General features: G+C 39.1%; 5 protein-coding genes and 1 long non-coding RNA gene across 6 annotated transcripts; 5 read left to right on the top strand and 1 right to left on the bottom strand.

Moving 5' to 3' along the window:
• The first annotated feature begins 13,772 nt into the window (after nt 1-13,772).
• LOC131307064 (uncharacterized) lies at nt 13,773-14,420 on the top strand. Its single transcript, XM_058333480.1, has one exon. It carries the CDS (start codon nt 13,773-13,775, stop codon nt 14,418-14,420), a length of 648 nt encoding a protein of 215 aa, XP_058189463.1.
• A 153-nt stretch (nt 14,421-14,573) lies between these two features.
• Nucleotides 14,574-17,294, top strand: LOC131307063 (uncharacterized). The gene is made up of 2 exons (XM_058333479.1): nt 14,574-16,642; nt 16,784-17,294. The coding sequence occupies exons 1-2, from the start codon at nt 14,574-14,576 to the stop codon at nt 17,292-17,294; spliced, it is 2,580 nt and encodes an 859-aa protein (XP_058189462.1).
• A 2,026-nt stretch (nt 17,295-19,320) lies between these two features.
• On the bottom strand, nt 19,321-21,849 carry LOC131307062 (uncharacterized). The gene is made up of 3 exons (XM_058333478.1): nt 20,880-21,849; nt 20,039-20,781; nt 19,321-19,950 (listed from the first exon to the last, which is right to left on the bottom strand). Exons 1-3 carry the CDS (start codon nt 21,847-21,849, stop codon nt 19,321-19,323), a joined length of 2,343 nt encoding a protein of 780 aa, XP_058189461.1.
• Nucleotides 21,850-30,220: 8,371 nt separating this feature from the next.
• LOC131306573 (laccase-14-like) lies at nt 30,221-36,463 on the top strand. The gene is made up of 6 exons (XM_058332891.1): nt 30,221-30,422; nt 31,084-31,235; nt 32,501-32,745; nt 33,822-33,950; nt 34,095-35,030; nt 36,036-36,463. Exons 1-6 carry the CDS (start codon nt 30,318-30,320, stop codon nt 36,164-36,166), a joined length of 1,698 nt encoding a protein of 565 aa, XP_058188874.1. The 5' UTR covers nt 30,221-30,317; the 3' UTR covers nt 36,167-36,463.
• Nucleotides 36,464-54,465: 18,002 nt separating this feature from the next.
• LOC131306575 (uncharacterized) lies at nt 54,466-58,173 on the top strand. Its single transcript, XR_009193934.1, has 2 exons — nt 54,466-54,674; nt 57,774-58,173. It is a non-coding gene; the product is annotated as an uncharacterized LOC131306575 (long non-coding RNA).
• A 3,075-nt stretch (nt 58,174-61,248) lies between these two features.
• LOC131306572 (laccase-14-like) lies at nt 61,249-64,854 on the top strand. Its single transcript, XM_058332890.1, has 6 exons — nt 61,249-61,420; nt 61,841-61,992; nt 62,844-63,088; nt 63,178-63,306; nt 63,457-64,398; nt 64,515-64,854. The coding sequence occupies exons 1-6, from the start codon at nt 61,316-61,318 to the stop codon at nt 64,643-64,645; spliced, it is 1,704 nt and encodes a 567-aa protein (XP_058188873.1). The 5' UTR covers nt 61,249-61,315; the 3' UTR covers nt 64,646-64,854.
• Nucleotides 64,855-71,733: the final 6,879 nt, after the last annotated feature.

Genomic DNA, 71,733 nt, shown 5'->3' with positions numbered 1-71,733 from the left:
TTGATTAGTCCTAAGAAAGTTGTAGAATTAAATATCTTTTAGGGCTAATCAACGAGAGCTATAGAGTCAAAATTTAATTATGGCCATTTAGGATAAAATGATCAGAAAACTAAAATCTTTCCACCCGTTCAAATGGATTGAAATTTGGAATACTTTATTTTTTAACCATATTTTTTAATATATAAACTGGTCTAAAGAGGTTAAAAAATTTAGTGTTCCAAATTTCAATTCATTTGAACGGGTGGAAAGATTTTAATTTTCTGATCATTTTATCCTAAATGGTCATAATTCAATTTTAACTCGAGGGCTCTCGTTGATTAGTCCTAAGAAAGTTATTGAATCAAATATCTAGGGCTAATCAACGAGAGGCATAGAGTCAAAATTTAATTATGGCCATTTAGGATAAAATGATCAGAAAACTAAAATCTTTCCACCCGTTCAAACGGATTGAAATTTGGAACACTTAATTTTTTTTTAAAAAAACCGAATTTTATAAAAAAAAATTGTTTAATAATAATACTAAATTCGTTAATTTGTTAGTAGAATACTTGTGAAAGAATAATTAAATTTGCAATTATATATAAAACGTAATACATAATGAATTTAGGGACTGCACAAGGGTAAAAGGGTCATTTAACAGTTTTTTACATCATCCACCATTCCTTATACCCCCTATTAATCCTTCATCCAAACGAAGTACTATTTAATCCCTCGTCTCTAATACCTCATCCAAACAACATACTATTTAATCCCCCCTCCATAAACATCACATCAATGTGGGCCCTCCCTTATTAACTAATACCCCATACTATCTTATTCCCTCTTATTAACTAATACCCTCAATCTTTATCCCGCATCCAAACGGGCCGTAGGGGGTATTATATAAGATGGGTGGGTCTACATTGATGTGACGGGGAGATTAAATAGTACTTGATTTGGATGAGGGATAAAATGGAGGGATAAAGTTGTTTTGTAGTTGAAATGGAAGAGAGATGAGGTATTATTCGAAGGTATTATGTAATAACACTTCAGAACCTCTCCATAAATAATCCCCCTCTGGAGGTATTAGGGGGTACAATATAATCCGAGATTTAGCTAATACCCTATCCATTTTACTTCTCAAATGAGGTCATAAGGCTGAGCCCATGAACTAAAAGGGGATATCACAATCGCTCTTCACAATATCCCATCCAAACAGGCCCTTAAAATCATTTGGAATGAGAGAACGGGAAGTCAGTAGCCCCATTCTGCTTGGTGCCCCCTTTTCGGTTTTCTTTTCTTTCCCAGTCCAGAGGAGCCTCTCTCCCCTCCCCTGTTTTTGTATGTTTATCAAAGAAAGAAGTGAAAAGACGACTCCTTCAAAAGCCATAAGAGCATCTCCAGCCTCGACTCAAATTTTTATCCAAATTTGAGTTAAAATTTGCATGGGCCAACCATCAAACCCAAATTTTATTCAAATATGTATATATATTTTTTATTCTTAATGGCATAATGGTAAATAAAGTAGAGCAATCAAAACCAAATTCACTCCCTCTCTCCCTCAAACTGTCTCTCTCTCGACTTTGTCTCTCTTCCTCCTCTGACCCATACCCACTGCACCCCTCTCTCCTCCGAACCACCACCACCGACCTAGCACCACTATGGCTACGAGAAGCCCTCCGCCATCCAACAGCCCTTTGCCATCGCCTAGGCCCAGTCCGGCATCGGCAAGAGTACCTCCGGCAAGGTCGTCGACACCCAATCCAGAGTGTACATCGTATCTCTCTCTCTTACTAGCCGCTGGAAAAACATCACTTATATTAGCAAAGACTCCGCTAAAGTCAAAATTAATCTACTTTTTAGTTATGAACTTCTTTTCAACTATTTTAAAACATGTATTCAGTGATTTAAAAAAGTTTGTCAATTAGTAGAAATGGTTTTTTTTTTTTTTTTTTTGGTGTGCTGGTCCCATCCCTTTTTTTTGGTGATATATATGGATAGAACAAAAAGAAATTTATTCATATGAAGTATTACAATCTACTGTGTGCGTCTAATACAGATGCTAAAAAGACTAATTGCATGAGTGAATGGCAAACAGCACATTCAAATCAAATGAATGATACATCCAGCGATAAATTGATCAGACGGTTAGATGTCAGGTGGTTGGATGCGAAAAATGGCTTGTGATATGACAAATATGTGTTGACACATGCAACATGTGTTGTACTAGCTAGGTTCCTACAAAGCTTACAGAGGGAGGATCATGAATGCAAAATCTACCAAATTAAAAATTGCATTATCAGACAGCTAGCAAATGTATAATATCATAATATATATGGTGGCCTTAATCATGTGGTGGGATAGGGAGTAGGGAAAGAAGAAAAATAGAATGAGAAGTTGTGTAACATCCTCACGAAGCTAAGTTTCAAGATTGGTAGATTTTTTTTTTTTTTGGAATAAAAATATATACTTTAATATTAGACTAAGAATTACCTAATCATAGAAAGAGAGAACGAAATTATTACACTATTATTTTATATACGTACATAGAGAAAAAAAAGAACGAGTACGTAGTTGTGTTACATTCTCACAAAGTTTCAAGATCGGTAGAAAATTAAAATTCGAATAAATATACCTCTACCGTTACACGAAGAATTACCTAAATCATAGGAAGAGATATCGAAAATATTACGCTTATCATGATACATATATATAACATCACGGTTACGACTATTAGTCCTATAAGATTACGTATATTCTATCAAATTTTGCATTTTTTCACTTATAATCGAGGAGGACTTTCATTGCTTTTGGGTGGGCCAGCTACTGGCAAGGGACACAACGGAAAGAGACGGAGAAGGGACTGACAGCTTATTCCTAGTTGTTTGGTTGGAAGTTAGCTCGAACATTCTGAGTTATTGAAGAAAAGAGATCGACAAAATATGTCAAAGGTTACAAGTTTCGACTCCTAAATTTATGATGTCCATTAGGACAAAGTGGCAAAATATTAATTATTAAGTAAGGAACACCATGGGATTCACATTTTTTTCCTTGTTCGGTGAAAGAAGATTTTATAAAGCTCAACAAAGATACATCGAGTAAGGATGGAGAGAGATGGACAGACAGCCAAAAGGGAAAGTATATGCTTGACCGATTTCTAGTCCTAAAATAATGGGTTGCTCCAAGCGTAGGGCTGAGACCGATGTAGCATAATATCCGGTAAGTCCGGAGTCGAATCCACAAAGACGGTGATGTGTGCTGACTAAAAACTCGGGTTGTTATAATTTAAATGGGCTCTTAGGTAGCCGCCCTTTGTCGTTTTGATTGAGATTAACTAAACTTACGAAATAATTGAACTTTTCAGATAATTAAAAGAAGGTTTGGTCTAAGGGTTCGTAGCACTCGTAACCAGTCCAAATCAACCTGCTCTATTTGGTGTTCTTAAAAACATTCAATTTTGGATTGAAAAGATACCCCGCAAGATGCGAAACCTTAAGATCGCCGTATACCCATGCGCAGCGAAGAATGGATTTTGAACCCCCAGTCCTCCGTTCACATGGGCTCCGACAATGCCCGGGTTATCCACGGGAAGTATTTTTCAATCTAAAATCGTTCTTTTCATCATTTGAAAATAGGAGCAGTGCCCGAACTGATCACGGCGTGCTAATTACCCCGCGACCCTACCTAAATGACTACTCACTAATCATTAAATAAGAAACAAAAGAAACCCTAATTAAAAACATGCTTTTATTACGCGAGATGAAAAATAAACAAAAAATCTAAGTTAAACAAGAATCAACGAAAAACTTTTATGAAGAACAAAAATTAAACCGAGTTACCGAAATGCGAATAATTAAATAAAACATCAAAAACTTGAAAGAAATAATACTCGGAAGAAAAATAAACAATACTCGAAACAAAAAACGTCAGCCTCATCCTTCGTTTCTCTCTGTGGGAATCAATCTCTGTGCGCAGCTTTCTTTATCTTTTTTTTTTCTTTCAAGACTGGCCGCCCTTGTCACCGGTAGGTAAGTACTTTATATAGGGATTGAAGACCTAAATTACACAAAGGCCCTTTGAATTTCATGAAATAACAAATGAATGATTCAATTTTGAATCATTTCGCATTTGAATCCCAAACTTCTTTAAAATTTTCTTTTTATCCAAAGTCTTGGACAACGGGCTCGAACAACCTATAAACAACAAAAGAACAAAATAAAAATCAATTAATCAAAATAAATGACTAACAAATGTAGTTTGGAGGGCCAAAATATGTATATTTTGACACTTATCACACCCCCCGACTTATACTTTGCTAGTCCCTAGCAAACCAAAACAAATGCAACTAATTAAAATGGATATTTCTTTTAAACCCCCGAGCAGCCCCGGTAGGACGAGTGAAGTTTCGTGATGGTTTTCAGCAGTAATTACCCACAAAACACATTGAACCTTTTTACATGTAATCCAAAACTTGTCATACAACTCATTGATCCATCAAGCAAAGAATGTGCAGCTACCACAAAGATAAAGAATGCACAAATAGTTCCAAACACTATAAAGTCAAGAAAAAAACCATGGCACCTAGGATTAGCATGTGTGTGTGACATAGGCCTCAACCAAAAGTGTCCAATAACTAACCGCTCTCTCCGGACCGAGTCTCGACTTCAATCCTCACAGTGTCATGCACTCACAACTAAAATCACTCGAAACAAGGTGCATAGTATGAACTCTCAAGTGTGCGGTTAGAAGTTATATAAATGAAATCAAAACACTTGCACACAATGACATGAAAAGAAAGCTTTATAAGGTGAACACACAGTCTCATGAATAGAATACCAAGTATTGGAACTCTCTCTCACATCCATCAATCCACTTCCCATCACCCCTAGGATCAAATAGGACTTTAATTTTGATTGTAACGTTGGGTAATTGAAAGTGTGTAAATGCTAGGGTAAAACATCACATGTCTGAGAATAGGCAAACAATTTGGGGCTAATTTAACAATGCGCGCCCATTTTTTCCACTCTTTTCAACTCCACCTTATCTCTCCTTCTAACCTTTTAACGTTTTTCAACAATAAAACACGATTCCTCCTTTTCATCTATATCGGTGCCCCTTTTATTTTTGTCTTTCTTTTGTTTTTTTTTTGTTTTTAAGGGGCACCACCAATTCAAGCACAAAAGTTCACAGTTCATCCACAAATTACACCTTTATACTTTTGCCTTTCCCCAAAACAATATGAAAGGTGGAGCTAACTAAGAAAAGACTAAATAAATAAGGCTCAAATTGGCTCGCAAGGGATAAATGTGAAAACAAAGGAACGAACTGACCCAAATATCAAGAAAATGCCTATAATCCTCTCCAAGGGGTGTAACATCCATGTGACGAACCAAAACCCAAGGGATATTGTTATGCATTCAAGTTCCAACACTCAACAATCAAGAATAATGAGACCACAACAAATAGATTATTTACATGACAAACTAAGAGTTGAAGTGACACCACTCAAAAAAAAAAAAAAGAAGGCACAAAAGCTCACTAGGGCATAAGTCTCTACTAATCCAGCCATCAAGATTGGTCAAGTCACGGCTCACAAGTGGTCAAGGCCCAAATAAAAGTGATGTGCAATAGTGCTATATAAGAGTGCCATGATCAACTTCTTAAGATAAGCTAGCAAGTAGAACTACCAAGCCAAAAACAAATATCACTATGGTAGACAACACACCTCAACTCAATTATCCAACAAATAATCACAACAAGTGCTAAATCGCATGCGAAATGAAAATTTTTCATTTTTTTTGGGGGTTTTTTTAAGACTCTAAGAGTAAAAAACTTACCAAAGTAATCCTTCCCCCCAACTTAAACCATTCGATGTCCTCATTGAATACAAAAGAATAAAAATATAGGACATAAAAGAAAAAGAAGGGAAATGTATCACCTCGGAACGAAGAACTACGCAAGAAATAACATAGTGGGAAGAAGACCCCCCAACTTGAATGAAGCATCCTGCAATGTTAGTCCTCACAAAAAAAAAGATAAAATAAAATAAAAGTAACTAATCTAAGAAAGAGAAAAAAAAAAAACTATACAAAAAAGTTAATGACATTCACTCCCATCACGTGAAATCCAACCATTCATCACACTACGAAGAGCAATCAAAATCAACATCTCAACCCACTTCAAGCACTCCGTTAAAAATTGTATGCGACCATGCCACAAAACCAAATACTTAGAATATCTTAATGGCCTTAGCCGCGTTTGAAATTTAAATTCCATCAATTGCATATTCCGAACCAAATTAACTTTCAAGTTGTTGATAAGTGTCAAAAAAAATGGATGGTAAACCATATTAAAATTATCAACCCCAAGAAAGTCAATTTGTTCTAACATGATAATCTCTTGCAATGGTGGAGACTCAATAGAAGTGATGACATCAACATCTATGGCTAGGGATATTTGATCATCAAGAACAATTGGATTTTGCATAATTATTGGCAACGACTCCTCAAGCGTCATGAAAATCCATCTCAAGTGTACTAGAATGCTCTCGAGAAGACTTTTGCACTTCAGGTGAACCAACTATTTCATTAGTTACAAGTGACTCTGTTGTTTCATCTTCCAATACACAAGAATTAATCACTTGAAAATTTTCAACTTGATTGCAAGAAAGAGAATCAGCTAATTGATCAAAATAAAGCGGCTCTATTTCCTTTTTTTCCCTCTCATTAGAACAAGTATCCTCAGAACTTTCAGTCAACTCACAAAATTGGAGCTTTTGGGTTAATTCATCTAAGAAATCCCAAGCCTCTTCAGCGGTTTTATCCAGGAATTCGTCAGTTGACCTAAAATCCACCTCGCATGTCATAGGATTTAAACCACGGCAAAAGATAGCCAGAAGACTACCAAGCTCACAATTAAAACTCGACCAAGAGAATACGAAAATTTTAAATCGCTCCCAACATTGTGACAAAAACTCATCATCTTATTGATAGAAATCTGATAGTTCTTGTAAAAGCATATGAGTCTCATATGAGGGATTGAAAGTTTTGAAAAACTGTATTACAATCTCATTCCATATCAATCTTGGACTCAAAAAATTAAACCAATCATGAGCACTATCACGCAAAGATGCTGGGAATACATGTAAAAGAGCCACTTCATCGCTACCAAAAGCTTCCTCAAGGTTATGAACATGGGAAAAAGGATTTTCTGAACCCAAACCATAAAATATAGGAAGTGACATTGGACAATCAAATTGTCTTGCATAACCTCCATACCACCTTGCAAAATGGGCCATTTTTTTTTGCTTTTCAACAATTAAACCAAAAAAAATAAATAAAAGAAAACAAATAAAAAAAAACTACCTGAATTCTTAACACACGTTACCGTCCCCGGCAACGGCGCAAAAAATGCTTGACCGATTCTTAGTCCTAAAATAATGGGTTGCCCCAAGCGTAGGGCGCTGAGACCGATGTAGCATAATATCCGGTAAGTTCGGAGTCGAATCCACAAAGACGGTGATGTGTGCTGACTAAAAACTCGGGTTGTTATAATTTAAATGGGCTCTTAGGTAGCCACCCTTTGTCGTTTTGATTGAGATTAACTAAACTTACGAAATAATTGAACTTTTCAGATAATTAAAAGAAGGTTTGGTCGTAGGGTTCGTAGCACTCGTAACCAGTCCAAATCAACCTGCTCCATTTGGTGTTCTTAAAAACATTCAATTTTGGATTGAAAAGATACCCCGCAAGATGCGAAACCTTAGGATCGCCGTATACCCATGCGCAGCGAAGAATGGGTTTTGGACGCCCAGTCCCCCGTTCACATGGGCTTCGACAATGCCCGGGTTTGTCCACGGAAAGTATTTTTCAATCTAAAATCGTTCTTTTCATCATTTGAAAATAGGAGCAGTGCCCGAACTGATCACGGCGTGCTAATTACCCCGCGACCCTACCTAAATGACTACTTACTAATCATTAAATAAGAAACAAAAGAAACCCTAATTAAAAACATGCTTTTATTACGCGAGATGAAAAATAAACAGAAAATCTAAGTTAAACAAGAACCAACGAAAAACTTTTATGAAGAACAAAAATTAAACCGAGTTACCGAAGTGCGAATAATTAAATAAAACATCAAAAACTTGAAAGAAATAATACTCGGAAGAAAAATAAACAATACTTGAAACAAAGAACGGTATACTTGAAACAAAGAACGGCAGCCTCATCCTTCGTTTCTCTCTGTGGGAATCAATCCCTGTGCACAGCTTTCTTTTTCTTTTTTTTTTTCTTCCAAGACTGGCCGCCCTTGTCACCAATAGGTAAGTACCTTATATAGGGATTGAAGACCTAAATTACACAAAGGCCCTTTAAATTTCATGAAATAACAAATGAATGATTCAAATTTGAATCATTTCGCATTTGAATCCCAAACTTCTTTAAAATCTTCTTTTTATCCAAAGTTTTGGACAACGGGCTCGAACAATCTATAAACAACAAAAGAACAAAATAAAAATCAATTAACCAAAATAAATTACTAACAAATGTAGTTTGGAGGGCCAAAATATGTATATTTTGGCACTAATCAGTATATTCTAAACAAAAGGAGTATACGGTATACCCCCAAGTAGGCCTGTCAATAGACCAAATTCAATCCGAAAAATTCGATCCAATAACGTCTATTCGATAATCTGAATCCGGAAATCCAAATACGGATCGGATTGAATTCGGAGCGGAGCGGATTAATTCCATTATCAACCCGATCCAAACTTTATTTTTTTTTAAAAAGTGTAAATTTTTTATTTTGAGAAAAAAAAATTTAAGAAGTTGTATTTTTATTTTAAACTCATATTTTTATTTTTTAATTTTTTTTTTAGGCTAAAATTTTTGAAGTAAAAAAGTTTTCGGATAGGGTTCGGATTTTCAATTCAGATCGGATCGGATTTTTCAGATTCGGATTCATATTACAACTATCAGATTCGAGTCTTATCGACCGATTTGAATTTGTCGGATTCGGATCGAATCCGGTCCATTGACAGGCCTACCCCTAAGGCATGACCATTGCCACTCATTTGGACAGAAAATAAAAAGTCATCCAACAGAGAAGTTGGATTCACATGTCGAAAATGCTAGAGACAAATAAAACTTATCACAAAAGTACACCGAAAATAACAACTAGTGGCTAATTGAGCTTCAATTTGATGTGTGGGACTCCAATCATCAAAGTGAATCTCAACTACTGATTGCTTTTTTCGGAATAAATTTTCTTTATCAAAAATGCTACTTGTACAACCGTTGTGTTGGTTGTGTGCGTAATTCTGACCGTCCAGATGTATTTGGACGGTCTAGATTTTAAAAAAACTTTTCCAAGGAAAAATTTAACTTTTATGGGGAAGAGTTTGAGCGAATTCTGGCCATTTATTACAGCAACGGATGGCTAGAGATTGGTTGTATGTTGTATTTTACACAACCGTTATGTGTGTAGCACTTTTGTTTCTTTATACCTAGCGTTACTCTTCACATGTCATCCCAAACTTGTTGGCAATGCTTAAACAGTTATAGCAATTCTGTCTTTCCATATATATATATATAGGTGGAATCTCAGAAGTCAGAACGGATTTTCGTCGTCCTAGAAAACATGCCAGCTACGTACTGTCATGTGCGAACCCTGAAACCTTGATCGACTTGATTACAGATCGATCGATGAGCACATGTAATTGCATTATTGTAGAAGAATCCAAAAGGATTGACCTGGTAGATTTAGGCAAGCTCGGCTTGAGCTATTTTCCATTGAGCTTGAACTCGAGCTCGAATTCGCTAATAACTTAAAAGATAAATCCGAACATTCCAAAGCTCAACTCGATTCAGCTCATTTACAACAATTACTACTTAGAGCCATCCTTGAAATATTTGGATCGTTAGGCAAACTTTAAAGTTGGGAGCCCTTAGAGCATCCACATTGTAATAAGCAAATTGGTATGGATAAGCAAACTTAACAATAATGCTAAAAAAACACCTCACATTGTAATAAACAAAGTTACAAGTCTTTTAGCAAATAATCAAATTCCACTCATTCCATAACCAAACTTAACAACTTTTACCAATAACCAAAACTCAATAACCAAACCCAATAACCAAATTCAAAACTAAAAAATTAAAAAACACCTCACATTAGAATCGTCTCTCGAGACAAATAATTTGGTATGGTCGGGTGCGTGATTGGAACTCGTTTACAATTGGACATAGGTGCATTGCGTATTGTGGGGGGGGGGGGGGGGGGGGGTTATAGATATACAAAAATAACCAATGTGGAGGTCAAATTTGTAAAGTTTGATTATGAACTAAATGAATAATCAAATGCTGATGTGGCACATTTTGGTTATCGATTTTGATCATTCCCATTGCGGATGCTCTTACATACTTTAGAAGCCCACAAAATAAATGGTGAATTAATATGCAAAAGGAAAATATTTATATAATAAGGCTGGGAGATTAATTATCAGAATGTAGTGATCCTTACAAGAATGTCGAAGAATCACTTTTTTTTTATGAAGGTCAAGAGAGTAATTTCACTTATTAACTCACATAGGCAATTGTTGACAAGAGAGAGGCTCAGTGAATCCTTTAAACACACACACCCAAACCCAAACCCAAACTCCCCATGTGGGAGCCAGCCCAACTAACGCAGGCCCAAGAGCCTCACCGTGGATCGCAACACTGCGATAGACGGGCCCAAGGGGATTGCACCAGAGGTCAGACACCACCACAACGGGGAGGCACGACTTAGTTTTTTTGATGAAGGTCAAGAGGGTAATTTCACTTACCAACTCACTTAGGCAATTGCTGATTAGGAAGAGGCTTAATGAACCTTTTAAACACATACACCCAAACCCAAACTCCCGATGTATGAGCCGTCAAAATATCACTTGAATATCATTCTTCTCACATTTTTAGCAGCAATAATAATAATCATGTTACTCTTGATGGGATATCATTTGTTTTTGGTTTGGATGGCCGGAGGTTGACTTTGAAAGGATACGGTCCAGTCAGTATTGGTATAGTTTTGGATCTGTTAGGTTCGGGACTTTTTTGGTCATTTGATGTGTGTTTTTGTTTCTTCTCAACTCTTGTTGGAAGTTCTAATAATAATTTTGCCGTTTCAACAAAAATAATCTGTTTTCTTTGCTGTTAAAAAAAAAAAAAATTCAATCTTTTCTATTCATAATAAACTTATTTTTTATACCTAGTATATCACCGTCCTTAAATTATAAAAACTTGAAGGCCCGAGACGCAAGCGTTTTCTATCTTTCCCTTAGGACGGGCCTGAACTATTCCACATTGGTGTTTCAAAGTAGACTTGCACTATCCATGTGTATATTTTTTCTTCTCACTTTAGAATTTTCGAAGCCACTAATACCTCCACAGTCCACCGGGTGGCTGGGAATCCGGACCTCAGGACTGTAATAACTAGTTCTTTTAGCGGCGGGCCAGTGGATCTAAGATTTTAGTTCAACGATGACAAAAACATAAAGAATTTTTTTTTACACAAAGCTCTATATCAAATGAATATTTTTATTATGATTGAAAATGAACTGTGCTTAATTTGTTTTGTTTTGTCGAGCTATATTATCTACATGATAGGCGCATAAATATTCACATTAGCGCCTCCTAATTTACCCTTGCTAAGTCCGTTTATATCGTTACTCAGAGTTTAATGCTTGATTTTTGTATTGTAGGTGTTTTTGAAATTTAATACGTTAAAGCCGCGGTTAATCAAATTAAAAGAATCTTAAATTGTGCCTAGTGATTTTTCCTCCTACTGTGCGTGCTATTGGACGAGAAATGTGTAGAGGGCCGAAATATCCGAAGGTTCACATGGTCCAAAAGGGGTGATGAGGGTTCACACGCTGTTTGACCCATCATCAAAGCTATCACAGTTCACCTGTAAATAAGTCTGGACATCGGCTGGACCGAAGGATAGACAGAACCACGAGTACTTCACCGAACAATTATAAACTATATCCGAACGTACGACACATGAGTTCGCTCGGGGTCTCATCAAGCGCACAGATACGAACTTCCGTTTGTTTGGCTAGGGTTTTCTTCGGTCGGGATATCCTATGCTCGGATAATTCGTATGGCGGAAGTGGGTCCCGCCGAGCTTAGACGATTGTGGAACCTTCCATAAATATCTACTGATAAGTAAGCTGTCTTCTCTGACATTCAAAGTGACATCTCTGAACGATGTGACCTTTCTGACATCAACCCATGTGGCTCTGAAAGACTAGGGAAGTGGTGTTCATTAAATGGCCCTGCTAGAAGGCGCCAACCGAGCAGAACGTGACGCGTGGAAAGTATGACCAACTTGCTCAGCACTCCATCTCTTTGCCTATAAATAGAGAAGCATTACCACTGAGAGAGGGGATCCCCTAATCTGGGCTTGAACAGCACTTCTCTCTTTTTCAACATATTGTTCTTACTAAACTTCTCCCTCTCTCCACCTACTGACTTATTCATCGGAGCTTCTTCCCGGAGGAACAGCCCTCTCCGGTTCTGCAGGTACATCAAGACCGGCGTTAGCATTCACGGTCCCACATTCGGAGGCGGCCACACCAGAAGGATAACGAAGAAATCACGCCCCCACAATTGGCGACTCTGCTGGAGAACAGAAAACAACTTTCGGGGTGTTCTTTGTGTTCTTCGCGTTCATAATCAGTTGAGGGCCTGTGTTCATCTCAGATCCTGTTTGTTCTTCGTGTTTACACGGAACAAATGGCTCAACATCTCTCACCTCCGGGCCCAGAGAACTTTACCCTTGGGTTGGCAGGCTACGGATCTATCAACCTTGAGCCCCGTCAAACGGCTAGGGCGGTTCCACATGTAGCCCGCCAACTTTCTTTTCCACCGACCGAGTTGGATATCGCCTTGGCCGAACAAAAATGTCAGGCAGCGGTTATTATCATGCTGCAACAACGGCTAGAGGAGCGGGACGGAGGGTTGACCGTAACCCCTGCAAACGAACATCATGCCGAGCCCAGTCGACCGAAGAGATCCCACAAACGAAGTCGACCGTCTCGCCCAGCCCAAACGGCCGAACTCGCTGTTACCGAACGACGAACTGTCTTTGAGCGCCTTGATCAGGGGATTTCACGACCTCGGCTGACGAGCATCATTCGTGCCGAGAGTACTCGATCCTCGGCAACGGGCTCCACGGCGGGAACCAATAGGGGAGGCGAGTCTCTCCGAACACAACACCGTTCCGAACGGCGGATGAGTCAGAAAAATGGGAAGAGGCCCGTGGACTTAAATGATCCACCTCGGCGACCCCATACCAGTAGCAACCGGGAATATTCATTTCAATCGCGACATGATTCCGAACGTCACGATGGGCGACACTCCGCCAACTCTGGCAGTCGACACCGAACAGAAAGCAGAGGAAACCGTTCAGATCACGATAATACGATTATCCTTTACGATCAATTCACGGGCCTGCCGACCGTATACCAACCCATCGACCCGGCTCCTCAACCTCGGAACGCTCCATTGACGAGCTTGAGGGAGGCACATGCGCCCTTAATGCTAGCTGCTCCAAGACCGAGGGAAAAAGAGGAGCACCATCGGCGCCATCGGCGGGAAAAAAGAAAGACTCCGGAGCGGCATACTGATGTTCTTCATCCTGTCGTCCCGCAGATCGCAGCCGAAGGGTAAGCCGAAGATAATTCGAAGCTCGGGAAGGCAAAGGCTTCCCCCTTCGTGGATGCTATTCAACAAGAGCGGCCGCCAGACAGATTCCTCATGCCGAAGCTGAAGCGCTATGAGGCAAAAGAAGACGCAGTTGCGTTCGTTTGTCGCTTCAGGCAAACCATGAGCCTCCATAACTTTTCTGACGCCCTTATGTGTAAGATCTTCCTGCTCACTCTCAGTGAACCGATCATGTTATGGTACAATCAGTTGAAACCCAAATCCATTTCTTGCTTCAACGAACTAGAATTGGAGTTTAGCAAACGCTTCGTCACCAGCAACATTCAACCAAAGACATTATCAATGCTGGTGAACATGCGAAGAGCGGCGGGAGAAACACTGCGACTCTATACCGAGCGTTACTGGGAAGTCTATAACCTTATTCCCGACTGTGATCAAGGGGTAGCAGCCGAGTCTTTCATGAATGGGTTGGATCCAACCTCGGCAATGTTTCGTGACCTCTCACGAAATCCACCTAAGACAATGGGAGAGCTCATGATAATAATCGAGAAAGATTGCGTTCACGAAGAAGCAATGGCCGAGCGACATACAACAAAGGCTGAACCTGCCAAGACGATAGGGCCGAAGAAGCAAGTATCGAACGTTCGCCAAGGGCAAGGGAGCCAGGGTAGCTCGGGCCAGACATCGAACAAGTCGAACAACAAGGGCCGACCCCCGCAGCACCCTCAGCCACAATCCTAGACACAAACGAAAAGAGAACCCTGACCGGACAAATACGTCGCCGAACGTACGGTATTCACTGAACCTATTTATAAACTTCTTAACATCATTGGCAAATTGCCGTTTTTTGTTTGGCCAACGGTACTCTTAGGCACCGTCGGAAGCGGACCGGGGATGTGCACGTATCATAAGGAACGTGGCCATTACACCACGCAATGCCCATCTTTCAAAAGGTATCTAGAAGAGCTAGCAGCTGCCGGTCACCTCAATCAGTGGATCGATGTTCGGCAAAATCCCCTTCCTCCACCCCCCCTTGTTGGCAATCTCGTAAGCGTAATACAAGGGCTAGTATCCGAAGGAAGGGCGGCCGAACTTCGTTCAGAAATTGACAGGGCTGTCGCCTCTGAATCAGTCTGCAACGTGGGCGCTTCGGGAAAACGAAAGTGGGAAGATCCGAGCTTCGGCGGTACCATAACTTTTTCTTCCGACGACTTAAAAGGAGTGCAACTTCCACATGCAGATGCCCTCGTCGTCACTATTGCCATTGAAAAATCAACCGTACAACGGGTATTGATAGATCAGGGAAGCTCGGCCGATGTCATGTTTTTCTCCACTTATCAGAGCCTCGGATTATCTCCCGCTCAACTTCGGACAGCGTCAACTCCCCTTGTCAGTTTTACGGGAGCCCCGGTATGGCCACTCGGCCTGATTACCCTCCCTGTGCGAGCTAGATCACGCATCCTGGAGATCGAATTTGTGGTGGTCGCTTCGCCAAGTCCGTACAACGTCATTCTTGGCCGAACCTGGCTACACGAGATGCAAGCGGTAGCCTCAACGTATCACCAGGTGGTAAAATTCGTCGGCTGGAACGGACGACAGGAAAGCCTGCGAGGCGATCAAATCCAATCCAAGAAATGCTACATCAGCACTGTAACGAACAAACAGAGCTGCATGGAGGTACAATGTGTGGCTGCCGCTCCTCTCCCAGTGATTGAGGATGTTGGTGTACTTGCCGAACAACGGTCAACCGAGGAGCTAATCCATTTTTCCATTCCTGGGGAAGAAGGAAGATATTTTTTAATCGGGAGTTCATTGAGCATGGACGAACGTGAGGAGATGTATCAATTCCTAATGAGAAACGTGGAGGTCTTTGCTTTGACACCACAAGACATGCCAGGCGTGGACCCTTCGTTCGCCATGCACTCATTGAATGTAGATCCGAATAGGCGACCGGTTGTGCAAAAAGTCCGACGCTCGTCGGCCGCACACACCGAAGCTGTGATATCAGAGGTAAATCAACTGTTGGAAGCTGGCGTCATTCGGGAAGTGCTATACCCCACCTGGCTTGCCAACCCAGTGGTAGTCCCGAAGAAAAATGGGAAACTAAGGGTCTGTGTCGATTACACGAACCTCAACGACGCCTGCCCTATGGATCGATTTCCACTTCCTCGGATTGAGCAGATGGTAGATGCAACGGCGGGATGCGAGCGCTTGAGCTTCATGGACGCGTATTGGGGCTACCATCAAATAGCTTTGGATCCGGAAGATCAAGAAAAAAAGGCTTTCATCTCGCCTCGGGGAACCTTCTGCTACAAGGTTGTTCCGTTCGGCCTGAAGAATGCAGGCGCCACCTTCCAACGCTCCATAACGAAGATGTTTCCTGGCATGCTCGGCGTAAAAGTAGAAGCTTATATCGACGATGTGGTTTGCAGAAGCATATTCGCTCGGGATCACCTTCGGGATCTGGGAGAGGTCTTTGCTGTTCTAAAACATAAGAAGCTACGTCTCAATGCCGAGAAGTGTGCGTTCGGCGTTAGCTCGGGGAAATTCCTGGGGTACATGGTGAGTCGCCGAGGAATCGAAGCTGACCCAACCCAAATTTTGGCTATACAGAGGCTCCGAGCTCCGACGACAATTAAAGAGGTACAGCGGCTCACGGGGATGGTTGCTGCCTTGAACCGTTTCATTCGACGTTCGAGCGATCTCTGCCGCCCATTCTTCCGAGCAATAACAACGAGCCGACGCAGATTTGTATGGACAGAGGAGTGCGAGCAGGCTCTGCGATCTTTAAAGCAATACCTATCTCACGCTCCTTTGCTCGTCAAGCCCCTGCCTGATGAAGATCTATATCTTTACCTTGCCGTTTCCGACCATGCAACGAGCGCGGTTCTTGTTCGGAAAGAGGGGATGGACCATCAACCGATCTTCTATTCCAGTAAAACGATGACGGATTCTCAGACGCGGTATCTGCCTATGGAAAAATTGGCATTGGCTCTCGTCTCTGCTAAAACGAGCCTCTTGCCCTACTTTCAATCCCATAGGATTGTGGTCCTCACTGAGTTTCCTCTCAAAGCTGTTCTTCGGAAAACGGACACGTCGAGCAGGATCCTGAAGTTCTCTCAAGACTTGGCCAACTTCGACATCCAATTCGAGCCTCGGACAGCTATCAAAGGGCAAGTCTTGGCCGACTTCTTTGCCGAACTCACTCCCGGCTTACAAGACGAGGCCAATGCCCTGGCAACTGCTGCTGAAGAAGCTCGGATTCAAGAAGAAGAGGTTCTGGAAGGGCCGTCCATCTGTCATGCCGAACCACTCCGTGCTCGGTATTCCCTCGGACGCAAGAAACCCAAACGACAATGGAAGCTCTTCTCCGGCGACGCTTGGCGACTGACCGTCGATGGAGCTTCTAATGTTCACGGAGCTGGTGCAGGCATCGTCCTTGTCTCACCCAGCGGGACTGTTCACGAAAGCGTGGTTTCGATTGGGTACACGGCGACGAACAACGAAGCGGAATATGAAGCTCTAATTGCAGGCCTCCAACTTGCCCTTCGGCTGGATGCAGACTCGGTTCATGTCTTTTGCGACTCAACTCATTGTGGGGCATTTAAACGATGATTATCAAGCCAAAGATCAACGTATGAATGCATACGTGAGCCACGTCTTAGCTTTGTTCGGAAGATTTGGACGCGTAGAAGTGGAGTGGATCGCTCGGGAGCATAACGCCCATGCTGACGCCCTTGCAGGTCTTGCTTCAGTCTACAAGACCTCGGGTAGTCGCACCATCACCTTTGACGAGGTCCCCAAACCGAGCTTCGAAAAGCCGTCTGAACAGGTTATGGCCATCACCCTCGGCCCAAGCCAGCTGGATTCTGTGATTACTTACCTGAAGAAGCAAGCGCTACCGACGAACAAGCGCGAAGCGTACAAAATCCGTTGCCGAGCCGCCAATTTTTTCTTGGGACCGAATGACAATCTCTACCGACGGACTTTCACTGGCCCCGATCTGCGTGTCGTCCACGACGACCTTGTGCCAGCCGTTCTAGAAGAACTTCATTCGGGCAGCTGTGGGGCTCACTCAGGAGGACGGTCCCTTGCACAGCGTGCCCTGACACAAGGCTATTGGTGGCCGAAGATGGTCAAGCAATCCAAAGAATACGTGAAGCTCTGTGTTCGGTGTCAAAAGCAAGCATCTCTCATCCACCAGCCTGCGTTCCCCCTTAAAATGATCACCAGTCCGTGGCCGTTCGCGGTTTGGGCTTTTGACATAGTTGGCAAGATGCCGAAGGCGCCTGGAGGATTTGAGTACATGCTCACTGCCACAGATTTGTTCACCAAGTGGGTAGAAGCTTCCCCCATGATCAAGACCACCGCCGGGGACGTGGAACGCGTTATTTGGAAGCACATCATCTCCAGGTTCGGCGTACCGTACGCCATCCTTTCTGATAATGGCTCCCAATTTGTTGCCTCCGCTCTCAAAGCTTTTTATGCGAAGCGCCACATTACCATCCAAAATTCCTCGGTGGCATATCCTCAAGGTAATGGACAAGCCGAAGCATCGAACAAGACAATCACTCGGGGGCTGAAGCGCCGTCTGGATCGGAAGCTCGGTAAGTGGGTGGAAGAGCTTCCACACGTCTTGTGGGCCTATCGAACAACACCTCGGCGGTCCACCGGCCGTACTCCGTTCGCTATGGCCTATGGTATGGAGGCTGTCCTCCCTTTATCTACTATGATCCCTACAGTTCGGACGGAGAATTTTAACCCTGTCGACAACAGTGCTCTTGTGGGTGCTGAGTTAGATTTAGCCGAAGAACTACGTGACAACGCTAACCTTCGGCACACCGCGTACCAGCAAGAAGTTGCAAGGGGCTACAACCGCAATGTTCGTGCTCGACCATTCAACGTCGGGGACTTAGTCCTTCGGATGGTTACCGAAGCGACAAAGTTGACCAAGCTGAAGGATCCCTATGAAGGCCCTTACTGAGTGGCGGAGAAGATCGGGCACGGTGTTTATAAGCTTGCTGAGATGGATGGAACGCCAATCGCCAATCCGTGGAATGCTCAAAAACTGAGAAAATTCCATGGCTAGTGTTGGCATTCCCCATTTGACCTCTTCTGCTTTATTTTTATTCTTGTATATGGGGTATTTCATCTAGCCCCGGTAACATCTTTTGTTCGGGTGAAATTCTCGAAGCCCATGCTAATTTGATTGTTTGGTTTAATTTCTCGAAGCCATTTGTTTGTTCAGGTGAAACTCTCGAAACCATGCTAACTCTTTCGGTTCGGTTTTCCCATCCTACTGCCTTATTCTATTCCTCCAGTAATACAATAGGGCAGGGGGCTACTATATGGGTAAACTTGAGTTCATCTCCTAGTAACTTCAAAATCACATGAACAGTCCTTCCGAATGAAAAGACTTCGAAACTTTCTGAGTTATGATGTATATACCGAATAAAAAGACTTGGCAAATATTTATATACTTGGAAACAACATCCATACGGAACGAACAGACGATTGTCATTCAAACAGAAATTCTCCAACATGTTTTAGTTACATCCAATGGCTGACAGGGTTCTCTTTGTTCGGAGCCAACCATACTCAAAAATATTCAAAACAAAACAAAAACTAAACAAGAACAAATTTAATCTGCTGCAGCGTCGGCTAGGGCTGGCAGTGTTGGAGCGTCGGCTGGGGCCGGTAGGATTGGAGCGTCGGCTGGGGCTGGTAGGGTGGTCGAGTCGACAGCGTCGGCTGTTGTCTCCTCTGCTGTGACTTCGGTAAGGGCGAAGGGTGGTATGTCCACCAGACTCCTCCTCTCGTAGTCAGCTTCAACGCCTGCATCGTCAAGACCCATATTGTAGCCGAGCATAAAGCTCTCTTTGTGCTGGGCCTCCTTGATCTCATCCTGCACTTCAAGGATTTGATCGGTCACGTCTTCTTCGGCCTGGGCGTATCCTTTCTCGTACTGCCCCTGCACCTCTTTCTCCATCTCCTTCTTCATTTCTTCCCTCCCCAAGGCTCTCCCCTCGGCCAGCCCCTCACCTTTGCCTTCGGCTCTGGTCTGCTCGGTAGACTCCTGCAACCCCTTGATGAGGTCGTTTTGATTGGCGACCTGGACCTCGAGGCTTTGTCTCACGAGCTCGGATTGCTCCAAGCCCTTCTTGTACTCCTCGGCCAGGGCCTTGTTGTATTCCACCGACTGCTTTTGTAGTTTTGACTTCTTGTCATATTCGGTGAGATGAAGCTGGGCACTCATAATGGACTGGGTGGCCTGTAAACAAAGCAAAACGAAAGTCATTCCGACGAAATAAGGCATTTGTGCAAAAAAAAAAAAAAAAAAAAAAAAAGCATTTACTTACCCTTCCAGCGTGATAGTAGTATTCACTCAGGGCTGCTTTCAGAGAAGGGGGATTCTGTACATCCCTCGGCAAAGCTAGCCCCGAGTGGAGAGTGAAAGCCAGGGAGGGGTCCTCCCTCAGGCTGTCCGACTTGAGAACCTGTTTCTTGCCAGGTGTGATGAAGCTTGGCACCCATGGGGTGTCAAGGTCGAAGGCAGTCACCCTCCCTTCTCCTTCTGCGGCGGCTTCCTTCGGAAGCTCCACTTCTTGGCCCTTTCCCTTCATGGCCGCCCTCGTCTTTTTGCTCGCAGGCGGTTCCTTCGGGGAAAGAGGGGCGCTCAGTGGTCGTTTTTTGGAGGGTTGGGGAGGTGGTGCTTTCTTGCTCGGCGCCGAGCCCGAAGCGGCTGCGGTTCCGGCCTTCAGCAGTTGGGCCTTCTCTCTCTCTTTTTCTTCTAGCTTCTTCTGGAGAACTTCCTTGATATTTCTCGGAGGCATCACTTCTTGTTCGAGGAATGGTTCTTCTTCGGTTGGAAGTCGGATTGACCCTCGGAGGGGTTTGTCGGAACTCGATTGAAGCTCTTGTGGGATGTCCTCGGACTGCCCGGGCTCGTCAGTTACCTTTCGTCGGATCCGACCGCCGTATGTAGCTTTATATTTGAGGATTGTCGGAGCGTCTCTTTCCTCCGCTGGGATAGTGAGCAGGGAGTCGGCGAGACCGCAACCTTTGACCGCCCTTAACAGTACCTTGTTAAGCTTGGTGGTATCTGCCGAAGAAAATCATGCAATCGTCAGTTAAAATTGACAAGTGAAATAAGAGCAACAGAAGGAATAAACATTTGAAATGACGGACAAGTGTTCTTACTCGGCGTTCCCCTTCGTGTGGCTATTTCAAATTGGCCGTATTCATGTTCGGGGAACTGAAAGTTGCCCCGAACCTCGACGTAATCGGAGGCCCACTTCTCCGAGTCGTACATGCCCTCGGGAATGATCTTTTGCATCTTCCTCCGGGAGCAGAGGTAGTACCGAGAGTACCTAACGTTTCTCGACACCATATAATTTTCAAAGAAGTGAAAGGCTTCTAGTCGAAACATCTTCACCTCGGCAAGGGCGATTACCGAGTGAATGATGCGGTAGGAGTTGACGCTCAGCTGGCACGGAGTGAGATTGAAACGATGAAGTATCTCTCTCAAAACTCTGTGCATCGGGAACCGAAGGCCCCCTTCTGAGATTGCCATCAAGGGGACGGTGACGTGTTCGTCACTGTATCTTATTCGGTTCCCTCGAACTGGTGAAATGATAACGTCGTCGGGGATGTCGTAAACTGCTCGGAAGGTGTCCAGGCTCGTCTTATCTTGGAAGCATTCCAAATAAGGGCAGGGGTCCTTCCCCGTTCGGTCAGAGATCACATCCGGGTCCATCGGGACGATCTTCCTCTTCACCTTTGGCGGATGCGACGAGGATTCCCCAGCAAATCCGGCCCCTTCATTCGCTCGGCTTGACGAAACAAGTGGAGTCCCTGGTCTCGACTCGGTTTCGTCATCTCCTTCGGTCTCTTCTTCCTCTTCTGCTTCGTCATGAGGATTCTCGGATGACGACTCCCCTATATCTATAATATCGGGGTCCGGCCCCACTGTTCGGAGAGGAGCCACCATGGCGGGGTAGTCGACTCCTTCTACGCCCTCGGGGATCCTTCCACTTGATCCCGTTCGGTAGTTTCGGGCGAAATCTCTTATGGCTTCGGCTAACCCTGGATCGGATCTACCAAAATCCGAATCTTCGGAATCCACCGACCGATAAGATTCGCCCGAAGAAGGTGACTTTGCAGACTCCATACTTAGAAACAGATAAGTGCATGGGATAAGACCGTTAGCGATTTGCATGGCCAGGAATCTAAGTGCCTACGTTCGTTGTTCTGTGTCGTTAGGAGAGATCCCACCTCTGCTCGGTTATTTCCCGAGCGATATATCCACGGAAGAAATTCCGAAGGAAGGACTTATACCGATCAGGGAAACAAGGGGGAAACAGAGATTGAGAAGCTTAACAGGGCTTGTAAAGCTTCTTAAAGACTGCCCCTTTGAAAAAACCTCACGCTTGAAGATGCCCTCGTGTTCGGAAGAACACGATTTCAAGGTGTTCATACGCTCGGAAGAACACATGAACACCTGGGTATCTGGCGGTTGTTTCAGTCCAGACAAAAAGGAAAGAATCGACCAAAAAGGGGGAAAACATTCGAAAAAACACTCAAAATGCATCAAGAAATGGAGGGGCTCGAGAAATACCTGAGAAATCAAGAGAAAGCTGTGATCAAAAATCTTCAAATATGCAGATTTCTGGCGATTTCAGTCTGGAATGGTGCTTGAACAGTAAAACGATCGAGAGTCAGAGAGAGAGTAACCTTCTCTCTCCTTCCCTCTCCCCTATTATACTGGGTGTAGAATTCGAAGCGGTTTCTCACCCTGACCGTCGGATTTGGGCGGGAGACTGATGTGCCGCTCGAGGAAGGACGTGTGGCAGGTGTGAAGCGTGCCGTACCACCACCCAATGAAATCGTGACACCTGGCATCGATTCAAATCGACGGTTACAGAAGCATTTAATGAAAGGCTGCGCGCACATCTCGAAGCGTTTCAAATAGTTTCTGTCCGTTCAACTTTGACGGTTCGTCTAGTCGATCTTTCTTCGGACTTATAGTTCTTCGGGCTTATGGTTCTTCGGATTTATGTATTCGTTCGGCCAGGTTCTTATTCAACTCCTCTTTCATTTCCGAGTAAGAAAAGAAGGAGTTGAGGGGCTATTGTAGGGGGCCGAAATATCCGAAGGTTCACATGGTCCAAAAGGGGTGATGAGGGTTCACACGCTGTTTGACCCATCATCAAAGCTATCACAGTTCACCTGTAAATAAGTCTGGACATCGGCTGGACCGAAGGATAGACAGAACCACGAGTACTTCACCGAACAATTATAAGCTATATCCGAACGTACGACACATGAGTTCGCTCGGGGTCTCATCAAGCGCACAGATACGAACTTCCGTTTGTTCGGCTAGGGTTTTCTTCGGTCGGGATATCCTATGCTCGGATAATTCGTATGGCGGAAGTGGGTCCCGCCGAGCTTAGACGATTGTGGAACCTTCCATAAATATCTACTGATAAGTAAGCTGTCTTCTCTGACATTCAAAGTGACATCTCTGAACGATGTGACCTTTCTGACATCAACCCATGTGGCTCTGAAAGACTAGGGAAGTGGTGTTCATTAAATGGCCCTGCTAGAAGGCGCCAACCGAGCAGAACGTGACGCGTGGAAAGTATGACCAACTTGCTCAGCACTCCATCTCTTTGCCTATAAATAGAGAAGCATTACCACTGAGAGAGGGGATCCCCTAATCTGGGCTTGAACAGCACTTCTCTCTTTTTCAACATATTGTTCTTACTAAACTTCTCCCTCTCTCCACCTACTGACTTATTCATCGGAGCTTCTTCCCGGAGGAACAGCCCCCTCCGGTTCTGCAGGTACATCAAGACCGGCGTTAGCATTCACGGTCCCACATTCGGAGGCGGCCACACCAGAAGGATAACGAAGAAATCACGCCCCCACAAAATGGGAAGCAGAATAATTATATTCATACGTGTATTGGTGGGCTCACAGCAATACATCAGTTTATGAAATTTTGGACATGCACATTGATCTCCAGGTGGGCCCAACTTTTATTCGTCATAAGAGGAAAATGGAGGTCGGTTTGGAGGAGAAAAAAAGAAAAAGAAATATAGGGTTTGGTTGGAAGTCGGCAGGAGCAACTCATAACAGGAAAAGGAAAAGAACGGGGGCTGCCATTTTTTGTTCGAATATTGTTTAGTTTCTTACGAGTTTTTTTTTTCCCTTCAAGTTATTTGAAATTTTGTTCAATTACTCGCACTCCGGTAACTCATTTTAATTTTTGTTCTTTGTTAAAGTTATTCGTTTGTGTTTGTTTAGTATTGATCTCTCGTTTATTTTTCATCTCAAATAATAGAAAGTATGTTTAAAACTAGGGTTTCTTTCATTCCTCGTTGAATGCATAGTGAGTAACCGTATAGGTAGGGTCGCGGGGTGATTAGCACACCGTGGCCAGGTCGGATACGTTCTGCTCTTATTTCAAAATAACAATGAAAATACAATTTTAGGTTAGTAAAGCACTTCCGTTAGACGAATCCGGACATTGTCGGAGCCCATGTGAATGGGAGAATGGGGGACCAAAACTCATTCTCCGCTGCGCATGGGTAAACGGCGACCATAAATGTTCGCATATTTTGGTGTATCTTTTTCTCTCTAAAATCAAACGTTTTTCAGAACCCCGAATAGTTCGATAAATCTGGGTTTGGTTGCGAGTGTTATGAATCTTACGACCGTGCCTCCCTTTAATTATTTGAAAAGAACAATCAATTACTTTATTTTAGTTAGTCTCAACAAATCGATAAGGGGTGGCTATTTAAGAGCCACTTTTAATAGTAGTAAGTAACACACATCACCGTCTCTGTGGATTCGACTCTGGATTTACCGAATATTGTGCTACGTCGGTCTTCGCCCTATGCTTGGGGCAACCTATTAATTTTGGACTAGAAAATTGTCAAGCACTACATACTCACAAATTTCTAAGTGAAGTTTATTTTTACTTGGGCTACTCATGAACAATTTAGCGTTGACAATATGAAAAAATAAACAAAACAAATTATATATAAAAATACAAAATTTCAGTGCATTGGGGTTCGCTTAAACCCCCTCGTCAAACAGTGGTGCAACCGCCCCTGAGTTCTTCCAAAAGATTTCTGTTTTGATGAAGTCTTAATTTGAAATATATTTAACATCATGCATTAAAATACATTAGATATCCCCCTCGGATTCTTTTTCAAAAATATATTTAACATCTTGCTTACATTACATACCCACCGAACCCGAAGAACTCGGGTCAATTGTTTTCTGGCTTAAAATACAAGTATTTTTCCACCATCCGCTAGCGAGTAGGGTTCTGAAATCTTGCAAATCCTCCAGTTTATAGTTTGTCACAGTAGTGATCGTGCTTGCATGCTCTACTAATATATATATACTAGTATTAGGATTTTCCATTCTCCGGCCATGTCGGTTCACGTGATCGTGTTTAATATGTTACGGTGGTTATATTATGTCAATAAGCTCCTGAATTAGCGTAAAATGATTGAAGTTACGCGGTGGAATCCGAGAACCCACTTGACAATACTTAATTAAGAAGAAACTTGCTTCAAGTCTAAAAGACAGCTCGCAAAGACAGGCTATTAATTTCCATTATGTCAACTGCAAACCTAGAGAAAGGAAGAAAAAAAAAAGGAGGAGGAAAAATGGAATTTTCGTATTAATATAACTGGGTTGATCTTCGTCAAAAAGAAAGAAAGAAGTGATTTCCGTGTATTGCACCTACCTGTATCGTCCCCTAAAACAAGTTTTGCGAAGCAGATATGCTGCGGTCTCAAAAAATGGTCTCTGAAAACCTGATCGAATTTATATCTTCTAGCCGAGCGCTTTGCCCGTGTGCTCTGATCGAAGCTCTTGAAATGTGCCATCCATCTCCTTCTCCATTGCCCCTTTTACCTGGAAAATTTGGTCTGTTGTCATGGAGTGGTGGAAGTTACAATGGGTTAGCCCTACTTCCTTTGATGATCTAGCTTGGCTTTTTGGTTCTCAAACTCTTATTACTGAAAATCTGTTGTGAAACTACATTCTTTGTGGTACTTTGGTCGATTTGGAAAGCAAGAAACAATGTGGTTTTCAACAAACGCTTCGGTGGATGATCGCGAGCTGGTGGATTTTGGTTAAAACAAATCACAATCTTGATGCTTACTCGGTTGAGGACTTTAAGAGATGCTTAATTAGATGGAATATGGAGAATTTCCATTTAAATTCCTAGCACGCTTTGTTTCATGTAATTTCTCTTTTCTTGTTTTGTTTTCTTTCCCCATCCAACCTTGGGTTGAATTCCTTCCTCTCCTTTGCTCCCCCGATGTACCCTTATCAAGCTTTCTTTATAAAATTTTTCTTTTGCTGACACAAAAAAAAAGAAAAGGGGGTTGGTGTTTGGGATGTGTTGATACACACACCCAAACGAATTACACATTTTGAATCCGATATGACTTTCGGAGACCAAATTATGGGACCATACTACCATATACTATCTCTTTGGAGAAAACAATATATAAATATATATATATTTAACATTAGTTTTGTAACGATCCGGATTTTTGACCCAATTTTTTTTTCTAAATATAATAATATTAGAATTATTTTCCTTAATGCAATTTTTTTTTTTAAATATAATTATGCGTACAATATATACATGCATTCTTTTTTTAATTTTTCTACACATACATGCGTACATGCACACTCCTTCTCTTCCCTCACCTCAAACTCCTTCCGTCTCTCCGTCTCCTACTCAGTCTCTACTTCCTCCATAACCCAAAAATCAAGCCAAATTCGTCCATTCCAAATCCCATGAACCCAACCCTATTAAATTCACTCTTATTTTCTTCCACCAAAATTTTCCTATAAATATCCCACCCCCTTTGACCCACGAAATTTAACACCACAATATCCCCCACGCCCTACCAGTCCAAAAGAGAGAGAAAAACCAGAGAAAACCAAATTTCAATCCATGGAGTTTTAGAGAGAGAAAGAAAGAGAGACAAAAGTGGATTTCGTACCAAGACCCAATCAAAACTCAATCCGACCATTCCAATCTCTTCCTTCTACTTCTAGCATCACCAAGCATCGTCCAATTTGATTCCAAAGTCTCCCGATCAAAAAAATCCGAAGTCTTCTTCCCCAAAATTCAAGATTCGTTTTTAAATCAATTCGATCAGATTAAAGGTATTATAATCATATCCAACCTCTTCTCTAAGTATATTAAGTGTTTATATGCTTAACCCTATGTCCCGAACGAAAAAAATATAGTTAACCGCGCGTTTTCTGCCGTATTTACCAAATTGATATTATTTTTGAGCCCGACACTTTATTTGTAATTATTTGAAAGAAGATGACCTTTCTGATATTTATTTTACAATCCGTCTGATATTATTATTTTGAAAAACTACTGATATGATATTATTTTCTTACAATGTAATATCAACTTAGTATAAAACGTATTAATAATATCAGTTTAATTTATCTGGTAGATTTAGTTGTTTTTAAATGTTTCGAAACAACTTTTCGACCTTCCGAACATTGTTTTGACCCCCGAACTATTTTTCCTAGACTTTTCACACCTGAAAGATCATAACTTGTTTAAATCATATTTTTTTTTATTTAATTATCTATTTATTGAATTATTTATTAGTTATATATCAAGTCTACTAACGAAAAATCTTTGCGATCTTCCAAACAACATTTTAATACCCAAACTAATTTTTTTTAGACTTCTTGCATCTCAAAGATGATATCTTGTTAAAATAATATTTTTTTAAATTTAATTTACTATTTATTGTTATTTCTATAGCGTTTTCAATCAAAAAATTCTTTACGACCTTATAAACGTTATTATAAATGCCCGAATAATTTTATTTCGACTCTCTATATTCCAAAGATGAAACTTTTTTAACCTCAATATATTTTAATCAGTAAGTTATTTATTATTTATTTACTTCACTTTCGGCCACTTTATTTAATATCTTTATTTAAAATAATCCCGCGACCCTCCGAACTTAACTTTTGGCACTCAACTGATTGTATAGAACCTTTAGGACTCTTATTAAGGTCATAATAAATATTTCAATATTTTTATCTATTTAATGTATTTAATTAGTTTTTAATTAATATATTATCTTAGAATTAATTAATAAGAGCCCAGAAAATTTTCCTTTTAATTCTTTTTAAAACTCTTACTTGATATTGACATTGTGACCATACAAGATTAAGGGCAACGGCCCGCTCATAATAAGTTGCGTGATTACATTGTTTATTAATTGTTTTAATTATTATTAATTTGTTGTATATTGCATCGATACTTGATTTAAGTAATAGATTGGACCCTAGAGACATGGGGTGGTATGCGAGTAGAATTCACCTAGACGATGCTAGATAATGGATGAATTGGGAAGTTTTATTTCTAGATTGCCTGCAGGCGTGATGTTGAGATTTGTGATGAGATTGAAACTGGCGTGTGTCCAGTGATGAGTTGATAAACTGGCGTGTGTCCAGTGCTGGCGTGTGTCCAGTGATGATTTGATAAACTGGCGTGTGTCCAGAGATGATGGTGAAGTGGTATATAAGATAGGCGAACCCTAGTTGTGATTCAGGCATGATAAGCTTTCCCCTTGTTGTAGTTATTGGGATGCATACTCGGTACATAACTTAGATGCATCTGCGACAGCAAAGGGAAGTGACCTCATGGGACCGAGCATGGCTAGCGGTTGAGGGAGGAAAGATCCCGCGGAGGAGATCTTAGATTACACGACAAGTTAATGGATAGTAATAAACTGGTTTATGTGGAACAAACTTTGTCTTGCTTTTTCACACTATTATTATCCTGCTGCTTGCTATCTGTAATGTAAGAGGGGTGGTTGGGTTGGATTATTCTATTGGGTGATTTATCACTCACGGATACGTCTGTATCCTGGCAAATTGTTTGCTTCGGCGATCAATTTGCTAGAGGGCGCAGGATTCACTAGAGATGATTCGAAGATGTTGCAGTTCAACACAGAAAGAATATCAGGAACGAAGATCGAGTATGTTTCGGATTTGTATCAAGCTTAGAGTCAGCTCTGAAATTAATGTATTTTGAATCAACAAATTTATCTTGTGACTGTAATAGTTAAACCTTATTTTGAAAAATTATATTTATTTAGCAAATTTTCTTAAAATTTTATTTTATTTTACTTCCGAAAAGTCGGGGCGTTACAAGTTTACATTTTTGTACCTAAGAGCATCCGCAATGGGAATAATCAAAATCGATAACCAAAATGTGCCACGTCGGTATTTGATTATCCATTTAGTTCATAATCAAACCTAACAAACTTGATCTCCACATTGGTTATTTTTGTATCCCTATAAAAAAACCCCCATAATACGCAATGCATCTATGTCCAATTACAAACGAGTTCCAATAGCGCACTCGACCACACCAAATTATTCGTCTCGATGAGACGATTCTAATGTGAGGTGTTTTTTAACTTTTTAGTTTTGAATTTGGTTATTGGGTTTGGTTATTGAGTTTTGGTTATTGGTAAAAGTTGTTAAGTTTGGTTATTCAAAGGTCAAAATTTGATGAGTTGCTAAGAGGTTGCTAAGTTTGGTTATTACAATGTGAACACTTTTTTGAGCAAATATTGCTAACTTTAGCAACCTTTTTGTTTTGATTATTACATTGTGGATGCTCTAAGCGTGGAAAATGCATGCGCATAGCTATAGCCAGCTACCGCTTGAAGCAAAACCCAGCTGGAATTATTGTGATTTTCTTTAAGGAAACTGATTTTTTGCGCTTCACTTTTTATTGATGGTGCTCCACTTTTAATGTGAAGTTGCTAGTAATTTCATGAACAAAGTAGAGCACCATCAGTAAAAATTGGAGTGTGAAAAATCAAAATCCTTATCAGAAAGGTGTGTGTGTTCGGATGAAGTCCTTTCTGGTTATTTTTTTTGTTGATTTCTCTCAAGTACTCTTAAAATCACGTTCTGATTATATTGAACGGTTCGGATCATCAAAATTCAATCGGAAACTTGGGGGGATATATATAATTACGTTCTGATTATATATATATATATCGGAGCGGGTCAGGGGACCCTTGAAAAAATCTTTCAAATCTTAATCTCATAGTTTTCGATCAAATTTTGATGATCTGAGCCGCTCAATATGTTTAGAACGTGATTTTAAGGGTGCCTGCGAGAAACTAGCAAAAAAACTAACCGGGAAAGGCTTGATTTGAGCAGTTTTTTTATTGAACAGTTCAATAAAGTTCAATAAAAAATTGTTTGGATGAAGCCCTTTCCGGTCATTTTTTTTACTGATTTCTCACGTGCACCTTTAAAATCACGTTTTGATTACATTGAACCGTTCAATATGTATAGAACGTGATTTTATATATATATATATATATATATATATAGAGAGAGAGAGAGAGAGAGAGAGAGAGAGAGAACGTGGGGAAATGATAAAACTATTCAAACCCAGTTACTGTAGTACTGCCATATTATATAAAGGCCTTCCTAGGATAGCTATGAGCACCGTGTAGCAAAAAGGAAGGAGTAGTACTGCTCCCATTTTTAGGAGAGAGAGAAAGCTCCCATTTTTGGGAGTGAGAGAAAAAAATGGAGTTGAAGAAAAGTTTGAAGTTGGAGCTCTTGGGGTTTTTGCTTTTGAACGCGTTTGTTCTTTCCATGGCTAGAAAGAAAATCCCTTCCATCAACTTTGTTGTGAGTACTAACTACTACTAGCTCCATGAGAGTTTCGTCATCTTCTTCATTCTCTTGTCGTATCGTAACCAATCACACTCTACCACATGGCCTTTTTAGAGGCTAAAATCATATTTTCTGATGAGATCGATGTTAGGGAATAGTACTCCGTCCTTAAACATCTTTGTCTGACGTTTTGTTTTAATACTCCATTTTGATAGCAACGATCATGTCTGAGATTTATATATTCGTTTTCCGAGATTTAAGAAAATTAGTAGTGACGCTGCAAATGCATTACAAAACATAGAGATAGAGATAGAGATATTTAGAGACAGATGGCGCACGAGAGCCGCAGTCTCTGTTATTTCTGTCGCTTGGGGTCACTGTATAGCCATCTACAGCTCCATGTCTTGAGAGATTTGTGTTTCTTGAGATTCGTAACATACCAACTCTAAGCTATTTAAGAGACAAGCAAAGAGTCTTTCCTGAAATACTTTGAATTTTGATTGGTGATCATATACAAGCAAAGTCCATCGTTAAGGTTGATCAATTAAATGACGGATATTTGTGTTTTGTGGTGATGTTATACTACAATGGAGTAATACATTTTTCTTGATTTCCAGTTTAGAGCCTGAGATTTTATTTATTTATATTTAACCTTGGTTTAATTTGGTGAGTGCAGCTGAAGGAAACAAAATATACAAGGTTGTGTAGCTCAAAGAAGATCTTGACAGTCAATGGATTGTTTCCAGGACCTACTTTGCATGTCCGAAGAGGTGATAGGTTGATTGTTAATGTTCACAACAAAGGGAATTACAATGTCACCATTCATTGGTATTCCTCTCTCTCTCTCTCTCCCCCGAAAAATCAATAGACCATATTCCTTTTAGAATTTTAGATTTGTAATTTATGTTGTCGTAGTTAATCTCAATACTCTTGATTTTCACAATGGATTTTTATTGTGGAAAAAAAGGATCTCCTAGAAGCTCAAATATATCATTTATAAACATAACAAACTTAATTATCGAGAATATCTGTGCAGTTTCAAAATTATGAGAGGTCCTTCGGTCTAAAGTAAAAAAAAAATGCACATAGAAAAAGTTTGAGATACACACACAAATATATATATATTTATAGAGAATAATTTTTTTACACTGCCGGTGTAAATATTTATTTCTTCCAAATCAATTGCATCGCAACACGTGTTAAAACAGTGGTTCCAATTAATAAAACACGGCGACGTGGTGCAATGCAATTGATTTGGAGGAAACAAATATTTACACCGACGGTGTAAAGAATTTATTCTTATATTTATATACATGTGTGTATCTCAAACATCGATCAAAATTATTGAACCGGAAAAAAAATAAAGTAGAGAGGGAAAAAAAGGAAAGAAAATAGTTGTTGGGGAAATCAGGTTTCTTTATATTGATATGGTGTATATAGTAACTGCTTTTGGAAGGATTAATTGTTAAGTTTTGACCTTTAACTTAAACTTAATTTAAATCTGAAAATTTTGTCCGGTTTTATTTAAATTTTTTTCGTATTTGTTAGTTTTGCGCCAAATTTTTTTGAGTTATTGATTCATCTCGACGAGAGAAATTGGAAAATTAATTTTTTTTTTACTTTTACCCAAGTATTTTGAGAAATAACCATTTTTTAGCGTCAAAATGTCATTTCGAGGTATTGCCACCTGATGTTTCAACACTCCTATCCATCACATATTTTTATGGGGTCCATACAATTAATATAGAGCCCCGCAAAAATGTGTGATTGTAAATAAGGGTAATGGGACACCACGTTGCGGCCGGTGCCCCAAGAGAACCATAAATAATTTTTCTTTTGGAGGAGAATAAACAATGGAGTAGGTATGTGGTCCGATTTGAAATTGGTGTCTTGCCCTGACATTTAGAGGTTTTGTCTCTCTTAAAATTTTAGGTTCGATTTCTCTTGCAAGTAACTTTTGGGCGACGTCACCCCATGTGTTAGTGTGTGAAAAAACCAGGGGAAGGACTCTAGAAACTAATCCAATGTGCGTGCAAGCAGGCTTGTAGTACAAATTAAGTATTGTGATTTTGGAAAATATGTGGTGTATGTAGGCACGGAGTAAATCAGCCGAGAAATCCATGGTCAGATGGGCCGAATTACGTGACACAGTGCCCAATCAAGCCGGGTGCAAAATTCAGTTATGAGATCATATTCTCAACCGAAGAAGGTACACTTTGGTGGCACGCTCACAGTGATTGGTCTCGAGCCACGGTGCATGGTCCAATTATCATATACCCTCCCATTGGAACAACCTACCCTTTTCCCAAGCCTCATGCAGAGTTTCCTATTGTTTTGGGTATGTCCCAATTACTCTCTCTCTCTCCACAATATTAAAGTCCACTAATTTTTAGACAAAGTTTTAATGACCAAGCTTAATTATAATAAAATGAAAGGGTGTTGTGCTACTGGTTCATTTTTTTAAGCGGCACGTTTAATCCGACCCCCGTCATTGATCGAATCAGTTGTATTTGAAAATATATAAACCTAGCTAGTTGAAATCAATTAGAAAACCAAACTTTATGTGATAAAATGAAGTAAGACTATTGATTGAATGCCTATGCCAAAAATCATGTCTAAACGTAATATAGTTTCAACTTAAATAAACTATTAGATTGGAGTGTTCTATCCGACAAATATAATTTACACATAGTGTCACTTACAATTTTTGGCGTTTTCCTGTTTGTTCAAACAAATAACATTAAATTGAAATCTATTGCCTAAAAAGTAGGGAGAAAGAGAGGGGAAGGAGGGGGTTATATTTAAATAAAGAAGTGATTGGACGGCTATAAATTATTAAAAATTCGATCTGACGGTTATAGAGGGTGCTAGGTTTGTATGAGTAAATGAAAACCGCTCTGAATTATAATATAGATTCTCAAAATATGTTGATTAGAATTTTTGACACACACTCACGACAGCTTTTTAAAAGCTAATATCTCAAATCTCTACACCTATAATTTTTTGTAAACATCCACTTGGTGTTAGAGTTTTTGTCCTTTTGGCAGTTTATTCTTGCTACTCTTTTCTCTTATATTACCTCTTCCTAATTAACACAAGTTTCTGCATCATTTTTTTTGGTCATCATATTCATCAAATTTTTTTTTTTGATCACCATCTTCATTACTTTATTCGCCGCTCACAAAAAAAAAAAAAAAAACTTCTTTAACTTGTCGATAGAACAGAAAAAGAGTTGTGATTACTAGATTAATTTGATTCTTTCCACAAGTAATAAACATGGAGGTCCTACAGAACGTACGATTTGATTAATATTTTTCGTAAATAATCTCCACAGAGGTCCTATAGAGTGAAGTTTGATTGAAGCTTGTAAACTGAGCAAGAAAGTTTTCCAATCTTTCACTTTTGTTGTCACAGCATCGTGGTTTAAGGGCGACGTGATGGAGATAATTCAAACTGCACTTGCAAACGGAGGCGAACCAAACATGTCAGACGCTTTCACCATCAACGGCCAACCGGGTGATCTATATAATTGCTCCAAACCCGGTATGCACATCAATTTAATCTCAATCAGGACCGCGACAAGTAAATGTAGTGTTGTCATAACAGTACTATTCTGAATAATAGTACATGTCCTTATTGAGTTTCCATAGCTATATATCCTAATATAACACAATCCGAACGTTGCAGGGACGTTCAAAATATTGGTAAATTATGGAAAGAGGTATCTTCTTCGCGTCATCAACTCAGTTATGAACGAAGAAATGTTCTTCGCAGTAGCTCAGCATAATCTCACAGTCGTTGGAATGGATGGAGCATACATCAAACCCATAGAAACTGATTATATCATGATAACTCCTGGACAAACCATGGACATCTTATTGACTGCAAATAAGTCCCCGAGCCACTATTATATGGCAGGCAGAGCCTATGCGGGTGCTGTATTTGACAACACGACTACAACCGCGATCGTGAAATACATTGGAAATTATACAGCCCCATCAACGCCATCGTTTCCAGGCAACCTTCCAAATTTTACTGACATCGATGCCGTAACAAATTTCACCAATCGGATTAGGGCTCTGGCTAGCAAGGACTACCCGGTTGAGGTCCCCCAAAAAGTCGATACCAGGCTTTACATAACTATTTCACTGGGCACGATTCCGTGCGTTAATAATTCATGCGATGGACCGAATGGGGCCAGGCTTGCTGCAAGCTTGAACAACATGAGTTTTGTGGAGCCTGCTGTGGATTTATTACAAGCATATTATAGGAAAATCAGAGGGATTTACACGACCAATTTCCCAAGCGTGCCGTCTGATTTCTTCAATTTCACATCTGATGACCTGCCTGATAACGTTTTCACGCCATTGAAGGCTACCAGAGTGAAAGTCTTGGAATTCAACTCAAGCGTGGAGATAGTTTTCCAGGGGACTAATATTGGAGCTGAGAATCATCCTATGCATTTACATGGCAATAGCTTTTATCATGTTGGATCTGGTTTTGGGAATTTTGATAACAAGACTGATCCAAAAGGGTACAATTTGGTTGACCCACCTGAGATAAACACGGTTGGGGTGCCCACGAATGGATGGGCTGCAATCAGATTCAGAGCTAATAATCCAGGTAATAAATACTTAGTACTTTGGCATTACAATGAGTTTTCTTGGCCTTAATTTCGATGACCAGTTTGGTTTTTAGACTTAAGAGATGAGTCCTAAGGTAAGATACCATGATTCGTGTTGTTTTAACAACCTAAAATGCTATGCCAACTGCTTCTCTTTGCCCTTCTATCTACCGCTCTCAATCTTACCGTCCAAAATTGTTATGGACACTCTAGATTTTATAAAACTCTATTATGAAAGAGTTGATAGTTGGGATGGACGGTGAGATGGGGGGTGGGGGGGGTGGTGTTGAAAGTGAGCGATGGGTGTAGCATTGCTCTTGCTAGAATCTCAGGGATTCCTAGTTCCAATTATTCTCATGTTTCCTGTCTCAAAACCTCGAGTCTTTTGTACTTTTGATCCTGTGGTAGAAAGAGAGTTGTTGTAGAAATTTTATATCCAACTCAAAATCAATTGAAAATGAGTGAAGAGATTTTAAATGTTATTAAGTGATCACCCATTCACTACCAAGCAATGTGAGACTCTATTTCCTTAACATAACCGCATTTGAGGTCTGTCACGTGTGGCCACTTTAGGGTCCTATCATCGTGCAGTCTTTTTGCTAGTCTGTAATCGTGGGGTGTGAATTGCAAATTTTTCAAATGTGGGGTGGAATGGGTTCCGCTCTGATACCATGTAAAAACTTTATATCCAACTCAAAGCCAATTTGACAATGAGTAGAGAGGTCTCTAAATGTTATTAAGTGACCACCTATTTGATTCCCAAGCAATGTGAGACTCTATTTCCTTAACTGTTTTGAGATAAAAGCACAGAGAAATCTTGACAGAGAGGATTCAGTCTTATCTAAAATAATTAATATGCCTAGCTAAAATGGTTTTACAATTCAAGACGAACGAAAATTGGTTTTCAAGGCCCTTTACGCATAGGAATTTTGATAACTTAAAATTAGTTTGGAATGAGATGAAAAAAATGTCGATAATTAATGTACTTCTTGACTTTATTGCAGGAGTGTGGTTCATGCATTGTCACTTGGAAAGACACGCTAGTTGGGGAATGGATACGGCATTTATTGTGAAGAACGGGGCCACCAGATTAACAAGTATACGGCGGCCCCCACGTTACTTGAACCCTTGTTAATCAATTTCTCAGATTTGAAAAAACTAGCTTATGACTTGATTTGGCAAAAGTCACGTGGCAGTGCCCAAAGACCATGGAATAATGTTTTGTTTAGATTGTGAGTGATCATTCTCTAGTCCATTTCATTCCATTTGAACATAGGAGATAAATTAAGAAGAAGGAATAAGCATATTATGCAGAGTAGATAGTTCTTCAATTCCAGCAAAAGCGCAAAAAAAAAAAAAAAAAAAAGCAACAAAGACAAAAAGAATTCTAGCTTGGTGTGATTTAATTTGTTTAAGGATATTTGTTGTATGATTTTATTATTATTATTATTATGTGGTGGTATTCCTGTGAGTTTACGAATGCTTTTTTTTTCTTTCTCAGCAAACGAAACTTTTATAAACTCGAAAGGGATACATCGAGGGAGGGAATGAAAAAGAAAATAAAACAAACATCCAACAGATAGTAGGATGTAAACACCTAAACCTAAATTACAATTTCACCTTTTGGATTCCGTCGAGATATCCCATAAAATCCTCCACCGTGTAAATCTTAATGTCAAATTTTGACTTCATCCACATCGCAATTCTGGTTTTGATAAGCTCCCCAACTTCCCCAACTCCCATTGTAGCGTTGTTGAATACATAGTTATTTCACACTAACCATAAGGATCACAGTGTAGCGAAGAACGTTGTTTCCCAAATGTGTTTCTCCAAATTACCAAATCTATTATCAAACCACCAGGTAGAAAGACCCGCCAATGATGATGGGCAAACCCACTTCACATGCCACCACTCCAAAATCAATGACCAAACAACCCAAGAGAATTGACAATGTAGAAATAAATGATGGGGAGTTTCCAGATGTAAAGAACACAGAAGGCAAAGAACCGATTGAGACTCATGAATCATATTTCTACTCAGAAGCACCGAACGAGTAGCAACCCTATCTTGCACTGCCATCCACGAAAAAATCTCCACCTTGGGAGGACTAAGATTCTTCCACAGTGCTTCCAAAACCAGATTCCAAGAGTTTCCAGTTTGTTCCCACTGCTTATAAACTGACTTCACCGAGAAGCACTTATCTGAGGTCCATCTCCATTGAAAAGAATCATGGTTGGACTGATCCAAAATCACTGCACTAAGTCTCTGTACAAGTTCATCTCGACAACGTCTTTCCCAATCAAACAAATCTCTTTTGAATAGCAGATTCCATCCTGAACTATCGCTACATCCCTCTGAGTAGAAGCAAGAAATAGGCGTGGGTAATTCTCTCGAAGAGTAATACCCCCTAACCAAATATCATTCCAGAAAGAAACCTCGTCCCCAGAATTAATTTGAACTCTAAATTCCTCCTTTATAATAGACCCAATACTTGCGGAGGATTCGCCAATTGAACATATATCCCTCCAAATATTCGAAACTTGTCCAGAATTTGGCAGCCTCGGAAGCCAACAATTTCGTTCCAAGATATATTTTCCTTTAATAACCTTCACCCAAAGCGAATCCTTATCCTTACCGAACCTCCACCACCACCACTTAGCAAGAAGAGATTGGCTTTTGGATCAGCAAGTTCTTCACTCCCAGTCCACCATTCTCTTTCTTTTTAGAAATCACCTCCCATTTCACAAGGTGTAATTTTTTCTTCTCAGCTGTGTCTCCCCATAAGAACTGTTTCTGTAACTTCTCAATAGCCTTCGCTACAGCCACTGGCATTTTGTAGATAGACATGAAATAGATGGGCAGATTGCTAATTGAGTGATTAAGTAATGTAAGTCTACCTCCTATCGAATTGGACCTCCTTCGCCAAACACTTAGCCTCTTTCCCATTTTCTCCACCATTGGATCCCATGTCTTGATTCTATTAATTGGGATTAGCACCCAAAGGCAAGCCCAAGTATTTGATTGGCAGATGATCAACTTTGCACCCCATAACTTGAGCAAGAGAAACGACATCCTGATGTGGGACATTGATACCACACATGATGTGGGACATTGATACCACACAACGATTAAAGGTTTGGAGTTTGCTAACGAATGCTGTTTCAATTAAAGGTTTGGAGTTTGCTTCTTTCTACTCATCCCTCAAGCTTTTCTTGCATTCTGATTGCAATAATTTAATTAAAGAGGGCAACTAAATAATTTCACATTATCCGTCCATATCAACTACTAATCAATATATCCAAGTATTAGTTATAACTTATCCACCTCTACTTGACCATTTTTTTTCCTTATCCATCAAAAATGTTATCCACCCAGTTAACTCGGCAAACATTACATCTATTAGCAACCCAAAGTACTCAAACAAAACAAAGCCAAAAAAGAAAAAAAGCCACACCTCTCAACCACCGAATTCCCAATTAGAATGCAAACATTTGCCAGGAATATGAAAAGACTCTATCTGAACTCTAGTACCCTTCTAAATCGATAAAAGGGTACCCCTAGAAGAATATTTCAAAATTTGGATTCTGGTCACTTAAAACCACTTGGGGAGATCGACGAGAGTCTTTGTGTAAAGAATGATAAGTAGATTGCGTTTGCCAGGCGGCGTAAGGGCCGGTTGCTTCTTCATCCCTTGTCCGTTAATTTGCTTAACAGTCTTCTCACGCAAATTATATCTGAATACTCTTGCACCCCAATCAAACAACATTTCATTGCCTTGGATGTCCACAAGGGTAATATCAATGTTCCGATCTTTTCCAGAAAAGCAATCTCGCATGAATGGGTAACGTTCCCAGTCGAAGTCAAGGTGGACCAAGTGTCTTTTCACCCAAATCCTGTCTTGATAATCCTCCAACACCCACAACCAAAACGACGAACCATACAAGCGACAGAAAGCTAATTTCCCTTTACTCTCTAAGAGAATCGCATAACTATGCCGCATCCGTTCATTGTATTCCGTTTTTGGATAAGCCATAACACGGAATTTTTCAGTGCCCATGTTAAAACATCACGACGTAATGATTATCCTTCGTCCCTTCGTTTGAAATCAGCCAGTGCAGGGCTCCATTCATAATTATTGGCTGATCAAAAGCTCCAGGTTGGTAAGACAAGTCAGCAAGTTTTCTACACAGTTGACTTCCCAAACTGTATACAAAGTATTCGAAACGATTGCCCTTTGGGTGCACCAAAAGCAGCCTCTAATCCTTTAGAAGTGGATGGAAGAAAAACCCACATACTGCACTTGGATGAACTAGAGACCTTATAGTTACTTTTTCCCAGGTAAGAGGATTGAACACAAAAGATCCCCTACTATAATATGAATCCGTACGAAACACAAGCAGCCCGTTGCAAGACCCACAAAGATGTGGGCTATCCGTGCATTCCAATTGCATAAATTCGGCACCCATTTTCCAGATCATCTAATCCACTTTGGCTCCTTCGTCAAAGATAAACATGTTAAAATTGATTTCCAACTCTGTGCAGGTACGTTGCACAAAAAGAACTGGAGTAGCTCTCTTAAGATGCATTTCTGCAAACTTATGTGTTGAAGTTAACACCAACCATTGCTTGCACACCTTTCGACATTCTAGCACACAATCTCCCGGGAGTCTACTAAGGATGTCAATGAGGATTTCCTCAGGAAGATCTCTCATTGCAAAACCATCATAGGGAATATCAAATAAACGAATTAGCTTATGCCAAAGACGTCGTGATATCCATGTCAACCACTTACGGAACACTGCCTAATTAAGAAAAAGTACCAATAAAGCTCAATACATAAAACATACTAATTATGTAGAAGCAACATGGAAATAATGAAAACAAACAGGATATCACACCAAACAAGAATGCGTAGAACGGTGATGTGCGTTCCAGTTTAAGTACTGTTGTGTGTTCTGCATATATACACATTGGCATATCCCTCAACCCTCGAAAAATGACAGAATATTGTGCATCGACTACATCTACGAGGATTTTTATTTGCTGTAGAGGATTCAGATGCTCATAGTCGTGTAAAACTACGTCGTGGAACAGCCACTATAAGATGGAACAAAGCTCTAACAAGAGAACATACCAGTGCTAATGCGATAAAGAGTGTCCCTTCCCAAAAATCATGGACACGATGCAAGTAGGACATTAGATAGGAATTTTGGAAAAAGAGATATGCATGGAAGAGTTAGGATTACAATAAAATTGTAAGTTATGTTTGTTTGTTTGCTACATGCTGTATATATATCTTTGTTGTGACATTCACACATGATTATTTAACACTTCGAGAAGCAACAAAATTCAATATTTGAGAATGATCTTTGGATGCATAATTTGAACAGCATTCAACGAATTGTAGGGCAACTCACCTCCACAATAATGAAGCAAAGAATAGCAATCCATGAACTCACCGACCACGTCAACAATCTACTGCAGCCAACAAAATACTGCAACTTATTTTTCAACTAATTTATAAACACGCGAATAACAAGCATTGTCCTAAATGTATCCTCCTGGAGTGTCTACAATGGCACAAATGTGTCCTGATTGTTTTCAAAGTCCATAAAATCACAGAGCGAGTTGCATGAGTTCTGGCATCAAATCCCCATTACTTTTCATTCCACATGAAACGATAAACAATAAAAGAGACATTTCATCTAGTGGCTAAGGCTTATTAAGTAGATTATATATACAAGTATCTTACCTGGGTAACACAAAGTGTCAAGTTTCGTGTTAATATTGATGAGTTAGTATGCCTGCTCACTACAATATCATCAATTGAAGGGTACATCTTCGGCAACAAACACATCAGCTTGTAACTTCCTCTAGAAGAATATTTGATTGGTAAGAGAGTTGTAAGAGCTACTAATTAAACTGACTCAAATACATCTAAAAAACTCAGACACATATGTTTCACGCAAAATTTTGAATCTTTACTAACTTGTGTTTTTAAGCTCATTGCAGTATCTTCTTCACTAATTCCTACATCATTTAATCTAAATGTAGAAATTACACGGAAGAAACAATTTAACTCTTGATGGAATCCAGTGGAAACCGGATTGATTTGAAGTACAGAAGCCAGCACAAGATAATGAAATAGAGAAGTATGGTCCAGGCAGTGTTCTAAAAGGAGGCCGCCTAGGCCGATTAATCCCTGCCTAGGTGCTAGGCGGTGGTTCGACGGCTAGATTAGATAGCCGACTAGTCGAGCGCCCAGTCAGCGCCTAGGCGCTAGGCACCCATTTTCCGTCCGACTAGCTCTTAGCTTTTTTTAGAACATTAATTGGGTTTAGGGGCGGAGCTAGGATTTTTTGACTTGCAAGGTCAAAATTTAGAACTACGTGCGATTCTTTTTTCATATTTGCCATGAGTATGGACACGGACACGAACACAAACACCGCTCCTAAAGACGACCCCTTTGTTTGATTGAACTAAAACGGTACAAAATCTTGTCAAACCTGCTTGTTTGTTTGGTAGATGATATTTCTCGTATTCGCTAACAAAACAAGAAAAAGAAAGCAGATCATAAAGGTCCAAATCGAAATCAAAACAACGAGAGGAAGAGTGATCTATACCAGAGAGAGAGAGAGAGAGAGAGAGAGAGAGAGAGAGAGAGAGAGAGTTGTCACTAGTGGATGAGTTACCGGTGGGTAGAAACGTTTGCTCAAAGTTGAAGATCATCTAAACCTAAACGACGTTTGGCCGCAACTCATATTGGCCCTTGTTTTCAAAACAATAAGGAAAATGATAATCCCTACCAAATTGATTTTGTCAAGGAAATTGATTTCTACACTCCTTCAATTGATGCACATACTCTTTTTTTAGTTTTTTAGCAGGTGAATATATGCAGAATAGTTCCTGGAATTTGTAAAAAGTGTGTGCATGCAGAGACTATTTCATAAATTCACCCGTTAAAAGACGAAAAAAGAGTGTTTGCATGGGGGAGTGTATTCCAGAAACTTTCTTATAAAAAATAAGCAGCTTATTTCATATTTTCAAACTCAAAAATAATATAAATGAAAAATAATTTTTCAATTTTTTTTCACCATTCAAAAAATCTCAATAGGATCTATTAAATAAGATCTATATTGCTAGAAAAATTATTTGCGTAAACATATTATTTTTGAGCTTGAAATTGCCTTCTTAAAAAATAAGTACTTATTTAAGGTTATGGAATAGGGAATAATTTCCTTTTGTTAATGCCAAAACTTTTGTACATAGAATCTAAGCGTCATCATCGGGCCGGACCGGCTCAGTCTGCCAAGTCATTACTCAAGCCCGCCCACGGCCTGGGTTGAGTGGGCTTTTTTCTTTTTACGGGCCAGACAGGCCGGGTTGTGTTTCTTAAGTTGAAGCCCAAGCCCGCCTATGGGCTAGCCCAATTGCCGGGCTGGCAGGCCAAAGTTCAGACGGGCTCACGGGCGAGCCTCACAAAAAATGTACATTATATTAGTACGATAAAAAAATGTACTCCCTCCGTCCCATAATGTTTGGCACTTTCACTATTCCAGCCTTATGAAAAAATTAACAATATCTTTTAATCCATAATATTTTTTTATAAGCAATATGAATCTTGTTTGATAGAGTTTAATTTGTTCTATTATACAAAGTTCAAAAAATTGCCTAAAACATTATGGATTGAAAGATATATGCAATTTAAAAATGACACGCATTCCTGAAAATGCCAAACATTATGGGACGGATGGAGTATATAATATTAGCACCTCACACTTAATACAGTCATACACATTATATATTATATATTATAATGTTGAGAGCATAAAAAAAACTCCTCCAGCCGACAAGACTTCTCCAGTCGACCACAAATGTATAGAGCACCCGACGCACTTCTCTAATCTTTCAAGACCAGACTTTTATTTCTTTTTCTCGGTAAGTGAACTTTTTCTTTTCTTTATTTGCTTAGTGGAGCATAATAAATTAGTATAGTTGGTGGTAGTAAACTAAAGTAGAGTATAATAAATTAGTATAATGGGCGAGCTGTCGGGAGGGCCTCATGGGCGGGCCGGCAAAAATACTTAGGCCCAAGCCCGCCCATTGAAAACTACGGGCTGGACTAGCCCGCCTGTTGGACGAGCTCGGGTCGGGTAAAAGCCAGGCGGGTCAGGCGGGCAGCAGACCTTTGGGCTAAATGATGACCCTTAATAGAATCTTGTACTTTGTACATGGTACAAGCAGAGACCCGAATCTTATGTATTTCTACCTTAGTAACAAAAGTATAATCCAAATATATTTGCAACTATCTAGTTTTGAGAATGAGACAAAATCGTGTATATATATGTAATCGTCATTCAATATTGTACCCACGACAAAAAAACGGGTGATAATTTGGAATTTTAGGAGGTTTTTTTTTATACATATTGGGAACTTTACATACTTTTCTTCTTCCTCGAGAGGTTTTAGGGGCGAGATCCCATAGAACTTTTCCACATTGACCTACAACACTTGTGTAATTATAGTGGGAGTATTTAGGATTGTGCAGGGCCGGACACCCCCTAGCACTCCTGTGTCCACCCCTGACTTCATCTATTATGATTATAAAGTGAACCAAAAGGCAAATCTACAGCAACCACATGGTTTGGATCGTTTGTCTTCCGCTGGGTTGATCATTTGTCTACATCACACAATTGATGTAAGGTTCGTAGTTTATACTTTGTAATTCATACATGATGTTATGATCTCTCCTATCGATTGATACAAAAAAAGTTCTTTCTAATCCAAACCCATTAGTCATTTTGAACATCCAATTTCTAGTAGTACTAGTAGTAAATATAAGCATTTTATTGGTATAGTGGTATAATCCTTCTGTAATTTAATTTGACGCATAACAAGTAAGAAAATGGACAGAGATGAATATTTATATAAATCACATTTCAGATGAGAATGAGAATGATTGATCTTCGAGGAAATAAGTATCTTTTCTTCACCTTAGTAATTGTTGTTATGCATGTATTTGTTAAAACTTAATTTTCAACTCATTTGCTTTGAAAAGTTATCTATAGCTTAATGGCTTTAGACAAGATTGATTCCGCCGGTTGAACATGTAGTTGAAATATATGAAGAAAATGACATGTCTTAAAATTAGTATTTTTTGGGCTTTTAGCCCATTTAGACGACAAGAAAAAATTGGCCTAATTTTTTAAATGTAACTTCTTTGTTAAAAATACGGAAGCCGAGTCCCTATAGCGGCCCACAAGGGCTGTAATGTGCAGCGCCCAAAGGCCACGTCGCTTTGGGGCCAATTTAATTAAGTAGTTCTCTACCTTTTGCTCCCCTCTTCCCCACCCACCCCCGCCCCCCCCCCCCCCCCCCCCCCCCCCCCCAAAACGAAAGGTGGTGTGGGGCTCACTAGCTTTGAGGTGTCACAAAAATAATCCGAGCCATTTGGACTTGCAACAAGATTATGGGACTGGGGTATGATGGTGAGGAGGATGAAGTCATAAGCAAAGTTGCAGATATGGTAGTTGAAGACTTGGACAGAGTTGACAAAGTGGCAGGGCAAGCCTAGTTTTCTAATTTTGTGCTTCTTGGGGTAGGGCCTTGGTGGGGTGTGTTATGGTTTTTGGGTAGGGAGGTGTCTTGTCCTGAGTGGGGGGTGGTGGTGTCTTTGTTTGTGGGTGAGCGGAGGTGTCTTCCTGTGGTTTTGGTGTTGTTTCTTTGGTTCCTTTTGGGGGTGGCTTTTAATTTTGGGCATTGTTCGGATTGATTTCTTATCAATCATTGGAGCTTGAATAGCTTTTGTTTGCCATGGTGTAAGGCTTCTTTATTAATATAATATTCCTTTTTCGCTGTTCAAAAAAAAAAATCCGAGCCATTCAATAATGTCAAAATAATAATTTGAGTACGATCTGATAAAAAAATAGCTCAATCGAATAATAGTAAGTAATTTATCTAGTCTTCAAAATTTTCATATTAAAATTTAGGATTCTAAATAGTGAATGAATATTGAAAAGGGCAAATTATAGTTACCCCCTTCTAACTATGCCTCGCGTACACTTATCCCCCTTTAACTTTTTTTTTGGCACTTAACCCCCTCAAACTAACGGAAATTCAAACGGTCATAACTTCAAACGATCATAACTTCTTCATCCAAAATCGAAAATATGCAAATTTTATATCGATTTCGAGGTCTTGAAGTCAGTTTTCTAATGACACCAAAATCACATCACGAATCAAAGCACACAAAAAGTTATGATCAAAACGGTCTTTCTATCTACCAGCCCTTACTCTTTTGATCATAACTTTCTGTGTGCTTTGAATCGTGATGTGATTTTGGTGTCATTAGAAAGCTGACTTCAAGATCTCGAAATCGATATATAATTTGCATATTTTCGACTTTGGACGAAAAAGTTATGATCGTTTGAAGTTATGACCGTTTGAATTTTCGTTAGTTTGAGGGGGTTAAGTGCCAAAAAAAAAAAAAGTTAAAGGGGGGTAAGTGTACGCGAGGCATAGGTAGAGGGGGGCAAATATAATTTGCCCTATTGAAAAATAATTTAGACAACTGTGTGCCCAATATGCTCACGATCCGAACCACAGTTGGATTTCTTTTCCTAAGCTGCCGAGCACTTGAGTTTTTGGTGGAAATTCCATGTTCGATCAGATTAATGATAACCAACTAGTTTGTTTGAAGAAAGTGCCTTCAATCAAGTATTGATGCGGACATTCTTTGCATTTTGGGACCCGGAATATATTGTGTATTTGTTGAACATGACTTGTCAATTACGAGAGAATTGAGAAACCAAGTTTGTCAAGTTGGTTGTCTCATTTCTCTCCCACTGGTGACTTGAGTTCGAGTCCCACGAGGAGCAGGTTTTGAGGTTCAGGGCTATGGATAGCTTCTGAATCCTCCGTTGACTAACATACTAATATCCTGCTAACCTGCACTGATGTATAACGTATGACAAAAAAAAAAATTATTACGAGAGAATTAATCATGCTAATATTATAATTAAGTATATAGCCGATTTTGGAAACAGTACTTCCAAGTTCTCAACCTACGACTATAAATGAACTAAGCCCTTCGTAAATTGTTCGAGACAGGCTCGGCCTAAGATTTACGTGGCCCTAGGCGAACATGAATAATGGGGTCCCCATATATTTTCTTAATGGATTCTCAGGAAAAAAAATTAACTTCAAAATATAATTGTCAAAAAGATTATGAAAGTGTCAAAACACAAAACATCTTTTTGTTGTTTAATATATACTAGTAACTGATTACTAATTTAAGACTTGGTATTGAAAGTTTGAGACTGAGAGTTAATTCCACTGATTTTATTATAGTATCGAGATACCACTGGAAAAAAAAAAGAATTCTAATTTTGTGCCACATCTATATTACTGTATCAAACAATTGCAAGAACTCCTTGTTTGAGGTGAAATGTGGTTTTTAATTCGTGTACGGTATGAGAGTAAAAAAATTTAAAAACATCACTTATATTAGCAAAGACTCCCACTAAAGTCAAAATTAATCTACTTCTTAGTTATGAACTTCTTTTCAACTATTTTAAAAGATGTATTCAGGGATTTAAAAAAGTTTGTCAATCAGTAAAAATAGGCCCAAGTGGCGCAGTGGCAAGAGTCCAATGGAAGGGGAACCAAGAGTAATTAATAGTTCCTCCTATCTATGGTCCAAGATGGAATATATATATATATATATATATATATATATATATATATAAGAAGAGAAGAATTAATGAACGAAAAATTCTAAAATCAACCCAATGGGCTGACAATAGTAAATGTGTGAATGTGTATTAAAAAGTATAAAAAAATACACAAAAATACGTATTTTTCTCGTCTTCTAATGTATTTATCGTCAGTCCAGTGAGCGTCAATAGCAAGACCGTTAATAAAAATGATCCCCTTTGTCATTTCTTTCATAAAAGCCTAAAAGGCACACAGCCATCATTGATGGAGTGAGTAATATACAGGCCGCGGTAGCCGCCCATAAGTTTCGGTAATTGTGTCTAAGCGTGGCAAAACTTGTTTTCTCCTTTTGAAAATGCAAAGCACCTGTTTTCTCCTTTTACCCATTGGACTACACAAATCAAGAATAGTTTGGGCTTTTTCAGTAGCTAGCATAATAAAATTGCCCATTAGAAAATCCCTGCTGTAATGAGATCCGTCGCTTCATCTGGAGGGGTCCTACCATAAGTTCGTCTTGGTTTGGTTTCCGGCCTAACCAATTTGTCTGCCGCCTCCCTCAGGGCCGACTTATAAGTTTTGGAGGCTGGAAGCGAATCTCTTGAATGAGAACTTTCTATATTTTCTATACAAAAATTAGTCTACACAAAGTTTCCTACCAAAAAAAAAAAAAACAAAAGATAGAGGTGGAGAGTTGGAAATGGTAAAAGAGGGGCCTCAAGGTATGTCGTATGCAAGTATTTTTCATCAACGGCCGTCGGTTCCCTTATGAGTCGTGAGACTGATGTCACGTGTTTCCTTCTTTTTTTATCGCCTCTAGTGTTTCTATCAGACTGTAATTGCGTAATGGTATGGGAGTTTTTTTTCTTTCTTTCCACGGGGGTTTATGGGAGTTGATTATCAGTGTTTCTAATTAGTAATTTCACCATTGGGTTTATTTTGTGGTTCCTAAATTTTAATTGAGCCTATTTTCTGTAAAGGAGGCCGCTACCCCGTTCGGCTAAATAAGCCAACTAGCTTATTTTTTTTCCTTATTCAATTTTTTTTAATATTTGTTAGTTTTTCGCCAATTTTTTGGGGATTATTGCATCGTTACGACGAGAGGAATCTAAAAAATAAAAAATTATGATCGAAATCCAATTTTTTTTTGAATAAAGCCAAAAAAATTGGCTTATTGGCTTATTTTTGTCTTTATTCAAAAAAATTAGGTTTCTATTGTAATTTTTTACTTTTATAGATTTCTCTTGTCATGACGATGCAATAATCTCCAAAAAATTGACAAAAAACAAAAAATACAAAAAAAAATTGAATAACGACAAAAAAAATAAGCCAATTGACTTTTTTAGCCGAACAGGAGTGCAAATTTTTTTTGGGGCCATATATATATATATATAGGGCTCCTAGAATTTTGGGTATGCTCCAACCGGCCCTGGCCTTCTTGAAGGGTATGCTCCAAATTGCTTCGAGTCATCTCCGTGATTGCGTTTCATAAATTGAGAAAGCTAACCACATTACACTTCATACTAGAAATAGCTAAAATTTCAGTACTGACTTTGGAAGAATTAATATATAAATTCTCATTTTTGTTCCTTATTTTTAGGGCCACATTTAAGTACTTTATTGGCACCTGTTGTATGCATTCCACCATGGAGCCACATGGTCTTTTTCGTAAGCGAAGTAACGCGGTTACTGACTTGACGAAACCGACAAAAAATCAATAGTTCATGGACCGAATTGCGTAAATATGAAGTTGAGTAACCAAAGTGAGAGTTGAGTAATGCTGCAAGGGTGCCAAAATGGGAATTTGCGCTAAAGAAAAGGTTTGGTAAACTCCAACTAAATCCCTACATCACCACCTTTGAATTATCAGTACGCCTTGATTATAAGCTAGCTACAGATTTGATGTTGGAGCTCATGGAGGCTTATCCAACATCCCCTTTTTTTTAGCTCAGCAAAGAAATAATTTATTTATTTGAAAAAGCAGAAACGTAGCAACATCCTAATTAAGTCTACATCCTTCTTCCTTTCTTTTTTTTAAAAGTCAAATCGATAGAAGAGACCATTTACTTCATGTATGAATAGAAAGTATAAACTCGGAACATTACATCAATTATGAGAGTTCACGAGATAATCAAATTGAAGAACCTCAACCAATATATACAAGAGTCAAGAAATAAGTCCATCATAGGGAAGAAACAAAAGAAGAAAGGAAAAACCCGTAAAATTAAGAGAAGAACACTCACACGCAAGTAGAAAGATTCAAAACTTCTGACCTCATAGTGAGACGCAAGAATTCTGACCAACTAAGCCAGCCTTAGTTGGTCTACATCCATCTTGCAACAAGCAAATTAAAATGAATCTAAATTACTCTATGGAGAGATTCTGATACGTTTCCTGCCCCTCGTGGATGATCGCTAAGGTAATCAAAGGTCTTACACAATAAAAATTTTGATTCAAGCTCTGTTTGTCTGAGCCTAAAATGTTTTACCTATTTTTCGGTGTTTGATTGTGTAGACACCCCATTCTGGACTGTCCGGATAATGTCATTTGTCAATCTTTTATTTCCCCAATGATGATTATAGTCGAAAACAGTTTAAGGACAAAGGTGTGGTTGAGCTTTGAGCATCCCGAACCTCTCTCAAAAACCTTTCAAACCCTTCAAACCAGAGCCAAACAGCCCCAGCAGAACCCAATTGGCATACGCCAGTGTCCTGGAGGCGTACGCCAGTCACCTGCCACGTGTCAGTCATCGACCAGTGGCCCATCTTTTACTGGCGCACGCCAGTTCATAGTGGCGCACGCCAGTCAAACCCAGTCAAATCAACTTTATTCAGCAACTTGGGCGGGACTTTTGTGCCACCCTGACGTCGGCTACAGTTCCCCTGATGATTACATTCGGCAGGGATGTTCCCCCACTCTCCTACATTTACCCTATCACCCTTTCTTCTCTCTCAAGCTTTCCCTCCAAAAACCAACCAATCCAACCAGCCATTACTTGGCTGGTTACACCCCTCTCTCCTCTATATATACTCCCCCCTCACACTCTTGCAAAGGGTTACCAAGTTCACAAAGGGTTGGCCTCATTAAGAAGAAAAGTTCTCTCTTCTTCCTCCTTTCTTGCTTTCTCTCTTCTTCTTCCATTGAAAGAGAAAGGAAAGAAGCCCACTTCCACATACCTCCACTGACATCCAGTCACCATACAACATCCATCTTCAACCTCTAGGCTCTAAACCACCTTCAAACTTCAACACCCAAAAGGTATACCACCTTTGCATTCCTTTCTGTTTTTGGCCCCTGAGGGGAACCAGCAAGGCCCAGGCTGGTAAACAATACTAGTCCTGGCCTTGAACTGGTAAAAATACAACAATCGTATGCGACGATACTTGGCGCACGCCAGTTCCTACATGCCGTACGCCAGTCATGGAAGTATGGGCACAACTGGCGTGGGGATCATGGATCGTCATTCCTTTTGTTTTATCTTTCTGTCGATCACCTTAGCATGCTAATAACCGGTTTACTGCTTTCCATATTTAGAACTGTTTAGTGGTAATATCCTATCTTTTTCATCCCTGTCATGTAAAGGCCTCTGGGATCCTTCTGGTCATGTTCCAGAACCCAGATGATGCAAAGCCAAACACTGGAATCAAAGGCAAACTGGCGTACGGCAGTTATATACTGGCGTACGGCAGTAGGCTTCTGGGTCCAGTGACTGGCCCTTGCATCTGAAGCGAAAGCTAGGCCTATCTTTTGTCCCCACACTGTGTTGGGGTGTTCTGCTTTCTTTCATGGCCTAAAGCCATTCGTTTTGCCTGTGACTGTGTATATTCTGCTATATTAAACTGCGTGGTTTGCCCTGGGTGTGCGCTGGTCCTTTTCCAGAGCCCAGAGGGTTGCAAACAAAGACTGAGAGATCCGACAAGTGGAGTACGCCAGTTTATATGTGGCGTGCGCAGGTTGTATCACCATGCAGTGGCTCGACCAGTGCATGCTGGCAGAACCTGCTCACGTCACCTTGTGACAGCGTACTGCAGTTTGCTCGGGATGCTCAGTGCTTGTTCTCAATCTATACTTAGCATCGCAATCAAATCATTCATAAGCATTTTGTCACATAAACTGCAATTTGTTACCGCTTTCGTCCCCATTAACTGTTCCCCCGCCCTAACTGGCTAAAAAAAATGATCAAATGAGAGAAAAATGCAAGCGCTTTTACAAAATGCCCGAGTAAAGACCGATCTCCGGATTGGGCGAGAGGGGTGCCATAAAACCCTTCCCCTCCCGTAACCTGGCTCCCGAACCTCAGATATCGAAGGTGACGACGGACCAGTCTACAAGCCTTTTCAAAATCAAACAAACGTGGCAAACGTTTTCGAGTTCGGTTCCTTGGGTGCTTTCACCGCTAAAACCCGAGTGGCGACTCTGAATCGAGGCGTTTCGCCGCGCTCTTCCAACAAAAGGGGCCGCGCCCGATTTTTTTCAAATAGAATTTCCGGGGGCGCGTGTCCACAGATTGTATAAAAAATGAGAAAAACATTTTACATGCAAAATATTTTTCATTAATTGAATGAAAATGACTTACCCTTAAATTTTTCATAAGTTATTTTTAGAAATGAATCCGCTGCCTTCTACTGCAATTCTCAGTGCTCAGTTTTCTCGATCGTCAGTCTTGACTCACGTTCAACTCTCTCTCTCTCTCTCTCTCTCTCTCTCTCTGAATTCCACCGTTAAGCACCCTCTCTCTCTCTATACTATTTTGTTGATTTTTGAAAATATTTTACATGCGCCAACCAAAGACCAGAAAATAAAAGTTTAAAGTTTATTTTTTTAAAAAATATTTGTATAGAAAACATTTTACATTGTACAACATTTTACATCGAAACAAACGAAGCCTAATTATTCAATATTCGTACATTTCACTGTACTTTTACTACATTTGCAGCACAATTTTTGACCATTTTTTTTCCACATAGATAATGTCAAATCACACCACCGAAGGTGGTAACCTGGATGGCTTAGCTCACCACACCCCCAAGCAGAGACTCGGGTTTGAGTCTCATTGATAATGGAGGTGGAGTCTAAGCTATCTTGTATCTAGGTAGTGCAATAGTGACGGCCTAACTTCACGGACAATAACTATGGCTCGAACCTGACATTCCATTGACGATATGGAGCTTCTATGGTCACGTCCAAAGAGAGTTGTACGCTAGTCGCCCCCTTCACCCTTTTTAGCAATCAAAAAAAAAAATCAAATATTAGCTAGCCATAAAAAATACACTCGTTCCATCTTTCTCAGTTAAACTAATGCGCCATGTATTAGCTGGCCATCAACCACTCTAACTGGATCCGTACTGTATGTGTGCGTGGGATTTGAGTCAAACAATTAATCATGATCCCCGCACGTTCCGTCTTTCTCATCAAACTAATGCGCCATATATATTAGCTAGCCATAAAAAAATACACTCGTTTGTTTGGTGGGTTCTCCATTTACTTGATATGGGTTCTCCATTTACTTGAAAATTATTGCGATTTGTTTGGTGGGTTCTCCATTTACTTAATTGATTCTCTGTATATAGTCTGTATGTGGAAGACTTTCAGCTTCGATCATTGTCCATTATACTACTAGATAGACTTACTAGAAGTATTTAATTTGGGATCTCTTAACATATTCATGTTGTTGTACTCTTTGATAGATTGGGCATGAAATTAAATTGAGTTTGTGGGAGGAAATTGGACATCTCTCCAAAGCCGGTCCTGACATTTCGGAGGCTTAAAACGGAAATTAAAAATAGGGTATCTTTTATTGAACTATAATAAAGAATAAAAAAGTAGGAGGAGCCCTCAGAATTCAGAACTTTTTGGAGGCTTAAAGAGGCCCGCAAAACTTGTTTTAGGCTCCGTTTGTTTTGACGTAAAATATTTTACGTTGAAAAATATTCTTATGCAAAATCATTTACGGGTAAAATGATAGTTGAACTTTTATTTGTGGCTGTTTGGTACGTGAGCAGAAAAAAAAAATTGTACTAATAAAAACGTTTCTCACAAAGCAGGGGTTTTGAAGTGGGGTTGTCTGGCACGAATATATACATGTTCATTGATAAGCGTGTAAATGTTCACATTAGTGGCTTCTAATTTATCATTGCTAAGTCATTTTATTTTATTACTTGGTGTTTTAATACTTAATTTTTGTGCTGTAGGTATTTGGTAAAAGAATATGCAAAATGGAAATATTAAACTATGTTTGATGCTTCGGCTGCTGAAATTTAATTGGTGCAACCGGAATTGAAGATTACGAGATTTGATGAGGCAATAAGCAAAGACAAGTCTAATGGGCACGAGCACACGTTGCCAACACATGACTTCAATGATGAATTTGCAACTAATTTAATTGGGTTATGATTGGGCTTGGACTAGAACGTGAAAGAATTGAATTGGCATCTTCTTTACTAGGTGGGCCGATAAGGTACACGGCTGGGGCCAAGTGAAAAAAATGAGGCCTAAACCTAAGCCAATTCTCGGCAGCTAATGTGGCGCCCACGGCTTTGACGAGGAGCAGAGGAATAGGGTTTAATTTTTATATTATTAAGAACTGATTCCCACGGACGATAGAATGGGGGCTGCGGCATATGTTTATTTTTCTTTTGGGTTTTTTCTTCAAGTTTTGAAACTTTATTTAAATACTCATATTACAGTAACTCGTTTGAATTTTCGTTATTTATTAAAGTTGTTCGTGGGTTCTTTTTACATTGGTATTTTTCGTTTTTCTTTTAATCCAAGCATGTTTCAATCGAAGGTTTATTTTGTTTATTGTTTAATGATGAGTGAGTAGTCGTCGGGATAAATGATGAGTGAGTAGTCGTCGGGATAGGGTCACGGGGTGATTAGCACATTGTGACCGAATTGGATGCGTTCTGTTCCTATTTTGAAATAAAGAATGTTTAAAAAATAATTTTAGATTGGTAAAATACTTCCTGTAAATGAACCTGGAAATTGTCGGAGCCTATGTGAATGGGAGTCCAAAACTCATTCTCTGCTGCGCATGGATAAAACGGCGATCATAAGGGTTCATATCTTGCGGGGTATCTTTTTCAGTCTAAAATCAAACGTTTTAAAGAACACTGATTGGATAAGATGAGTTCGGGCTGGTTGCGAGTGCTATGAACCCTACAACCGTACTTTTCTTTTTAATTATTTGGAAAAAATAACCAATCAATTTTCTAGGTTTTAATTAATCTCAATCAACCGACAAGGGGTGGCTACCTAAGAACCCGTTTTTTTATAGAAACAATCCGAATTTTTAAGTCAGCACACATCACCGTTTTTGTGGATTCGACTCCGGACTTACCAGATATTGTGCTACGTTGGTTTCAGCTCTACGCTTGGGACAACCCATTATTTTAGGACTAGGAATTCGTTAAGCATCTACTTAATAAAATACAAGGGTGTGGGGACCACATAGACACAAGTTAAAAGAAGAGCTGATATTCATTTGATCTAAGGACTGATGTGTGCTCTCCAACTCTCTTAAGAAAACATTCATGCTCTTACAAATATATTACAAAAATGTCATCGATTCTTTTTACCCACTGCTTGGCTTCTGGTGTTGGCATAAAAAGACAAAAATATATTACAAAAATGCCCGTACTTACGACACTGCCGGAGTGCGTAGTACCGTAGATACATGCAAGCACTAGTTCATATATACAGGGAGAGAGATGCTTGGGTGTCATGGGCCTGTAGAAAGAGGGGATACAAATTCAGTTCATTGGAGAGAGAGAGAGAGAGAGGTGGTTTGCTTCCATGTAGACTTTCCACAGATAGAATCATGCAAAAGTCTCAGTTGATGCCTGGTGGCCATTCGTGCACTCAATTGTCAGCAATGGGTGAAGCGGGCATCTCAATTCAGTATCGTAAAATGATTTACAGCCATCACAAGCGTAAGTCATTTTACGCCTTACAATGGAAATTATTTTACACCCAAAAACATTTTAGTACTTGTCATTTATCTAACCAAACAAAGTAAAATGGGTAAAATATTTTAAATCAAAATAAACGGAGCTTTAAGTCAGGGCCTTTTCTCTCTCTGTCCCCCTCCTTTTCCTTCAAAAAATTATACTCCAAGTTCTTGTTTGATGCTCGTTGGATTTCATAGTCCAGTCCAAGATATTAGCTTCCAAATTAATGTTATATTGTCACATTATAATCTTCTCTCACTTTTCAATCAAATAAAAAATGTACATGTCATGATTAAATGATATGAGATAGCAATAGTATCTCGATATTAATTTTTCAATTTATCGAAATTGCTCTATAATAACTCGTATGGCCGGATCTAATTACTAAAAAAGTAGATAAAGATTTCGGTCATTTAATGTGGTCTTTCACTTTTAATTAATCTCACATTCAAAATCGTAGTCTATCAAGGTGTAACTAAAATTCCTTATCTTTTAATCATGGGATAAAACCGTGATTAAAACTAATTAAAATCGTGACTAAAAAGATTAAAAAAAAAAAAAACCTTGATCTTTAACTTCTTACCATCTCAGATTTTTTCTAAGACCTTATTAGCAAGAAATAATCTCAAATTTTAGTAAAACCAGGATGTTTTAACATTATAATATTTTGATTTTATTAAAAACTGTGATTGAATATCTGGGAGGAGTTTTTGTAAAAAATGAAAACAACTATTGGTGGCCACGAGACTCGAACACCTTTGGGTGACTGGGCATACTACATTTTATATTTAAGGGTTTTTCCAAACGAGATCTTTAAATAACAATCACAGTTTTACCAACCGAAATCTAAAATCTTAAAGTAACAAAATCTCAGTTTTTCGAAAACGAGATCTATTCTTTAAATTAAAATCTCACTTTTTAGGTTACTGAGATTAAAAAATCTTTCCATCTCAATTTTTTTGTATAAATGAAATTAAAACTATAGTAAAGAATATTTTATTACGCTTTTACAAAAAGTAAAATATTCTTAGTTTTTGGACCATGATCTTTATACCATTTTGTAGTAGTGTAATTTTAAAAAGTACTTATCCTACAAAAATTTTCCTCTCATTGTTGGCCCAACTCAAGTTCGATTCCTAGCTTCACCCCTGGCCACATATGAAGAAGAATAACTTACATGTGAAGGCGAATGTTAAAGATGTAAATTAAAAGTTAACTTAGGAGTTCTGAGATTATTTGAAGTGTGGACAAGCTAATTCGGATACTAATTCATATGAATTAAGGAGAATAGTTCATATTCGGATACTCAAATTGGAGTGAAGTCCGATAAAGTGATTAACATAAAGGGTCCTTATTCATCGTTTTTTTTTTTTTTTTAAATTTTTAAGGAAGCTCGTAAGATGTTGGATGTAGATCACACTTTGGGTATTGAAATTAGAGGAGGGAGAAATTATAATTTGAAGAGACTTGTTGAAATGCAAGAGAAAGAATTAAAGGAAAGGTCCCAAGCTCTAGATGACGTTGTGGAGGAGCTTGTCTCAAAGGTAGAAGATGACTGTGTGGATGATGCATCTCTCTCTATGATTTTTTAATTTTGAGTTGTGGCGGATTTGTGGTGTTCTCTTTCGTTTCTTTTGATTCTGGGCTTTTTCGGCGGGTCTTTTAGGCTGTGTTGTCTTTGTGGTTTTCTTTTGGTGTACGGTTGGCGTCTTGCCATCTCTTAAGTCTCGGGTGGCTTCTTGCCGGTATGCCCTTGATCCTTTTAATTTTTATGATCCTTTATAAAGATTAATAAATTATTTTTGCTTAGGGAAAAAGAGAGAGAATAGCTTAATCACATGTGTGGGCTAAGTGTTGAAGATTATTTGTTTTTTTTTTTTTGGTAAACGTTTTTTTTTTGCTCGGCAAAAGGAAAATTTTTATTGAGCTCGACAAGGGTACATCGAGAGAGGAGGCCACATAGGTCCCACCCCAAAAAAAGAGCAGGAGACCAAATGGCAAAAAGGAAATGAAAAAAAAACAAAGGGGACACTTCCAACAGGTCAGTTGGAGGTGCAAAACATAGAAATCACAACATTCCTAAAATTCTACAGTCAAATCCTCTTACGCCTTATCACCTCTATGCCCCTTTTGAAGTCTTCCACTAAGTATTCCGTAACATTAAACTTTGCCTTGATCCAAAATGCCACTCTAGTTTTGATCAAGTCCACAACTTTCGCAACATCCGGATGCTTGTTACTGAAGATAACCTCATTTCTGGTAGTCCAGATTGACCATAAACCTGCAAACAAAATTGATTCCCAACATTTCTTTTCCAGGTTTTTGAAAGAGTTGTTAAACCATATTGCTATGAAGTCCATAATTGTTGGAGGACAGATCCAGAGAACGCCCCACCACCTCAATATACCTGTCCACACTTCCCACGAGAATCTGCAGTGGAGTAGTAGGTGTCTTGGGGTTTCACAAGTCTCCGCACAACTTAAAACTTTTTAAATCATGATCGAATTGAGGACCAATGATTTAAAACTCGGGTGACGTTAGTAGAGAGGCCTAGGCCCCGTTCCAGAACGGGTTTAAATTCTTATTTTTTGTCTAATAAAAAGGGTTGTTCCACAAAAGGGTGAACAATTACTTATTTTTTAAGAAGATAATTTTAAGTTCAAAAATTATGTGCTTACGCAAATAATTTTCCTTTCAATATGGATCTTATTTGATAAATTTCATTGAGATCTTTAATACGGTGCAAAAAAAATTAAAAAATTATTTTTCATTTTCTTTATTTTTGAGTTTGAAAATGTGAAATAAACTGCTTATTTAGGTTTTGTGGAACAATCCTTCTTATTTTTCTTTGAGAAGTTTCAAAATAAATACTTATTTTATAAGAAGGTTTCTGGAACGGAGCCTAACTTGCTTCTATTTTATCGTCAGCATGCTGTCATGGTTTTTTTTTTTTTTTTTTCAATATGATATGATACTTTCATTTATAAAAAAGCATAATCGTACTTCAAGGCTGATGATTATCATTTCACATAGTATTTAATAACTTTGGTCCCTGATTATGAATTGGTGGCATGTTACTAGGGTTTGTCCACCAACTTTGAGGAATTTAGCTGATTGGTGGATGCATGGATAATAAATATGGAAATCTGGAGAAATATTGCTGGGAAGCCAGTTTCTTTGTAACAACTTGGTCCATTTGGCTCACACGAAATGGTGTTATTTTCAACAATGCAACAACAAGGGTGAACACAGTGGTAGATTTGATCAAAGCAAGAGTGGCTATGTGGATGAAGGCTAAGTTTGACATCAAAATCTACACGGTGGAGGATTTTAAGGTATTTTTAGATGGAATTCGGAGGGTGAAATTATGATTGTGACTTTGTAGCTTTTGGGGTGGAAAGCTCCCAACTTTTTGTTGGAAGTTCTCTGTTTATTTGGGTGTTCCTTTTCTTTTTTTTAATATGAGCAGTCCCGTTGCTCATCTCCTTTCTAGTTCTACTATTCCCTCTATGTACCCCCTTCGAGTTTTTATACATTTGCCGAGCAAATAAAAAAAAAAACCCAATCAGAGGTCTAGCTTCCCAAATACAACTACCAGAACCTCGCAAACACAAAGTTGTCAAAGAGTAAGCAACAACATTCACTGATCTACTAATAAAAATAAAATTACAAATCCTAAACGATCAACTCTTCGCCAAATATATTCTATGACAACTTCCACCTGCTACAAATGTGAAACCACAAACTCTAGGATAAATTGAATTTGCCGCCCGCTAGTTTATCTTCTCGTTGTATTAATCACTGAAATTACAGCTCCACCCAAAAAATGCTTAGTAGCTACGGCTTCTATAATCCACTAGAAAGTTAGAAGTTCGAATCTTAATGTTATTACAGCGCTAAAGTTACAGCTCCACGTACATAAAACGCTGAGTAGTAAAAGAAACAAACATTCAATTCTTCATGCATTAATTAGAAAGCAAGCAAGGTTCCTAAAGATGTACAATAGGGATAAAATTAATACTTGTATATATACAGGAATCATTGAATTAATATTGTGTTCTAGATTGTGCATTTTTTTTTTTATATTTTGGAACTCATTCTGCCAACACACACAATCAGGAATCGATGAGTTAGCTAGATTACGTAGAATCCGAAATCGCGGTCGAATGAGAGCATTTAGATTCTGATTATACTTCCCCACACAAAATCTCGTCTAAAATCAATTAATCTACTACCCACATATCATTCAGGCATATATTCCGAATTCTATATATACAACTACAACGTACGTATCCAAGTGGTCCTTTATTTTATGGTTAGCATGCCATGCATGAAAAGGCTGGCAACTAAAGAAAGGCTTCTCAGATGGGGCATGGAGATTGAGCCTGCAGCCTGCGTTTTGTGTTCCCAGTGCATGTGATGAGTCATTGCAACATTTTTCTTTTGAGTGTGTTTTCTCTAACTAGCACTGTTTGGGAGGTGATTCTGAGTAGGCTCCAGATAGATAGAGCACTTCCTAAACAGCTAAACTCATTTGAGAATCAAAGGCTCTGCAGCCAATGGAATATCTCAAATAGAGCCCTTGGGAATGCTATTCCCATAGAGATAAGGAGGTTTCTGAAATCTTGTTTTGACGGCAGAGAAACGTGTACAATCTATTCTGAACCGTTCATATTGACAATTAATATTTGTTCAGATCTGTTGAATACTCTTACTGAGAAAAGTATATTCTTATCAGTGAAAATATTAAAACAAATCTGGACAATTAAAAACGTTACCTGACGGTTGCGATCACTTAGGCTGCAAACCTGGATTGTAGACAAGCCATTTCCCTCCAATTTATAATTGTTTTTGGCCAAAATGATAAATAGGTGATATTATAGATCTAAGAAATAATACATTAAGAGGAAACTTCATCCTTAAACAAGCGATAAAAAAAAATCAAACAATAGGGGACTTAGTACAAAGACTACACCCAACTTCAACTAAACCCCTGCTCCAAACAAATGAAGCATTGCTGAAACAACCAAAAATACCCACACAAGGGTGAAGAAGCCCCACGAACGGGGAAAAGTTTCACACATGAGACACCAAAGAAAAGAACCAAAAAAAAAAAAAATAATGGACAAAGTCCGCCGTATTAGAGCAGACTTCATCTGCCAACCTAGATCTCCCACTCTGGCGTACTACAAAAAAAAATAAGCGATACTAACAAAACAGTTGTCACTAAAATTTTTTAGCAACACATTTTTAGTGACAGCTCAGTGACAATTTTTTCGTCACTGTAGCTCAAATTTTTTTTTTTTTATAGTGAAGAATGCCTCCAGCGATCACGATTTGCAAAGCACTACATTCAACAGTCGTTGGACTATATGGCGGAAGAGGCAGAGGAGGGTGGTAGACGGTGGTTTGGAGAGGAGGAGGATGTGGGTGAAGGGGGAAGAAGAAAAAACCTCTGAAATCTAGGATCAGGAGATTGAAAAAAAAAACCGGACGAAGTGAAGAAATCTTTCCCCTCTCATCACCCATTGGGATGTAGAACCCTAGGGGAGGGCAAAGAAGAAGATAGGAGGCGGCGGCTTCTTTAATTAGGTTAGAGAGAGAGAGAGAGAGAGAGAGAGTGCACGCACTGCGAGAGCCCAATTTATAGTTTGTCACATACTCATAGTGATAATCTTACTAATTAAGGATTTTACGTGGTTGTTCCATTACGTATGATGATTTCAAAACGAGCGTCGAACAAGATAAAAATAACAGCTTGGTTAAATTAACCCCCATAGCAAAAAAAATTAAGCACAAGTTTGTTTGGAAATTTTGCCCCGGAAGGCTAAAACAAGTTTCGGGAAGCTGAAATGCCAGGGTTTCAGAAATTGGTATTTCATAAAATCTTAAGCAAAAAGTGCAAAAAGCAAATTTTGTCCTTATTCATCACAGGCAGATGAATATGGGTTGTGATTTTGGATATGAATGATTCTTAGGTAGTGCGGTAGTTCTTTTCTCAGTAGAGTTTCACTAAGCAAAAAGTGACAAAGCAAATTTGTTCTTATTCAAATTTTTTTTCGTGTTTTTAAGTTTTGTGTCAATTTTTTTGTGAATTATTGATTCGTCTCGACGGGAGAAATGGGAAAACCCAATTTTTTTTTTAACTTTTACCCAAATATTTTGAAGAAATATCCATTTTTAAGTTAAAAAATATCACTTTTTGCATTTTTTTTAACTTAAAAATGGATATTTATTTGGGTACAACTAAGAATTCAAAATACACATTTTAAATCCGAAATACTTTTGTTGGACCATATATAGACTTTTCTCTTCCCAAAGAACATACATGTAACATTATGGAAAATGCATGGGCGTAAAAATAATACGTACCTCTCAGTTAAAAGTAAAAACTATGCTGAAATAACTTTATTTATCTATCTTTCTAAACTTATTACCATTCATTACATCAGAAATATTTTTCAAAGATGGATACCATATAAAGGCTTTGAAACTACATACTGTTAGAATCTAGTGACTGTAGTGGTTCAGTGGGCAAAATCAAGGCTTATATAAAGGCCTTCTGAGGATGGCTGTGATCACCGTATAAGCTATCAGTTTTTAGAAGTAGCGAGGGGGTAAAAATGGAGTTGACGAAAAGTTTGAAGTTGGAGCTCTTAGGGTTTTTCCTTTTGAATGTGTTTGTCCTTTCCATGGCTAAAACGACAGTCCGTCCCATCAACTGGGTTGTGAGTACTAACTTACTACTCCATGATAGTTTCCTCATCTTCTTCTATCGCTTCTGAGGAGACGATAGGGAATTATACTCTCGTGTCCTTAGTTGAATTTGTCTTGCTGTTTTAAATATTTTGACAGACGTATGATCGTGTCTTGGGATTTACTTTGTTTGGAGATTTAAGAAAATTAATAGTGATGCTGCAAATGCATTACAAAACATAGAGATAGCTAGAGATATTTAGAGACAGATGGCACGAGAGACAAACAGAAGAGTCTTTCTGGAAATACTTTGATGTGGTGAATTTTGATTGGTGATCATAGAAGCAAAGTCCATCTTTCCGGAAATACAATAATAGATTTTTATTGATTTCCAGTTATAGAGCATGAGATTTTATTTATTTAACGTTAGTTAATTAATTTGGTGAGTGCAGCTGAATGAAACAACATATACAAGGCTATGTAGCTCAAAGAAGATCTTGACAGTCAATGGATTGTTTCCAGGGCCTACTTTGTATGTCCGAAAGGGTGATAGGTTGGCTGTTAATGTTCAAAACCAAGGGAAATACAATGTCACCATTCATTGGTATTCCTCTCTCTCTCTCTCTCTCTCTCTCTCTCTCTCTCTCTCTCTCTCTGTATATATGGTAGATTTAGTTCGCTTAAAAAAATACACGACATGCAGTGACATCTTTAAAATTATCAAGGGTATTTTGGTCTAAAGTTTAAAACAGTAAAAGATCACGTCACGTGGTTGCACATAGAAAAAGTGTGACGTAAAAACAAAGATGGGAGGGAGAAAAGGAAAGAGAATAATACCAGGAGGAGAAATATTGAGGTTTCCTTGTATGGAATTTAGGAGTTAACTCCCGAAACTGTTATCAGGTGCTACTAATTTCTCAGGGGCGAGTTCATAGAGAGCTCCGACTGTTTTAATTGAGACCCCCGTATGTAGATGGTGAAATTGATCCCTTAAAATTAGTCGAAGTTCGTGTAAACTGGCTCGAAGATATATATGTATAAACTAGTTCAGTTTCACTACCAATCACATTCCCGGTCCTATTTTGATGATCAAAACAATTCATTTCTTACACCATGACATTTTAACTCATACTGCAAAAATCAACACAATCAGATATCGGTGACCGCTAATTTAAATCGTACAATTTTAGTTCAAATCTGTGTCAAACTTCTAAATTAAAAATTGGGTGATTTTATCAAACACTTATTGATATCGGATTGAGCTGATTTCCGCATGTGAAGTTAAAATATAATATTTCAAGAGATTATCCGTTCTAATCATCAAAATAAGATCAGAAACATGGTGGACATTTCCATCCACTTTTAAAGATGAGTCAACAAAAAAAAAATGAAATCTAAAAAAATGTAGTTCTACAAACTAATATTGTGGTTTTGGGAAATATGTGATGTATATAGGCACGGAGTAAAGCAGCCAGGAAATCCATGGTCAGATGGGCCGGAGTATATTACACAATGTCCAATCAAACCGGGTGCAAATTTCACTTATGAGATCTTATTCTCAACCGAAGAAGGTACACTTTGGTGGCACGCTCACAGTGATTGGTCTCGAGCAACGGTCCATGGCCCCATTGTTGTATACCCTGAAATTGGAACAAGCTACCCTTTTCCCAAGCCTGATGCAGAGTTTTCTATTGTTTTGGGTATGTACCAACTCTCTCTCTCCAATGCTATGGACCTAGAAAAGCTTCATAGAAAAAATTTATATATTCTTGTATTTTTGTTGTCACAGCATCGTGGTTTAAGGGAGATGTAATGCAGATAATTGAAAGTGCACTTATAGGCGGAGGCGAAACAAACAAGTCAGATGCTCTCACCATTAATGGCCAACCGGGTGATCTATACAATTGTTCCAAATCCGGTATGCACATCAATTTAGTCTCAATCAGGACTTCAACAACTGAATTAATGTAGTGTCAACAACAATATTCTGAATAATAGTACTTCTCTATAAGCCATTATTGAGTTTGCGTGCTTATCCCAATAAATTAACACTATCCGAATGTTGCAGGGACGTTCCAAATACTGGTAAATTATGGAAAGAGTTATCTTCTTCGTGTCATCAACTCAATTATGAACGAAGAAGTGTTCTTTTCGGTGGCTCAGCATAATTTCACAGTCGTTGGAATGGATGGAGCATACATCAAACCCATAGGAACTAATTACATCTTCATAACCCCTGGACAAACCATGGACATCTTAATGACTGCAAACAAGTCCCCAAGCTACTATTACATGGCAGCTAGAGCCTATGTCGCTGTTGTATATGATAACACGACTACAACTGCGATCGTGAAATACATTGGAAATTATACACCCCCATCGACGCCAGCATTTCCTAGTAACCTTCCAAATTACACTGACATCAATGCTGTAACAAATTTCACCAAACTGATTAAGGCCCTGGCTAATGGGGACTATCCGATTAATGTCCCCCAAAAAGTTGATACCCAACTTTTCATTACGATTTCAGTGGGTTCGATTCCGTGCCCTAATGATTCATGTGACGGACCAAATGGGTCAAGGCTCGCTGCAAGCTTGAACAACGTAAGTTTTCAGACGCCTGCGGTTGATTTATTGCAAGCATATTATAGGCAAATCGGAGGGATTTACACGACCGACTTTCCAAGCGTGCCGCCTTACTTCTTCAATTTTACAGCTGATGAGATGCCTGATAACGTTTTAATACCATCGACGGGGACTAAAGTGAAAGTCTTGGAGTTTAATTCAAATGTGGAGATAGTATTTCAGGGGACTAATGTATTAAGTGCAGCTGAGAACCATCCAATGCATTTACATGGCTTTAGCTTTTATCATGTTGGATCTGGTTTTGGGAATTTTGATAATAATACAGATCCAAAAGGGTACAATTTGAAAGACCCACCTGAGATAAACACGGTTGGGGTGCCCAAGAATGGATGGGCTGCAGTCAGATTCAAAGCTGATAATCCAGGTAATACTTGGTACTTTGGCATTACGTGTAGGAATATTCAAACCTGTTAAATTTTTTTGGTTGGGATGAGATGAAAAAATGTTGATAACGAATGGATTTTCTTGACTTTATTGTAGGAGTGTGGTTCATGCATTGTCACTTAGAAAGACATTCTAGCTGGGGAATGGATATGGCATTTATTGTGAAGAACGGGACCACCAGAAAAACAAGCATTCGGAGGCCCCCGCGTTACTTGAACCCTTGCTAATCAATTTCTCCGATCTGAGAAAGCTTGCTAGTAATCCAATTTGGAAAAAGCCATGTTTAGGTTGGGAATAATTCTCACCACGTGGCGGTGGTCAAAGACTAAGTAATAATTTTCCAATATAAATAAAGGAATTAGCATATTACATATTACATATTCAGCGTTGTTGTTTATAATATAATAAAAAACGCAATTAAGAAAAAGAAGAAGAATTCTTGGTGTGATTTTTGTTTAAAGGACATTATATTTGTTGTAGCTTGCTAGGATGTGCTTGTTTTATTTTATTTTGTTTGCTAAGCAAGATGTGCTTGTTTGTATCCTGCGGTGGCATTTCTGTGACTTCATGAATGTTTGATTCATTTGAAGGTTTGTAACTCACCGGGAATTAAGTTAGGAGCTCGAATCTCACACCTGCGTGTGGGTGTTATTACAGCACAGAAGCTCCACGTAATTAAAACGCTGAGTAGTAAAAGAAGCAAACATTCACATAGTTCCAAAAGATTTGTTATCTAGTCAAATATTCTTCATGCATGAATTAGAAGCACGCAAGGTTCCTAAAGATGTACAATAGGGATAGAATTAAAGTATTATACAAGAGTCATTGAATTAATAATTGACTAACTGGGATAACAAGTTGGGATATGGAAAACAAAGCTCGCGGTAATTGGCCGCATAATTATTTTGAGAAACGTTTGCTCAAAGTTGAAGATCGTCTAAACCTCGACAATGTTTGGCGCAACTCATATTGGCCCTCGTTTATGGGTCAGTCCATATTTCAAGAACTCCAACCTAATATAAAAACACACCATTAAGGAGAGGCTCATACTTTCCTACCTAGACTTGCAAGTAAATAAAAATGAATCATACTCCTTAATGGGAATTAAGGGGCAGTTTTTGGACTGGCCCGTAATACTTTTTGGAATATATGGAAACTGGAAAGGAAAGGAGAAAAAAGAAAAAATATTAAAGAAAGAAAGTGTGAGGATAATGCAAGGAAAAATCTCTTAGTTCTCTATCCTTTGTTACCCTATTTTCTTCTCATTTCCTTTTCAAACCAAATGATGGGGCAGATTTTTCAAGTTTCCTTTTTTTTTTTTTTGGAATATTATTTTTTGTTTCCTTTCTTTCAAATAAGTTCGAAACAAAACCTTTGGGATGGGTGTAGGTTGGAATATGGTTTATGGTATTTAATCCCTTCCCATTCCTTGTCTGATAAAAAGACTAGAGCTGAAGCGGTAAAAATCCAAGAGGCGTCAGACCCAGAAAAAAGGAACCCTGCTATGAAACAGACCATAGCCACCGACGGGCACGCGGGGCCCACTTTGGTTCCCGCACGGATGATCCGAGTTGTTTAAATAAAAGTAATTTCAGGAGCCAAAAACTTGGCCACCATATTTCCAAAAAATTAAGACATACACAATAAAACATATTGTCCCGTCTCTAATGTAAAGCCTTAAAATGAAAGGAAAAATTGGACTTGTAAATGAAGAAGAAATGCTGGATGTAATTGTACCTTTTCCACACACAAATTGCTGTCTTCTGAATCATCATGCAACTCTAAAGTTAATCATAATGAAAGAAAATATAAAGTATTGTATATAAACAAAACAAAATTAAATAGGTAAGACGAAATTAGAAAAATATGGACGAGCAGTGATTAATTACTACTAGTTTGTATAAACAAAACAAAGACTAATAACAAGATAAATAAATACTTTAAAAAAACCCCAAAAAAAAAAAAAAACAAACAAACCCACCATGTCTTAGCACTCGGCTAGCTAGGAGTCAAAATTGTTGAAGTGAGATAGTTGATTCTTTATTCTGGGTGAAATGCCAAACCCACTAAAATTGACTACTCTAACAATGGAGTGATTATTCTATTCTGCGTTCTTGGAATTACCATTATGTTCGTTTTGGAGTTTGAGGAAGTTTTTTGGGATAATGAGTGGAGAGAAATAAATAGAGAAATGAGAGTTAAAATTTATTGGAGACCGTGCGTAAAGAGAAAAGTTTGGATCTAGAGTCCCTAAACGAACATGGCCGAACGAAGAGTAATGAATAGTTCCTCCCGTCTATGGTCCAAGATGGAATATATAAGAAGAGAAGAATTAATGAAAATGATCCCCTTTGTCATTTCTTTCATAAAACGCACACACATATACATCTCATGGATTAATATACAAGCCGCCCATTAAGTTTCGGTAGTTGTGTCTAAAATTGCTTCTCCTTTCGGTAGTTGGACCACACAAATCAAGAATAGTTTGGGCTTTTTCAGTAGCTAGCTTAATATGGACTTGGACATCTGACATGATATTTTCCAGATCAAAGATTGCGTTTTCTTTTTCGTCTTCTGTGAACAAGAGAGGAAACCAAACAACTAAAATCGCCCATTGGAAAACCCTGCCAAATCTGCTGTAAGGAGATCCGTCACTTCATCTGGAGGGGTCCTCATGGACACCATAAGTACGTCTTGGTTGGTTTATATAGCCTAGCCAACTTGTCCGCCGCTCTTGAAGGGTATGCTCCAAATTGCTTTCAGTCATCTCCTTGATTGCCTTCCATAAATGGAGAAAGCTAACAACATTAATATTACACTTCATACTAGAGAAATAGCTAAATTGCACTACTTACTTTTGAAGAATATATAAATTCTCATTCTAGGTCCTTATTTTTAGGGCCATTTTTAAGTACTTAATTGGCAATTGTTGCATTCCACCATGGAGCCTCATGCGCCAGATGGCCTTTTTCTCAAGGGAATTGCTCAGCTGCGGTTACTAACTTGACTAAACCGACAAAAAACCAATAGTTCATGGACTGAATTGCGTAAATATGAAGTTTAGTAACCAAAGTGAGAGTTGAGTAATGCTGCAAAAATGGGAATTTGTGCTAAAGAAAAGGTTTGGCAAACACCAACTAAATCACTCCATCCCAACCTTTTTTTTTTTCCCCCGGTCAAAAGGAAATTCCCATCACAACCTTTGAGTTATCAGTATGCCTTCATTTCTAAGCAAGAAGTTCGAGCTCATGGAGGCCTATCGAATATTCCTTATTAACTCTACATCCTTTTTGGTTAACTCCTGCATAACACGGGTTATATGCTACCACAATTTTTGGTTAACTGGGTGCATAGCATGGGTTAATGTCACTCAAGTGGGAATGATTCTACCACACTTTGTTCTCTCTATCTCTTCTTTTTTTCAAATCTATGATGTTTTAAATTTGAATAATGATCCCGCATCAGTAATTTAAACTGTGACTATGTACTCTTTTGCAAATTTCTGTAAACATTTACCATGATTTGTTTCTATATTATCATTGAGTTTAATTACTGGTTTTGTATTTTTACATTTTGAAGCTTGATTTATTTTTAAGCCCATAAAGTGTATTTTGCGATAACAGTTGGGTTTTGCCAATTGTGATCAGTAAATGGTACCGTAGTCAACATACAGTGAATTTAAATAGCTGGCGATAAGTGTCTTCAGGCATGAGCACTACACTTGTTAGTTTGGTTATGTGCTTATTCAAGTTAACCAGTGGATTGGAATTTTGCAAATGGAACCTTAGCCTTCAAGAGGTTAGAGGAACATCAAAACTAGATAATTTGTTGAATACCAGTTTCGAATGATGCTTTTTGGTGCAGGTATGCACTGGTCTTTCTTAAAAGGCACACATCCATCATTGATAATATAATATTTAATAGCCGCCCATAAGTTTCGGAAGATGTTTATAAGCGTGTCAAAACTTGTTTCACCTTTTGAAAATGCTAAGCACCTGTTTTCTCCTTTTACAGCTAATTGGACTATACAAATCAAGAATAGTTTGGGCTTTTCAGTAGCATAAGATGGACTTGGACATCTGATATGATGTTTTCAAAACCAAAGATTGCCTTTCTTTATTGTTTTTTTGTGAACAAGAAAGGAAATCAAACAATTATCTCTTGGGTTCCATTTGGAAGAATCTAAGTCCCCCGAAGGTGGAAATCTTTGCGTGGCTAGCTATAAAGGAGAAAGTGGCAACCCGCTCTTTGCTTCTAAGCAGAAATTTGTTACATAAAGTCCACCAAGCTCTCTGCCCTCTCTGTGCCGAATACATTGAAACACACCAACATTTGTTTTTCCACTGCAGATTCTCTTGGGCTGTATGGTCAATAATTATAAAATGGTGGGATGTCAAATGGGTGTGCCCTTATACGGTTCTAGACTTAGCTAATTGGTGGTTCAGTCATGGGTTCCACAATCTGGAAAGACACATATGGGAAGCATGTTTCTTTGCTACTTTGTGGTCTTTATGGTTGGTTCGGAATGATTACGTTTTTAATAATGCATTAACTCAGGCTTGGGAGGTGGGGAACCTAATCAAAACAAGGGTCGCAATGTGGATGAAGGCAAAATTCGATATCAAAGTGTACTATGTGGAGGATTTTAAGGTGTTTTAGATGGTATTCGGAAAGTAAAATTGTAACATAATCCGTTGGGTCGTCTTTCAACCTTTTGTTGGAAGATTTGTTTTGTTTTTCTTATGATTGTGCTGGTTGTCTTTGGCTCCTTGAGCAAAGATATTTTGTCCTCGATGTACCCCTTCGAGATATATAAAATCATTCCGAGAAAAAAAAAAATCGCCCATTAGAAACCCAATCCAAATCTGCTAGAAGGAGAGGTTTTTCGCTTCATCCGGATGGGGAACTCATGGACACCATAAGTTCGTCTTGGTTGGTTTCCAGCCTTACTAATTTGTCGGCCACTTTGTTGCCTTCTTGAAGGGTGTGCTCCAAATTGCTTCCAGTCATCTCTGTGATTGCCTTTCATAGATGGAGAAAGCTAACGACATTCCACTAAATAGCTAAATTACACCACTTTCTTATGAAGAATGAACAAATTCTCATTTTAGTTCCTTATTTTTAATTAGGACCACGTTTAAGTACTTGGCAATTGTTGTATGTTTGAACATGGAGCCTCATGCACCACATGGCCTTTTCTCATAAGCGAATTGATCAACTGTGGTTACCAACTTGACTACCCCTTTCCAGAAACCTTCTTAAAAAATAAGTACTTATTTTAGAACTTCTCAAAAAAAAAAAAAGAAGGGTCATTCCACAAAACCCAAGTAAAAAGTTTATTTCATATTTTCAAACTAAAAAATAATGTAAATGAAAAAAAAAATCAATTTTTTTGCACCGTATTAAAAATCTCAATGAGATCTATCAAACAAGATCCATATTGATAAGAAAATTATTTGCGTACATGATTTTTGAGCTTGAAATTGCCTTCTTAAAAAATAAGGAGTTGTGCTATGAGTAATGAGTGCCGAGGAGGGAAATCGTACCGACGGCTGCGCCGGGCCGTCTTTGGCCACTGGACAGCCGATCTAAGCCGTCCAAAAATTCTATAAAAAAAAGACCAAGGGGGCCTTCGCGGGAATCAACCGCATCCGAGGCGTGTAGGATGCTTGATCTGAGCACCCCTTTTTCGTGTGTAATCATATACACACGAAAAAGGGGTGCTCAGATCAAGCATCCTACACGCCTCAGATGTTGTTGATTCCCGTGTACGCCCCCTCGGGTTTTTTTTTTATAAGTTTTGGACGGCTTGGATCGGCCGTCCGGTGGCCGGAGACGGCCCGACGTGGCCCATCGGTACATTTCCCTCCCCGGTGCCCATTGGTACCTATATAAATTCTGAAAAAATAAGTACCTTCTTCTTATTTTAGTGGAACAAGTCTTATTATTGAACAAAAAATAAGTTCTTATTCGGTTTCTGGAACGGGGTAAATCAACAAAAAAACCAATAGTTCATGGGCCGAATTGCGTAAATATGAAGTTGAATAACCAAAGTGAGAGTTGATTAATGCTGCAAGTTAAGGGTGCCAAAATAGAATTTGTGCTAAAGAAAAGGTTTGGTGAACTCCAACTAAATCACTCCATCACAAGGATTCACAACCTTTGAGTTATCAGCACGTACGACTTTATTATAAACTAGCTAGAGATTTGAAGTTCGAGCTCATGGAGGCCTATCGAACATCCAATAATAAAAAAGTGCTTTCACTAAGCTACATTTTGAATTCGTCTATGATTTTGATCAATTGAGCCAACCCAGTTGGCATGCATCGTTCTTGCAATAAGCAAATTAAAGAAGAATCTAAATTAATCTGTCATTTTGATAAGTTTCCTGCCCCTATTGCGTGATCGCTAAGGTAATCAAAGGTGAACCCAATAGTAAAATTTTGATTCATTAATCAATATTCGTACATTTCCCTTTACTTTTACATTTGCAGAAAAAAAAAAGAAAAAGAAAAAAAGAGAGACTATTTTTTTCACGAACAAGACTACGGTCACAGCATGCAATTCGCGGTGATCGTCCACCGCAAGTCAAAAAAATACAGAAAATATTCATAAATTTTAAAATAATATTTTATGGGACCCTGTAAAAAATCAGCTCCAACGGATATCGGTAGATTTTTTTTTGAATTTATAGGGACGAAACTGCAAAATTAAACAGTTTCGTTCCTACGCATTGCGAAAATTATACCTACCGATATCCATTGGAGCTGATTTTTTACAAGGTCCCATAAAATATTATTTTAAAATTTTTGAATATTTTTCTGTATTTTTTAGGGCCCGGAGTGGACCTCAAAAGGCGTGGGGTGGACCGGTCACCGCATGGAATGCGGTGACCCTAGACTTTCTGTTTTTTCACATTGATAATGTCAAATCACCATGATTACTGCGAGCCACTGGGTTCCGAGAAAATGCTTGGCCAAAAGAATGAAACTAATTAAAAAACATTCAATGAATTGGATACAGATAAGCTTTTAACGTGACTAATTTGCCTTAGTTTCGTACAATAATTACCCTCCCTTAGAATGAGCAACGAGCTGAGGTTAGTCATTTACTAAACGAATCTCTTTAATCGAGCCGAACCTCTCTTAACGAGTCAAGTTTTTGTCGAACGAACTGAGCTCGAGCTCGACTCATTTACTGAACGAGTCGAGCCGAGCGTTAACGAGCGAAGCCCTCTCGGCTCGTTTAGCAGCCAAGCCCTAGTGATGATCAGATTATTAAAATATTTGTGTCTAGGAAAGGACACCAATGGCAA

The sequence above is a fragment of the Rhododendron vialii genome, chromosome 11a (genome assembly GCF_030253575.1).
Source record: "Rhododendron vialii isolate Sample 1 chromosome 11a, ASM3025357v1".
Taxonomy (NCBI): domain Eukaryota; kingdom Viridiplantae; phylum Streptophyta; class Magnoliopsida; order Ericales; family Ericaceae; genus Rhododendron; species Rhododendron vialii.
Note: the sequence above shows the minus strand (reverse complement) of the source record. Positions and strands in the feature narration are given on the sequence as shown.

Excerpts from the sequence above, each read along its gene's own strand:
- LOC131306573 (XM_058332891.1), top strand. The coding sequence starts at position 30,318 with ATGGAGTTGAAGAAAAGTTTGAAGTTGGAGCTCTTGGGGTTTTTGCTT. Across the intron at positions 30,423-31,083 it reads TCCCTTCCATCAACTTTGTT|CTGAAGGAAACAAAATATAC; the intron begins GTGAGTACTAAC and ends TGGTGAGTGCAG. Across the intron at positions 33,951-34,094 it reads ATATAATTGCTCCAAACCCG|GGACGTTCAAAATATTGGTA; the intron begins GTATGCACATCA and ends CGAACGTTGCAG.
- LOC131307064 (XM_058333480.1), top strand. The coding sequence starts at position 13,773 with ATGCCGAAGCTGAAGCGCTATGAGGCAAAAGAAGACGCAGTTGCGTTC.
- LOC131307063 (XM_058333479.1), top strand. The coding sequence starts at position 14,574 with ATGTGCACGTATCATAAGGAACGTGGCCATTACACCACGCAATGCCCA. Across the intron at positions 16,643-16,783 it reads ATGACGGATTCTCAGACGCG|GATCCTGAAGTTCTCTCAAG; the intron begins GTATCTGCCTAT and ends CACGTCGAGCAG.
- LOC131307062 (XM_058333478.1), bottom strand. The coding sequence starts at position 21,849 with ATGGAGTCTGCAAAGTCACCTTCTTCGGGCGAATCTTATCGGTCGGTG. Across the intron at positions 20,782-20,879 it reads CACACGAAGGGGAACGCCGA|ATACCACCAAGCTTAACAAG; the intron begins GTAAGAACACTT and ends TTTCTTCGGCAG. Across the intron at positions 19,951-20,038 it reads ACTACTATCACGCTGGAAGG|GCCACCCAGTCCATTATGAG; the intron begins GTAAGTAAATGC and ends CTTTGTTTACAG.
- LOC131306572 (XM_058332890.1), top strand. The coding sequence starts at position 61,316 with ATGGAGTTGACGAAAAGTTTGAAGTTGGAGCTCTTAGGGTTTTTCCTT. Across the intron at positions 61,993-62,843 it reads TACAATGTCACCATTCATTG|GCACGGAGTAAAGCAGCCAG; the intron begins GTATTCCTCTCT and ends TGATGTATATAG. Across the intron at positions 63,089-63,177 it reads AGAGTTTTCTATTGTTTTGG|CATCGTGGTTTAAGGGAGAT; the intron begins GTATGTACCAAC and ends TTGTTGTCACAG.